The 72,089-nt window shown below is 39.0% G+C and overlaps 6 protein-coding genes across 6 annotated transcripts; 2 read left to right on the top strand and 4 right to left on the bottom strand.

The window, feature by feature from the left end:
- Positions 1-8,440: 8,440 nt before the first annotated feature.
- Positions 8,441-9,379, top strand: LOC119819568 (olfactory receptor 9G4). Its single transcript, XM_038337817.2, has one exon. It carries the CDS (start codon positions 8,441-8,443, stop codon positions 9,377-9,379), a length of 939 nt encoding a protein of 312 aa, XP_038193745.1.
- Positions 9,380-15,987: 6,608 nt separating this feature from the next.
- On the top strand, positions 15,988-16,941 carry LOC119819463 (olfactory receptor 1002). Its single transcript, XM_038337682.1, has one exon. The coding sequence runs from the start codon at positions 15,988-15,990 to the stop codon at positions 16,939-16,941; it is 954 nt and encodes a 317-aa protein (XP_038193610.1).
- A 3,208-nt stretch (positions 16,942-20,149) lies between these two features.
- On the bottom strand, positions 20,150-21,094 carry LOC119819460 (olfactory receptor 998-like). Its single transcript, XM_038337677.1, has one exon. It carries the CDS (start codon positions 21,092-21,094, stop codon positions 20,150-20,152), a length of 945 nt encoding a protein of 314 aa, XP_038193605.1.
- A 9,090-nt stretch (positions 21,095-30,184) lies between these two features.
- LOC119819453 (olfactory receptor 998) lies at positions 30,185-31,129 on the bottom strand. Its single transcript, XM_038337669.1, has one exon. It carries the CDS (start codon positions 31,127-31,129, stop codon positions 30,185-30,187), a length of 945 nt encoding a protein of 314 aa, XP_038193597.1.
- A 7,042-nt stretch (positions 31,130-38,171) lies between these two features.
- LOC119818819 (olfactory receptor 998-like) lies at positions 38,172-39,116 on the bottom strand. Its single transcript, XM_038336607.1, has one exon. The coding sequence runs from the start codon at positions 39,114-39,116 to the stop codon at positions 38,172-38,174; it is 945 nt and encodes a 314-aa protein (XP_038192535.1).
- Positions 39,117-44,267: 5,151 nt separating this feature from the next.
- Positions 44,268-45,214, bottom strand: LOC119819467 (olfactory receptor 998-like). The gene is given in 3 exon segments (XM_038337686.1): positions 44,268-44,615; positions 44,617-44,958; positions 44,960-45,214. Coding segments are annotated over 3 exon segments (945 nt in total).
- Positions 45,215-72,089: the final 26,875 nt, after the last annotated feature.

A 72,089-nucleotide genomic window follows, 5' to 3' on the forward strand; every position in this document is an offset into this window, starting at 1 on the left:
TACTCAATAAAATACTGGCAATCCAAATCCAAGAACATACCAAGAAAGTCACCCACTGTGACCAATTAGTCTTCACCCCAGAGATGCAGAGATGGTTTAACTATGGTTTAACTGTTACTACAATCCACCATATAAACAAACTGAAAGAAAAAAACATTATCATCTTAGTAGAGCTAAAAAAGCCTTTGGCAAAATCCAATGCCCCTTCATGATAAAGGTCTTAAAGAGATCAGGAATATAAGGAACATACCCAAACATAATAAAAACAATAAGCAGCAAGCTGACAACCAACATCAAATTAAAAGCAGATAAACTCAAAATGATTCCACTAAAATCAGGAACAAGAAAAGGCTGTCCACTCGCTCTAAATTTATTCAGTACAATATGTGAAGTACTGGCTAGAGCTATAAGACAACAAAAGGAGATCAAGGAACTACAAATTGGAAAAGAAGTCAAATTCTCACTATTTGCAGATTATATGATAGCATAAATAAGTGATCCCAAAAATTCTACCAGAGAATTTCTACAGCTCATAAGCACATTCAGTAATGTGGCTGGATACAAGATTAACTCAAAAAAATCTGTAGTCCTCCTATATACAAATGATAAATGGGCTGAGTAAGAAATTGGAGAAACAACACCCTTTACAATAGCCACAAATAAAATAAAATATATTGGGGTGATTCAAACCAAACAAATGTAAGAACTGTGTGACAATAACATTACGTCTGTGAAGAAAGAAATTGAAGAAGATAACAGAAAATGGAAAATCTCCCATGCTCATGGATCAGTAGGATTAACAAGTAAAAATGGCAATCTTACCAAAAGAAATCTATAGAGTCAATGCAATCCCCATCAAAATTCCAACACAATTCTTAATAGAGCTAAAAAAAAAATACCCAACTTCATATGGGAAAAACAAAACAAAACAAAAAAAAAACAAAATAGCTAAAACAATCATGCACAAGAAAGGAATTTCCAGAGGTATCACCATCCCTGACTTCAAGATACAAATATAGTATCAAATTATACTATAGAGCTATAGTAATAAAAATAGCATGGTATTGGCTTAAAAACAGACAGATTGGTCAATGGAATCAAATCAAGTCCCTCAGTGATGGGAATAGTCTGTGATGCTTTGGGAACCACTGGGGCTTCCTTGACCAATTAGTCATGGGAAGGTGTTCAGTCCCTTGTATGGTGGTTTTTGTTTAATTGACCCAAGTAACTATGTGTAGCATTTTCCACCTTTGCTGGGTAGCTTTATTCAAACTCTTTTTTTATTTGCATGTTGAAACTAGCTTATTACCTAGTGTGTTTCTATAAGACTTTTTCAGGACTCTTTAGTTTTAGTAAATCCAATTACTACTTTTTCTTCTTCCACATTTCTCCCACCCCACATCCACCTAATTCTTTAATCCCCAGTAGTCAGTCCTGCCTTCTTATTTTATTTCACACGTGTTTATCTCCCACTTGTTGATAGATAGATAGATAGAGATAGATAGATAAATAGATGATAGATAGATAGATGATAGATAGATAGATATAGATTGATAGATGATAGATAGATGATAGATAGATAGATAGATAGATAGATGATAGATAGATAGATAGATAGATAGATAGATAGATAGATAGATAGATAGATAGATAGATAGATACACAGATAATCTTAAATATATAAGTACAAACTGTGTAGTCTATATCTTACTTTTTCAAGACTGACTATTTGGTATTTGATAACCAACTTGTGTGCCCTTCCTTTGGGAATACTATTGCTCCAGTCTCAGCATTCCTTAATTACCTGTAGTTCTCTATGTAAGGTTGAGGCTTCATGATCTTTCACCTGTTCACCTCAGCATGTCTATTGTTGTCATACTAGTTCAGTTCATATTCAGGCAATCAAACTGATGAGACTTTGTATCTGTGTCTTCTGACATTAGTAGGAGACACAAACTCATAGCAAAGCCTCTGATCCTCTTGCTCTTACAATCTTTATGCTTCCTCTTTCTGAAAGATCCCTGAGTTTTGGAGTTCAGGAGTTGTTCTGTTGATGTATCAGATAGAGACTAATCTTCTCACCTCTGAATTTTGATGACCTTTCTGTGAAAGTCTCTGTCTGTTCCAAAAAAAAATTCAGTTTGAGGGGTGTTGTATAATGAGAAATATTTAGAATGCAGTTATAAATATACTAGTATAGGAAAATTGTTGTATGTTCTCCTTAAAGACTCAAGACTTCACTAGTACCAGTACCAGGCATGGTTTCCCTCTTGTTGAGATAACTTTAGGTTCAATCAGTGTTGTTGGTTGCCACAAAGTTATGCATGGCTCAGCTGCATCCTTTGAGTTATTATTCCATGTTGTTTGTTCTTGTGGTTCACATGCTTCCTAGCAGGGTAGGGTTATAGGTTGATCCCCTCCTATGGGAGTTTACATAGTATCTTCTGGTACTATGAAAGCTAGTCTTCAGAGAAGAGGCCTTTGGACCAGATCTTGGTCCTTTTGTGTCCTGTGTCTGAAGTCCATGGCCTCTTTAGCCATAGGAAGTTTCCTTCTACCTCTGGGGTATAAGAAAACCAACAGTAGTAGCCTATAATGTATTAGAAGTCTCTGTGACAACTCTTACCAATAACAACTCAAGAAAGATCATCTTATGCTTGGTGTTGGGGCTTTTGTTAGACAGTCTGCTGCTCCTGGGAAGATCAGTATCAGCCCAGATAGGAATATATCTTTTATACATGAATATGTATACACAGACACAGGTCTACATATAAGTATTTCAGAAAGATATTCAATAGTAGGAGTCCTCATAACATTTTAAGACATCCCTACTATTATTTTACCTCCTCATTTCTTCTATTTTTATCTCTCTCTTCCCTTAAAAAGCTCCCACCTTTTGTCATCTTATTCCTTCAGATAGATCATTTGTACCCTGCTGTTTCCCTCTCTGTAGCTTCCCAACCCTGCAACAATTCCCCTTTACTTTCTAGCTTCTTCGGTTACTACAGGGGGTGGGGATGAGGTGGGGATACAGGGAGATGGGGGGAGAGAAGGGAGAAAAAGAGGATGGGGAGAGCTTGAGGGAATGGTATGGTTGGGATGGAGGGGGGATATGGGAGCACGGAAGTATATATCTTAATTACAGGAGCCATTTTAGGGTTGGCAAGAGACGTGACTCTAGAGGGGTTCCCAGGTGTCCAAGGAGATGTCCCCAGCTTGTTCCTTGAGCAGCAGAGGAAAGGATGCCTGAACTGGCCTTGTCCTATAGCCACACTGATAATTATCTTGCATATCACCATAGAACCTTCATCTGGTGATGGATGGAGATAGAGACAGAGACCTACATTGGAGCACTGGACTTAGCTCCCAAGGTCCTAATGAGGAGCAGAAGGAGGGAGAACATGAGCAAGGAAATCAGGACCTTGAGGGGTGCGTTCACCCACTGAGATGGTGGGACAGACCTAATGGGAGCTCACCAAGGCCAGTTGGAATGGGACTGATGGAGCATGTGATCAACTGGACTCTTTGAATGTGGCTGACAGTGGAGGCTGACTGAGAAGCCAAGGACAATGGCGCTGGGATTTGATTCTACTGCATGGATGGGCTCTGTGGGAGCCTTGTCAGTTTGGATGCTCACCTTCCTGGACCTGGGGGGAATTGGGAGGACCTTGGACTTTCCATAGTGTAGGGAACCCTGACTGCTCTTTGGCCTGGAAATGGAGGGAGTGGGGGTGTGGGTGGAGGGGAGGGGAAGGAAGTAGGAGGAAGGGAAGAGATGGAAAGTTTTAATAATAAAAAAGACCACATATTTTTGTTAATATTCTATCTCCCTTTCTCTCCATTTCTCTCTTTCTTTCCCTCTCTCAACTCTAAATGTATATAATATGCTTCTTTATTCTGTTTTTATATATTAATTAAAATTAAGGGAAAATTCATTGTGAAATAACATACTACTAATTTGAGGTGACTTTTATATATAAAATGTGTCATTTTCTACCGTAAATTTTTTTAGTATAGATAACCAAACATATTAATTTGTTAGGAACTCCATAAGGAAATACCACACACTAGGCAGACTAAACAAGCATTTATTTTCTCAGAGTTCTGAGGGCTCAAAGTCCAAGTTCAAAAGGTTGATAGAGCTGGTTTATTCTGAGGGTTCCCTGCCTGCCTTGAAGATGACTCCTCTATTCTGTGTCCACAAGATACCTGTTTACTAATGTCTCTCATGTCTTTTTGCATATCACGTCATTGGGTGAGAGTCCACTCACTTTCTCCTTTGATCTTAACTACCACTCTAAAGGCCATGTCTCAGAATAACTTACAATCTAAGGCACTGGACAGTCAAGCCTTCAAAATATTAACTAGGGGAGACATAAATCAATTTCTAGGACTACATAGAGATGGTAGTCTGTACTAGAAGGAAAGAATATGGCAATAAAAATATCGGAACAATGACATAGTGTAGAAAATTCTAAGTAGCATAAATTGGAAAAGTTCTATCTTCAGACATTGTGTGTTTATGTTATTACTTAGTTGTATACTCTCAACTTGTAATAAAGCACTACTCCTTTGATTATACCCTAATTAATACATTATCCCCAAACTGTAAGTGAACTCTAATTGTGTCTTTGGAGAGTGAAGTCTATATTTCTGATTACTATGTGGAAGAAATCTATTTCTGGTTACTATGTAGACGTAATTGCCCTCACTGGGCAATTGAGGAAATAAATATTGGGTCAAACAAAGACATACCAAAATACCAAAAGAAAGAAAATTGTGTGACTTCCAAGAACTGTCTTTGCAGACAAAGGGTAAGTAGCTGAGATGGGGGAAACCTAAGCAACTTTTTCTGGTTGGAACTTCAGCTACAATAAACAGGAGAATATTATGTACAGTCTTGCTTGGTCACCCAAAGATCACTGCTATGCTGAATATGAATACAGATGTATACACACACACACACACACACACACACACACACACACACAGACATGCAAGCATACACATTTCACTTAATAGTCTATGTTCTTACAGAATTTGGGTACATATTTGATATTTGTACTGAAGCATCATGTATTTCATTAAACAGTTAAACATTAGAATGTGTGAATTGCTTTTAAGTCTATTGTTTGCAATATTCTCTGTATTTCAGTCTGTGGCATGTGCTTTTTCCCCTTCTTAGAACTGGTGTTTAGATGCCAGAGAGATACTCTTAAAGTTTGTTTTCTTACTCCATTGAAGCAACTTGGCACAGGACACACACACACACACACAGTTTTTAAAGCCATTCTGTCTGTGTGCTATCTATCATGAGTGGTTCTGACATTTTCTGTGCATTGTATTTGTGTAAACATGCATAATCAGTAAGTTACCTAAAATTCAAAATGGATTTGAGATTCTGGGCATGAATTTTCACTTAGTCTCCTTTTGCTGTGATATAATATGCAGCTCCCAACAGCTTTCTGTTGTCAGACATCTGATGGTAATACTGTTCAGAATTTTAGATCTAAACATTTTGTCTATTAGAAATAAGCAATCATTTAGGAAATACAAGTTCAAGAAATATGATCATACATCTCTTTATTTACTTCATAAAGTGTTCCCAGTGCCACAGTATAGAAGCAATTCACAGGGAAATATTTTTGTTCAGTGGAAGCTGCACTTTTGTTGGGAGAAACAGGTAATGAATATATTATTAAAAAGATGGGAGTTGGTGTATAATAGTTCAACATAGTGATCAATGGAGCAGCAGCTGAGCAGAGTCATATGGATGACAACTATCGATGAGAGGGAGGAAAGATGTTTATAAGTGATCAGTGATGGACCATAGTCAGAAAAAGACATTTTGAAGGCACTTAAAAAGAGAATGGTATATTAACCATGAAGATGTCCATCTGTTAGTGTTACAGGGACAGGAAATGCTCTGCTAAACGTTCTTTGATACTGCACACAAATGTCATGTTTGAGTAAGGGAAAGAAAAGAGGTTGAAGCAGAGTGGGAGGTTATGGAGAGTGTTAGGAGATAAAGTCCTGTGATTAGGGAATGTCCAGAACAACAAATCCACGGTACAGGAGCAAGACAAAGAGAGCTTGGCACTGTGAAACATCCGTGCCATGTTGTACATCATGGACAAATCAGATGTGTCAAGTATGTCTGTTTCCCAAATAAAGGAGAACTGGTGAGAGTGGTGGCCTCAAGGTAAGTTACAGCCCGCTGACAGAACCTCAAGGGTAGAATTCAAGTGCTGGCACCATGTACACTAATGGGGGCAATGCATAGCTTAGCGGTAGTGAGAGAAGTAGACTAGCTTTACATCCATAAGCTACACGGACCACAATGCATCGGTTGAATTCTATGTTTAGTGGAAAACGCCAAGTGTCTTGCCTCCTCAGTGTGAAGAGGACACATAAGACCAATGAGTGCAGCCTCCTAGTGACAAGAGTGACTGGCTTTGCTCAAAGGAGAATATTTGAAAATTGAAAACCATCAGCAACCTCTATCAGTTTCTGGATTGTCATTCTGCCTTAGCAGCTAGAAATAAAAATCCCCTCTTCATTGTGGTTCTGATCTTGATTGTGATTTGGGGAATTCTTAGAATTTTTGTGAGAGCAACTTTCTAACTTCATGGTTCATAGCTCCTCAATATATTACAAGCAAAAAGTAAAATAAAAAGTTCTTCCTGGTGTTTAGTATCTGCTACATAAGAAAATGCCTGACAAATGCTTCTGTATCTCACATCAGCTGGAATAAAATGACAAGTAAGTGATTTTACTTTGTAAAAGGATTATAGCTTTAGAGTAACCATGGACAAAATTTGGAAGAACATGGGTAAATAATCATACAGGACACACAATGGTCTTTGAGAGCATGGCTTCCTTCCCTCCCTCCTTCCATCTCCCATCCATTCTTCTTCCTCCCTTCTTTTCTTTCTCCCTCCCTCCCTTCTTCCTTTCTTTCCTTCCCTTCTTCTTCCTTACTTCCTTCTCTCCTCCCTCACTCCCTTCTTCCCTCCCTCCCTTCCTTCCTTCTTTCCTTCTTTCCATCTTCCCATCCTGCCATCCTTCTTCCTATCCTGCTTTCTGGCTTCCCTATCTTCTTGACTTCCTTTCTTACTTCCTTTCTCCACTATTTCAAATTTAAATTAATTTTTACTGGAACCCCCCCCAAAACTTATTAAAAACTGCAAATTTATGTAGCATTGCTATTCAGATACAGTGTGTAACATTATAACTGGATTAAATGTAACACTATCATGTCCTCAAGCATTCATATTTTCTTTCATTTTATTTACATTTCTATTACAGGGGTGTGTGTGTGTGTGTGTGAGAGAGAGAGAGAGAGAGAGAGAGAGAGAGAGAGAGAGAGAGAGAGAGAGAGAGAGAGAGAGAGAGAGAGAGGAGAGAGAAATATGGAGGTCAGAGGACAACTTGGAAAAGAATCACATCTCTCTTCCTACCAAATGGTTCCTGAGGGCCAAAGTTGATCTTGGCTGCAAAATACTTCACCTAATGAGACAGCTCACTAGCCCCATTAAATACTCTTGCATGGGAGAATGTGCAAAATATTTTCCTAGTGTTTGAAACAGTCATTACAGTTGTTTATAGTCTATGGCACAGTAGCATACTGAAATTTTTTATGTTTCTTAGTCAGAGCTAGTTTCTCAGCACACACTCCTGGGTAAGCTGATTCAAGACTTAAATATCTGTTTTGTTGATGACTTGGCTGTGTGACTGGTTGCTTACATTCTACACACTCGGGTTTCACCAATTACATTGTGAAGTATGAAATGCCACTTGAGCTATGCAAAGATGATAAGAATTATGAAAATTAAGTAAATCATATAATTCAATGATTCATATGTGTGTTATTTCAATTTGCTACACTAGAAGGAATAACGTGTATAAATGTTTAACTCTTGACACATGAGATATTCTCAATTAATTATGAAAGGATACTAAATTTGTGTGTGTGTGTGTGTGTGTGTGTGAATTTTCTGTTGGAGATACTATAAAACCTTAAGATTAACCTGAATTTAGGATACTCTTGTCTCAGTAACCTGTGTATAAGTCTATGAGACCATGTCCAGCTCACAGTATTTCAGTTTTATAAGTGGTGACTACTGATAAAACTTTCTTCTGGGCATTTTCATGTATATATTCTTTATGTAATCAGAAAGGAGGCCAGTTGTTTATTGAAAATTCTATAAGTTATCTATCTTATCTATTTCAGGCCCTGTATTAAAGCTACTATATAAAATCCCTAATTTGAAAGTCATTCATACCACAATTGCAAGGATTTTTCAAAATGACAGACTAAAAGTCTATAATCCAACATAGTAACTAAAATCTATTAGGCTTCCTAGTAATTTCTGAACTACCTGATATGTTTGTTATCATAATTCAATGTTTACTGATGACCAGGCTCTCCTCTGGGGACATGAAGGTGGACAATCGAACCGTCCTTACTGAATTCATCCTGGTTGGCTTCTCAGCAAACCCCCGCTGGCAGCTGATTCTATTTGGAATATTTCTAACCATCTACTTGTTGACACTATCAGGGAACATGACATTGGTTGTCTTAATTCGTATTGATTCTAGACTACATACACCTATGTACTTTTTCATCGGCAATCTATCATTTTTGGATTTCTGGTATACTTCTGTATATACACCAAAGATATTGGCCACTTGTATCTCAGAAGACAAACGCATCTCCTTGGCTGGATGTGGGGCTCAGCTATTCTTCTCCTGTGTTGTAGCCTACACTGAGTGCTATCTGCTGGCAGCCATGGCCTATGACCGCCATGCAGCAATTTGTAGCCCATTGCTTTATTCAAGCATCATGTCTACTTCTCTCTGTACGGGGCTGGTGGCTGGCTGTTACATAGGAGGGTTTTTGAATGCCATAGCCCATACTGCTAACACCTTCCGGCTAACTTTCTGTGGTAAAAATATTATTGATCACTTCTTCTGTGACGCACCACCGTTGGTAAAAATGTCCTGCACAGACACCCGTGTCTATGAAAAGGTCCTCCTGGGTGTGGTGGGCTTCACTGTGCTCTCCAGCATTCTTGCCATCCTCGTTTCCTATTTCAACATCCTCCTGGCTATCTTGAGGATCCGCTCAGCCTCAGGAAGATGCAAGGCATTCTCCACCTGTGCCTCTCACCTGGTCTCTGTCATGCTATTCTATGGCTCCTTGCTCTTCATGTATTCAAGGCCTAGTTCAACCTACTCTCTAGAAAAGGACAAAGTGGCTGCCCTCTTCTACACTGTAGTTAATCCGTTGCTCAACCCTCTCATCTACAGCCTGAGAAACAAAGACGTCAAAGAGGCCTTCAAAAAAGCAACACAGACAATACGACCACACACATGAAGCTTATCCCCTTTTGCTAAGTGCTGTGTTAATTTATTGTCCCAGTAATTCAGTTTTGCGTGTGCTCACATGTTTGGACCTTTCAATTAAATTCTAGAAATGATCCGCTAAACCATGAAAGGTTGAGCAAATGATTTGTACTTATTATTTTATACTGTGTGCAACATAATTTATTTCAATACTTATAGTTTAAAGTACTTGATTATTTAATGTTCTTCAATATTATATTTTGTCTCTTAATTTTTCTTGTTCATTAATTCTGAAATATTTAAGAGAAAGAAATTACAGTTTCAAAGGATATACTTTAATTTTAAGTTTGTCAAGACATCGTTGCTGCTCCCTGAGAAGATTCAGACTGCTAAGATTCTTGGGTGTGTAGGATTTTCTTTAGTACGGTGCCACCTCCAATAAATTCTGTAATAAAGCATAAATGAAATGTGTAGAAGCACACTTTTTAAAGCACGTATCTTTTATATCAATGTAGTATTAGATAAAGACTTTAAGAGTTGTTGAGATTATGAGGTGCAGCCAAAAGTAGCACTAAAACCCTTTGTAAATGTAAGAAACAAATATGAGTCCTAGGTGCATATCACCCTAGCTAGTGCGTAGTCTCCTAGGTAGAGTAGGTACTTGACAGGACCCCTTCTCAGGTCACATATTAAAATGGCTCAATGAGGGGGGGGACTTTAAGATAAAAGAGAAAAAAGGTCATTTAGCTTGTATCTGTCCAGATCCAGCAGCTCCCTGGTTGTTTCTTAGGGACAAGCAGGGGAATTCTCAGAGCATTTCCAGCCCTAACAAAGCTGTTTATGTTGCCATGGGAAATCCTGGAGATCAAGTAGTTGGTACCCCTGGCTCTGAGCCAGCACCTTCACATGAATTCAGTGCCTTAAGTCCCTAGTAAACGGATACCAAAGGGCAGAAGCCTTTGCCTAAGCGTCCTTCAAGGACCTACTATAATCGCATTCATAGCTAAGTTCCATCAATAAATGCAGTAGATCCATCAGCATGTTATATAGTGATTTTTTTTTAGAATCCCACCGGATGATATTTTAGGATAGTGTGGGCCAATATCTTAAAGCAAATCCTCTGCTGCCTTTTCAAGCTGATTCTACTTATATTCAGATAAATGAAACAATGCTCTAGACACAACATTTAAAATACTATACTTAAAATTTAGTGCTTAGCAGGGTTAGTTATTATGTTTCTAGATCAAATATTAAAAGGGGGTTTCTCTATCAGAGATTAGATTTTATTTTTACAATTGACAAAATGAGCACATTTATATATTTAGTAAAATTTAAAAACAGCCAATAAAAAATAGTTCATTCCATCAGGTAAACTATCTCCAAGTTTCTCATCTTGCCTTTTATCTACAATTATTCTCTCATACATAATTGTCATCCTCCATCCCCAAAACCAGTTTTGACATTACACATTTTTTGTTCAGTAAGGAATCCCTACCAGTATCTAGTATCTATGAGAAATTGCAGATTGCTGTACACATATTAATAATTCATAAGGTGTTTCCTTCATATATCTACAATACCTATTTGCAAGGACAAGAGCTGGATCAGTACTAGGAGGGAGAATAAATAAGCACCAATCCAATAATAAAGTACTATAAATTTTCCTACTTCACATCCAATTACAAAATTTTGTGTTTTAAAACCGCATTGATAATGTAAATTGATAGCCGATAGCAGACTGAAGTTCAATTTCTCAGCAACTAATACGAAGCAAATGAGAGAAAGTACATTGTATACACTTGTGTACATAAATGAAGACATGACAATAAAATCCACAAAGTTATATTAAAAGACAAAACTGTTACACTACTAAAAAAACATGTACACTAATGAGACATCTTCTGTTGAGTTTCAAAAAGCCCCATGTAGTTTGTTATCATGTAGTCCTGGCTCACAAAGCATGTGTCAACCTAGACTTCACAAGGAGCTAACTGAAGATTTTTCCCAGAGCTTCCTTCACATCATTATTCTTCAAGACTGTTTGTAGATCACGGAGTTCAACCTTGGGAATAAAACAGCAGAAAAGGTAGACACCATTGTGTCCCTCTCCAGAGGGTGACTGGAACTTGGGCAAGAGTAGATGTAGAGAATGGAGCCACAGTACAGGTTCACAGAGATGAGATGCTAGAAGTTTGTGGAGAAAGCCTTGAGGTGGGCCTGACTGAAGTGGATCCTCAGAATGGCAACAATAATGAAGAGACAGAAGACCATGATGAGCAGGTTGGGAGTATTGGCATTAGGGTCCAGAAGAAGCACATCATAGATGGGTAACTCTCCCTGACATCACACCCCATCTTCACCAAAATTGAGACATTGCAGAAAAAGTCATCAATGATGCTGTCTCCAAAAGAACCCAATATAATGTGTTGTTGGTTAATAGTTCTTCATTGGTAAGTCCTCAGGTATAGGAGAGCACAACAAGACTGATGCACAACCTCCTTGACAAGACCTGTGCATCAAGCAGGTGCCTGTACATGGCTATAGAGATCATAAATTACGTCACCTAGAAGGTAGTACTCACTATAGGCCAGTCTGGAAGAGAAGAACTGAGACAAACATCCAGCAAAGGAATTGCTTTTGTCTTCAGAGATGCGGGTCACTGGGATCTTTGGATTATGGAAGAATAGGATCCAAGAGACTTACCACACTGGGCTGGGCACAGCATGTGTGACTTGGATTCAGCCTTAGAATTCTGGAGGATAAATGTAGCCTGGAGTTTCCAGAGCTCTCCAGACTAAATAGGTTCAAATTTGATTCTGATCATAAGACCCAGGAATTTTGAGTAAGAACATTTATGATCTGATTTAGGTTGTAAAATCACTGTGGAGATAATGAGGGAAGTACATGTCAGAACCCAAACAAGGTGGTAACAATAGCTAAATGATGAGGTGTTGGTTCCTCTCTCTCAAGTTGCAAAGGGGTCAAAAGTGTTCTCACTCTCCAAACATAAAACTGTTCCTCCTTCTTGTATGGTAATCACATACAAAATATCATCCTCATTGCTCTTTCCAGAGTATCTCAATTGATTTCCCACATTCAGACACATTAAGTGATTCTAACATATTCTATTGTCCTTGTTTTCTGAGGCTTGGTTTCTCCTACTAAAATCAATCCTGTGCATGATGATAAATGACAGAAAATGATATATACCTTAGATACACTGATTGGTAAGATATTACAGAGCTAAAGATTATTGGAACATATTATTTTCTATCTATCTGTGTTTTAATATTCGTCCTCCAACATCTGGTAATTCTTCCAGCCATCTCAGTCTCTAGTAATTGTGGCTGCACATTTAAATCAAGTTTTTAAAAATATTGTCTTTATTTTAAAATTCTATCTATAGAAAGTGCATATATTACATATGGAGATATGTATGCTGTAAATATGTTTTATTACCTTTGGTTAATAAAGAAGCTACTTTGACCTATGACAGGGCAGAATATAGTTAGGCAGGAAAACTAATCTGAATGCAGGGAGAAAGAAGGCAGATTCAGGCAGATGTCATCAGCCACCAAGGAAGCAAGAGATGTGAAGTAACAAACCATGAGTCTCATGGTAAAATATAAAATTATGGAAATGGGTTAACTTAAGATGTAAGAATTAGTTAATAATAAGCCTGAGCTATGAGGCAAAAGAGTATGTAAGTAATAGTAAGCCTCAGAATGACTATTCATAATCAGCTTCAGGAACAGGCAGGTGGAGAAAACCAGTCTGGGGGACCAGTGGGATGGAGAATACTTCTAGCAACAGAAGCAAGGGTTTTATTTTAGACACTTCTATTTGACTCAGTCTTCAATATTATTTTCCAAAAACAGTAATTCTGCTACATTCTCTAGATCTATTGTACAACGAGGTGATTCTACTTAATAATATTTTATATACAAGAAATTGTCTAAGAGCATAGGTCTCATGTGTTGTCATCACAAAATACAAATATGTTAATTAGATTGAACATTTTCACAATTTATACATATGCCAAAATATCCTATTGTATGTAGACTTTTGTGTGAGCATGCTGGGGAATGAATCTGGACTGCACGTGAGTTCTAATGTTGAGATATCCCAATCTCCATCTATGCAAATTTTATTTATGATCTAGAGTCTAATAAATCTAGTAATAAAAATTTGTTAACATTTTCCTCATAGACCTTATCTCCTGGGATTCCAATTTCTTGAGGGAGTTGACACTAATTATTCCCAGTCTTTAGAAAATACTTTTCTACATCCTGTACAAAATTAAATCAGCGAACATCTTTTTAAAGTTCAGCTTCAGGATGCTATAATACAGAATTTATACTTCTGGATAACCAGGAAAGACAACAGGTGTAATTTCCAAGGTAAGTTGATCTCATATAAGCAACTATAAATTTGCTATTTCACTATTACATTAGCAGATGGTTATGTGGCAAATTTCTTCTGAAATGTGAATTAATGATACATAAACACCTTCAGGGACCAGGTAACTAAAATGAAGTCAGAGACCTGGGAAAATATCATTTGTTAGCTAACCGTGTGTGGTGCTATTTTGTTTGTGATCTAACAAATAAAGCTTGCCTGAAGATCAGAGTGTGGAGCTAGACACAGTTAGCCATAGAGGTCAGGTGGTGGTGGCACAGACCTTTAATGCCAGCACTTGGGAAGTAGACGTTTCCTGTGAGTTCAAGAGCACCCTGGGCTACATGAGATTGAATCAGTCTAAAAAAGGAACAGATCTCAAGCCTTTGATCCCAGCACTTGGGATCACACGTCTTTAATCCCAACATGAGGGAGGGGGAGACAGGGATGAGAGAGCTGGGTGGAGAGGATAAGACCAGAACTCAGTTTTCAGTCTGAGGATTTGTAGGGACAGGATCACCCCTTTGACCTGAGGTAAGAACTAGTGGCTAACTGCTCTGCTTCTCTGATCTTCACGCAAGCTTTATTTGTTACAGCAGAAAGAAAATACCACCACACCATGAAAAATAAAATTAGACATTGGTTGGTTATCCCACCTATGTCTTTTGCTTCAAATGGCATAGCTTGAATGTACATGATAATGTGATTTCTGTCGAGGCAGGCGTATGTGAGTTATCATAGGGATAGCACAGTATGAAGAAAGGTTTATTGGCTAATCGAATGTTAGAGCTGAGAAATCTGTTTTCACTGGGATCTAATTTATTCACCCATTTGATGTTCCTTTAATTATAATTATAAAAAACACATTTGGGTCAGCTTATTTAAATTTTCAGTTAGCTCAGTGTCTGTGGTGAGTCTGGAAAGCATAAGTACTCAGAAGTGAGTTTCTACACCTAGAAAGTATAAAAACGTTGAAGCATTTTTAATTCTAAAAGATTTTCTGACCAACCTTATTTAAATTCTCAGTTAGCTCAGTGTCTGAGATGAGCCTGGAAAGCACAAAGTCTCATTCACAGCTTTCAGTAATCCCACTTTTCCTGCCAGAAAGAACACCAGTCGAATACATGCTGATACCTTCAGACACACTATGGTCATAGCCCATAATGAGGTTGTTTTGTACAATTTTTGTAATAGCTGTGATCGTTTCAACTGCATGCCCCTCTTTCCTAGTTTTACTGCACTGTTCTATCTTCTCCTGCTTCTCCAAGTGATGTCATTCTTGCTAAATAAGTGCTTAAGTTAGAAAAGCACACAGGTGCTTAGAAAGCAAAGGGGATGTAGTCATGTCCTTGGTAATCTTTTCCTAATTTTATCAAACCTGACTTCTTTCAAATCAGTAAAATGCTTTAAATATCCACTTACCTTGTTGCCTGTATCGTACTTGAATATTTCACTAATTTTAGAAGAATTTTGTCTGTTTCAAATTCTTGGCTACTGTAGATGATGCTTCTAGGAACAATTATGTATGGTTTACTATGTGGATATAGATTATTTTTCTGGGATGAAGATGAAATGTCTGTTTTTATTCTTAAATCATTCACTTCTCTCTCCAAAGATCCTGTCTACAATCAGTATTTAAGATTGAACCCTTCTTTGGGGGCCACAGAATATATGAGGAGTTAAGGCTGTGGTATGAAGGATTTATATGGAAAATGCATGACAGAGAGCACACCACGTACTTATGTGACTCCTATACAAAAGGTTTGTATTCTTTTCTTAATATACAATTTTATAACTGAGACATTATAAATTATGTCTTAGAAAGCATGGAGATATAGTTCTATAGGATATGTGTGTAGGAATGAAAATTATACACATAACACTTGCCTGTCCTTACATTGGTTAAAATAATCTTAATTCAGTGATTCATCTAATTACTTTTTCTTATGTGATGTTTTTAAAATATCCTTGTGAAGTTAGTTAGGAGACATTGTGTCATAATCTCCAAAGTTCACATTGTAGGTCTAAAATCTTCATTACATAAGAAAAATGAGGAAATCAAAGTCCCCAGTGAGGTTTTTTACTGGCTTAGAGGTGCCCAAGCTCTGGAGAAGGCAGCCCTAATAACTAGCAGGAAGACAAAGGGTAAAACTCAAGTTAACAAAAATTAAACTTTAATTGTGAATTTACCATAGACAAAAGCAAAATTCTGTCTTTCTCATAATAGATTGATGCAGAAGAATGCACAAAAATCAAACTGCAGTGACCGAGTTCTTCCTCATGGGATTGACCAGCTCCTTCCAGCTCCAAATTCTCCTCTTCCTGCTATTTCTCTGTGTTTATCTTGTCACGCTTCTTGGGAACCTGGGAATGGTCATTCTCATTTGCCTGGACACTCGACTCCACATCCCCATGTACTTTTTGCTCAGCCACTTGTCCTTTGTGGATGCCTGCTCCTCTTCGGTCATCAGTCCCAAGATGTTGTCTGACATTTTTGTGGAGAGAAAAGTGATCTCCTTCCTAGGTTGTGCTGTCCAGCTTTGCCTATTCAGCCAGTTTGTAGTGACGGAATGTTTCCTCCTGGCCTCCATGGCATATGATAGGTATGTCGCCATCTGTAAGCCTTTGCTGTATACAATCATTATGTCCCAGACGGTCTGTGTGCGACTAGTAATAGGGCCTTATGGCGTAGCCCTTATAAGCACCACGGTACATATAACTTTTGCCTTTCTCCTGCCCTACTGTGGTCCAAATCTCATCAATCACTTTTTCTGTGACCTTCTCCCGGTTTTATCACTGGCATGTGCAGATACTCAGGTGAATAAACTTTTGCTTTTTGTCTTGGCTGGGATCCTGGGTGTATTCAGTGGCATCATCATCTTGGTGTCCTACATTTACATTGTCATGACTATCCTGAAAATCCACTCTGCTGATGGGAGGCGCAAAGCCTTCTCCACCTGCTCTTCACACCTGACAGCTGTCTCTATCCTTTACGGGACTCTCTTCTTTATCTATGTGTGTCCTAGCACCAGCTTTTCTCAGGATATGAATAAGGTTGTGTCATTATTTTACACCACTGTTATCCCTATGTTAAACCCGTTCATCTATAGCCTGAGAAATAAGGAAGTCAAAGAAGCATTCATCAGGACATTTGAAAAGCAATTTTGCTACAACTTGCAAGATAAAATGTTATAGATATAAACATTATTAGATAACAGATCTAATTTCCTATTTCAGAGTTTCCTTTCAGTCACAAGAAGCTCAGATCTTTAAACTGAGATGTATGGATTATAGAATGTTCAACTTTAGCAAAACTATGAGGCTTTGTAACCAAAAATAATAGACTGTTAAGCTCTGAAACAATAAAACTTAGTAAGCAATGAAATTCATACTTCAGCTATGGTTTACAGGTAGCCAAGTCCCTAAATTATCTTCTGTAATAGGATAATTCATAATGTGTGGTGGTTTGAGTAAGAATGACCCCCATAGACTAATGTGTTTGAATATTTGGCCCATAGGGAATAGCACTATTAGGAAGTGTGGCCTTGTTAGAGTGGGTGTGGCTTTGTTGGAGGAAATATGCCACTGTGGAGGTGGGTGAGGTCTTACTTGCTCAAGCAAAGCCTAGCGTGGCAGTCTCATTCTGCTGCCTGTAGATAAAGACGTAGAACTCTCCGCTCCTACTCCAGCACCATTTCTGCCTGAATGCTGACATGCTTCTTGCCATAACGATGATACACTAAACCTCTGAAACTGTAAGCCAGCCCCAATTACATGTTTTCCTTAGTAAGAGTTGCCTTGGTTAGGGTCTCTCTTCACTGAACTAAGACAAAATACTTAATGTTGAATCTGTTCAAAAGCTAGCTCATGCACCAGGGGTAGACCCTGGTCCAAGTGCTAGGAGCCTCTCAAATAGACCAAGCTACACAACTGTCATCCACAAGCAGAGGGCCTAGTTCAGTCCCATGCAGGCTCCACAGCTGTCAGTCTAGAGTTCTTGATTCCCAAGAGCTTGATTCAGCTGTCTCTGTAGATTTCCCCATCATAATCTTGACCTCCCTTGCTCACATGATTCTTTTCTTCCATTGGTCAGTTGGGATCTATCAACAAAAATAAATAAGAATTATGCCTTACCAAGTTCAGCAAAGTGATATTTGAAATCAGTGTCAACTCGTGCTCAATAGGTCTGTTACAGACAACTCAGCAACATTGTTCAGAACTGATCCAGGGTGATGCTTGAACACCACACACAAGCTATATTCACAACGAAATAGGCATAGCATGCTGCTAAAGCTCACCAGATGTGGAAGCAACACATTCCATCCCAGCGATACCGTCCCAGCCCAAACCCCAAATAGCACAGAAAGCTGACAACGTCAAATGGTAGGCAGAGCAGAAAAGGGATTTAATCAGCATAAGCAGTCCTGTCGCTTACGATACAGGAGAAGTTGTGAAACTCAAAACTAGAGTGGTATGAAAAAGAAAAACAAAACAAAACAGGATGAAGCTCATCTGAGCCAAAGCGGGAAGTTAACTTGGGTCATGGATTCAAAAGCAAGCCCGTGCAGTTTGCTGCCAAGAATCATACAAATTTTGAGAAGCAGCTTCTGGTTTATTCCTAATTCCTGATAGATAACTAACTTTTGTTTACGAAGTAGTTGCCATGCATCCAAGCATGCCCCCAGTGAGCAGAATCTGGTCATATCCTCCAATAAATAAAACTAGAAAAACACAGCGGTAGACTGTCCTAAGGTGAAAGGGTGCACGCGAACTGAGCCTAGAAGAAGTAGAAAGGACGATAGAACTGGGATCCATATAGCTGAACAAAGCTCTAAATTTCTGTCTCTCTGTTCTTGACAAAATAATCAGTATAATGTGTGTCAATCGGCTAAATATATCATCAGTTAAATGTGTGTTCTTTCAGCATTTCCCTAAATTCTACACAAATGTATGTATGTAAGTTTTACTCTTTTGGAAAATCTAATAAGTACAGCAAAATGATTTGCAATTTGATTTTTTATGCTACTGTAACAATATAAAATTGTTCTGTGTCATTCATTTTGTAAACTGTACAATATTTATAAAACTTAATGATCTTTCCTTATAGTGCTGGGTGTTTGAGTTATTTTCTCCTAGTCTTGTTTTTCTACACATACTATTGCAATATGTATAATTGTATGCACTGTCACTTATGTATAAGGGATATAGATATCTAAAAGAGTCTTCTTAAGAAAAACCCATGTAAAATTATCATTTCCAATAGAAACTACCAAAAGTCTTTATGGATTAGGATTGGATCATCAGCAACACCAGCTAAGTATATAGTCAAACAGGGAACTCATTAATCATTAATTTTAAAAAAATCTTGTAATTTTTCATGTGAGTTGGAACCTACTGCATTAACCAATTAATTATTCTTCCTTAGTTGATTGAAATATAAAACAATATTAACCTTCTTTCATATATTTGGTGATTTATGCTCTCATTGATGTTCATTGTTTACTCATTCATTTTCCAAATTAACTACTTTTAACCTTTGATTTATCAATGTAAAACTCTTTTATATATTATAAATATGATTCATGATGGAACATATATAAAAACATCTTTGCCTTTATTGTATTTAATTTTACATGCATTGATCAACTATTTCTAACATTTCTCATGTCTATATTAAGAAATATTCATATTTCAAATAATATTCGCCTAAGTTATCTTCTAGTATAAATTTACATGTCACACCTGGGCTCCAGAAAGTTTTTGGAGATCACAGGTCCCAAAGGAATATTAGTTTAAAGTGTGCTGCATTTTTTTCCCTTACTGCTTTTGTTAACAATTCAAAGATGTGTTTGATTGAATAAAATGAACCTGCGTGCAGGAGGCTGAGTCAGCAAGTAGCTGACAAGACGCGGTAAGGAGGAACCAGGTGTAACAAGGGTTTTTGAGTGGGGGCAGAGAGAAGGATGGTGGGTTATTTGGAAGATGCCGGCAAAGTGAGAAAGTTAGCTGCTTGCTATTCAGCTTCTCTGAGCTAGCAGCATTCCACCTCAAAAAAAATTTACATGTCTCTTCTCAATCTACTGAAACTGTCACATCAAAAAGGCTGAGTATGAAAGTACTTAGAAAAATCTTGACTTTTGAGGAGGGCATTCTCTGTATACCCTTGGCTATCCTGGACCTAGCTCTTTAGACCAGGCTGGCCTCAAACTCAGAGAACTGCCTCCTCTCCCTCCTGAATCTTGGGATTAAAGGTCTTTGCCACCACCACCTGGCATGACTTCATTTTTCAAACAAACTACAAACTGCATTACCAGGCTCCTTATATGGCCTCTAATTCCCACTCCAGGTGTCTAACATAAATATTGCACCATCATCTTAAGTCTGACACAAAAAGAATTCTATCTTAAGCACCTATTAGGAAGTGCTTCCTCTCCAATGTTCTCCTGAATGCATCTTTCACCTCTTTGTTCCTCAAGCTGTAGATAAGGGGATTCAACATGGGGATCACGACAGTATAAAATAGGGAGATAACTTTATTGATATCCAAGGAAGAACTTGCATTAGGTCGAACATAGATGAAGAAAAGAGTCCCATAAAGAACGGAGACAGCTGCTAAGTGAGAAGAACATGTAGAGAAGGCTTTCTGTCTACCATCAGCAGTCTTGATCTTCAAGATAGCCCCCAGGATGCAGATGTAGGAGACTAGGATGATCAGACCACTAGGAACTCCTATCATTCCAGCCAGGACAAAAAGCACTACCTTGTTAATCCATGTATCAGCACATGATAAGGAAAGCAGAGGGGAAACATCACAGAAGAAATGGTTGATGGTGTTTGGACCACAGAACGGTAAGCAAAATGTCAAGGTTGTATGAGTTGTGATGTTTATAGCAGCTAGCACATAAGGTCCTATGACAAACTGCACACAGACCCTCTGGGACATAATGAGTGTATACAGCAACGGCTTACAGATGGCTGTATACCTATCATATGCCATGACGGCCAAGAGGAAACAATCAGTTGTCACAAAGAGACCAAAGAACCACATCTGTGCGGCACAGCCCACTAAAGAGATGGCTTTGCTCTCTGAAAAAATGTCACCCAGCATCTTCGGGGCTATGGAAGAAGAGGAGCACACATCTACAAAGGACAGGTGGCTGAGAAAAAAGTACATAGGTGTGTGCAGCCTGGGGTCCACCCATATGAGAGTGAGCATGCCCAGGTTACCCCCCAGGGTGACAAGATAAACAAAGAGAAAGATGATGAAGAGGACAATCTTCTGATGGAGGTTATCTGTGATGCCAAGGAAGAGAAACTCGGTCACTGAGGTCTGATTCTTTTCTTCCATTGGTCAGTTGGGATCTATCAACAAAAAAAAAAATAAGAATTATGCCTTACCAAGTTCAGCCAAGTGATATTTGAAATCAGTGTCAACTCGTGCTCAATAGACAACTCAGCAACATTGTTGAACTGTAAGGACAGATCTAGGCAATCATGCAAAAATCCCATGTAAACCAGTATCTTACTCTTGAGCTCTTTGGATTCTCTACTCCTTTCTCTTCAAGAGTTGTCCATCATGTGACATCATGTGATGGACAACTCACTCACATTATAAAATTGTATTATAATTAATATTTAGTTTTTAACTAACTATGCGAACTGTATTACTTAATAATAATCACTAACAGTTATAATAATTTTAATCCAATGTTCTTACATTAAGTATTCTGTAACAGATGATTGGAAATATTTAACTGAGGAATAATTAATATTCTTTACCTTTATGTCTGGGTAGTTGTGCAAATACCCTTCAAAACCTTGGAGGTAGCTTACTCTTGATCTCTTTGGACACTGTAAATATTACCATCAAATGGTGTCTTTTATATTTATATAATCTAAAATATATATTTATATGATCTAAAATCCTCAGGTAATAAAATAATATTTTAAATTACTATGTTTAGAAGTAAAGTTACAATAGATCATGGATACGAAGTTCTTCACTTACAAGTATAAAATGTAGTTCCTGGCAGATATAATTCTAAATGTAGCATTATAAAATAGAAGAAATTGAGTAAGGAACGGGGTGGTAGAAATGTCTCCTGACTGCATAATTATACCTAAAGAATATGATATCACCAAAGAACATCAGAGTCATGCCTTTAACATCAACAAATCTGATAAATGTTGGCAAAAACCTATAATGAAAATTGTATGAGAAAGGAAGTGTCTACTGAGTTAAAACAAAAGATTTCACGTGATATGCATTATCTTATATAAATTCTTTAGTACAAGTTATGAGATTTAATATATGGGATATACAGAGATCCACAGCCAAACATCAGGCTGACCTTGGGAAATCCTGCTGAAGAGAGAGAAAAAGGATTGTATAAGCCAGAGGAGTTAAGGATATCACAAGAAAACTCATAGAAGCAACTAAGCTGGGCTCATAGGCATGCGCAGAGTCTGAATCAATAACCAGGGAGCTTGCATGGGACCAACCTATACTCTCTACATGTATGTGACATTGTGTAGTTTGGTCTACTTGTGGGATTCCTAACAGTGGGAGGAGGAGCTTTCCCCTGATGCTTTGGCTGGTTTGGGGAAACCTATTCCTTGTACTGGCCTCTACCAGCCTTAACACAAGGGGAAGTGCTTAGTCTTATTGCAACTTGATATGCTATGCTTTGTTGATACTTATAGGAGGCCTGCTCTTTCTGAGCAGAAGTAGAAGAGTGGATTGGTGGGTGGGTGGGTGGAGGGGAGGTGGTAGGAAGGAATCGGAAGAAAGAAGGAGGGAAAACTGGGGTAGGGATATAAAATAAATAAATTTATTTTTAATAATTTGAGGCAGATCAATTCAGAAAAGTTGACACAAAGCAGTAGTTTAGTCAATGTGAACAAAATGCAGAACCTGCAGGAGGATTCATGAATTGAAACCTATGCCATGAGAAGACCCAATGCCAGACACTGCCTGGAAGGCTAGGGATCAGAGTTTGGATAGCCCAGAGATGAAGGATAGAACCAAACATGATTGGAAAAATGTTAAGGCAATGAATGTATTCTTAATGATATTATGCTATACTCATAGACCAGAGCCTAGCATAATCATTATTAGGGAGGATTCATCCATCAGCCGATGGGAGACACGCAGATGAACCTCAGAGAATCCTACAGAATGGGCCTAGGAAGAATTGTAGGAACCAGAGGAGTCAAGGACACCACAAGAAAACAACCCACAGACTCTACTAACCAAGGCCCTTAGGGGCTTACAAAGACTCAACTGACAATCAGGGAGCCTGTATGTGTCTGACCTACACCCTCTGTGTACTATGGTTGTGTAGCTTTGTGTTTCTGTGGGACTACTAACAGTGGGAGTGGAGGAGGTCCCTGACTCTTTTACATGCTTTGGGGACCCTTTTCCTCCTACTGGCTTACCTTATCCAGAATTAATATGAGGGGAAGTACCTAATTTAATTATAACTTGGCATCCGATGTTTGGTTGATATCCCTGGGAGGCCTGCCCTTTTCTGAATGAAAAGAGGAGTGGGAATGGGGAGAAGGGGATGAAGGGGTTGGGAGGGAAGAAGGAGGGGAAGCTGTAGTCAGGATAAAATATATGAGAGAAGAATAAATTTTAAAAATCTTTATTTTAAAAAAATCAAAGTTCGAACTGAACCTGGTGTTACCCCTCAGAATTTCAAGCACATCCTATAGTCCAAACGCAGTGTACTCACATCTTCAAAGATGTCCTTTATGCATCTTCTTTAGTTGCTTCAAAGGCGATTGTCGTTTTCTAAAACACAGGAAAAAAATTAACAGCCTTCATGGTGCTAACTCTTCTGAGATGGATGGCTTTCTAGGCAGTTGCTAAAAAAAATGAGCTTCCTATCCTGATGGACCTAGACACAACGGGAGAAAAATTGACCTGATCATTGGCTCCCTTGCTTCACAAAATAAGGGACCTGATTCTGAGATCTTACAATTATTCAGAAGCAGGTCCCCAAAGAACTTAAGCCTCAGGGGCTTACCCCTGAAGAGACAAAATCAGCTAGATACCAACATCCTGGACAAGTACAATTTGTTTGAGTGCATCTTTTCTCAAAGAGAATACTTCTAATGAAACTGTGTGAGAGTGGGGTGTGTGTGTGTGTGTGTGTGTGTGTGTGCGCGCGCGCGTGCATGTGTATGCACAATCCTTCTTGTGACCCTCATTGTCAAAACTTCCCTCTTTCGTTTTACTTGTAATTATCCTTAAGTAGAATATGTTAATTAAGCAAAGCTGCTGTATCATGGCATTTCACCCATGCATTTGAGCTTCTTTGATTCCACACTGAGACTAGTATTGTTAAATGCTATTAATATGCTAAACACTAATAAATTCAAGTCACATAATTTTCAAATGAAAACATGACATCAAATAAAAAAGGGGAGAAACTTTTGTTTGCCAAATCATTATTATTATTTTGATTGGAGAAGTATATTCATAACATACTATGTTTGTTGTGAGATCAGGTACAATGCCTCAATTCATGTATATTTGGGAAACTGACCTCTGGGTATAAACATCTTAATTTCATATCAAGTTTGCATTAAACTCCTATCTTGTCACTTTTATTGAAATAATTTTTTTCATACAAGATGTTTGATCACCATTTTTACTCCTTCCTTTCTTCGTAGATGTTCCCCTACCCTCCACCCTCCAACAAGATCTTCTTCTCTCCCTTTAGAAAATAAACAGGCAAATAAAGAAAAAGTATGAAACAAAACAAACAAAAGAAAAGAATGGGAAACAAAATCACACATACACACAAAAATATGAAATAGGAAACCGTAATATACAGGGGGAAAACAGTAAGATAAAGAAGATGACCAAAGAAATATGAGTCAAAAAATGCCCCCAGAACATCACTGACTTTTTGCGTTAGCCACTATCGCTGTGCATAGAGCCTCCCCTAAGTTCAATTTGTATATTCAGTAATATACCATTGGAAAAAACTAATTTTTCATTAGCAAGTACATATCAGCTGGAGACAGCTTGTTGATTGAGAAAGGGAGCTAACAATCCATTTTTTGCTCTTAGTGTTGGGACGCTGTCTGCCTTGGACTTGTCCATACCTGTGTATGTTGTAACAGTCTCTGCAAGTTCATATGTGCATCCGTGCTATTATGCCCAGAAGATGTGGTTTCCTTGGTGTTACCCATCCCCTCCAGCTTTGACAATCTTTCTACATCCTCTTCCACATGGACCCCTGAGCCCTGGGGGGAAGGGGTTTGATAGATACATCTCATTAAGTACTGAGTGTTCCAAAGTCTCTGACTCTCTAAACTATGTCCAGTTGTGGATCTCTGTGTTAGCTCCCATCTCATGAAGGATAAAACTTTTCTGATGATGGCTGAACAAGAAACTGATTATGTATCTAGAAAATTGATATCCTAGTCATTTTATTGCTACATTACTCTAAAAAGCAATAGTATTTTGTTTCCCAGTAGGCTCATGCATATCTAGTTTGAGATTTTTGGTTACTCAAGAAGTGTTGGGGATGGGTTCCATCTAATGGAGTGGGCCTTAAATCCAACCAGATAGTGGTTGGTTATAACCATGACTGTGTCACTACTGTACAAGCTTATGCGGGAAGGCCACTGTGGTTGACTGTATGGTCTGGTGTATACCTTTCTCCTCTGGGTTCATGCAGAGGACTTTCTGCCACCATGAACACTAATCGGTAGTGATGAAGGCTCTAGTTAGATGCCAGCTCAACCTTTCTGTGTGCAAAGAGTTACATAGCAATAGCTATTGACTATAGGCTTGTGGGTAGCAAGTAGTAGCCACAGCAATAGCCTGAGTTGTTCAGCTTGGTGCCATTGGTCAACACTTCCATTAGATGTAGTCCATTCCTGGCAATGGAAGCTTCACTTGGTGGGGAAAAATGTCTATTTAGGGCTTTGTCTTCCCTGTTATTTAGTGATTCTTTCGTATATGTATAGTTTTCAAGAAGCTACTCCTGTAGTAGGTTTCCATACAACCCCCTCAATAGACATTAGTGTTAGTTGTCCCTCCATAAATCCCCTCCCTTACCAGCCACTTCCTTCCCCCTCTTCATTTAATCTTACCATTTAACTATATATTTTATTTCCCTTTCCTCAGGAGATCTTCCCCGGCCCCTACTCCCTTACTTTATACAAAACGTTTATAGTTATATATGTTATACCATGTTATACTAATAGAAGACACAGCCAATAACCCACATGTAAGAAAATGCATGACATTTTTGTCATTTTTAAACTGGGTTGAATTTAGAAAAATCTTAGTATAATTTTTTCTAGTTATATCTATTTACCTGGAATTTTCACAACAGCCTCAAAAAAAAAAAACTTCCTCAGTATAAATCTAAACAAGTCAGTGAAAGACCTGTATAATAAAAATGATAAGACATTTAGAAAGAAATTCAAGAAGATAATAGAATTTGAAAAGATCTCCCATGATAATAGGTTAATATAGTGGAAATTTTCTCTGCTCCCCTCCCTTCCTCTCACCTCCCCTTCAACCCTCTCCCATGGTCCCCATGCTTCCAATTTACTCAAGAGATCTTGTCTTTTTTTGATTCTCATGTAGAATAGATCCATGTATGTCTCTCTTGATATCTAGGTTCTCTGGGACTGTGAATTGTAGGATGGTTTTCTTTGCTTTATGTCTAAAAGCCACTTACGAGTGAGTAGATATGATATTTGTCTTTCTGGGTCTGGGTTACCTCACTCAATATAATGTTTTCTAGATCCATCTATTTGCTTGCAAATTTCAAGATCTCATTATTTTTTCTGCTGTGTAGTACTCCATTGTATAAATGCACCACATTTTCCTTATCCATTAACATTGATGCAAAAATACTCAATAATATAACATGTTGATTTTATTTCCTTCTTTCATATTTATACCCACTAGCAATATTGCTGGATTCATGCTATCCTATTTTCATTTGTATAGCCTCTATGCTACTTTCTGTAAGGAATGTACTGAATTTACCTGGCTACTATATAATTTATTCATAACCTCTCACGATACTTTTGTGTTTCTGATAATAACCTTAGTTGGTGTAGTAAGAAGGAATATCACATGGTTTTGGTTGCCATTTTTATTATGAGTAATGATATTAAATCATTAGGCATGTATATTTTCTTTTAAGATATTTCCCATATTTTACAGTTAGATAAGAATGATGCTGTTTTTTAAAAATATTCTTTTACAGTCAGATATCAGGCAACAGGGAAAGAAACCTACATTATCAGATGGTGAGATGTAAAATAGAGGGGCTCTATTGGGAGCTCTTACAAGTTCATACCCAAGTCTGGACTCTGAATGATTTAGACAGGTTACAATAAGATACATGTGTACATGTACAAATAGTCCTCTAGAAGTCTCTGAAGCTTCAGAAGGTGTAGTGATTAGCTGTGGGTGGCTTCCTGCTGCCCGGCTCCTGGCTGTCTGGCCAGTTTGTGCTCCAAAATAACAACACACAAATTGTATTCTTTTAAACACTGCCTGGCCCATTATTTTCAGCCTCTTACTCACATCTTGACTAACCCATATCTAATAATATATGTAACACCATGAGCGGTGTCTTACCGGGAAGTTTCTAGCGTATGTCCATCTTGGGCTGGAGCTTCATCGCATCTCTCTCTGAGCAGAGGCACGGCAGTCTGACTAACTTAAGAGAGGCGTAGCATCTGACTGAGCCATCTACCTCACTTCCTTCTTCCTGTTCTGTCTACTCCGCCCACCTAAGGGCTGGCCAATCAAATGGGCCAAGGCAGTTTCTTTATTGAAATCAGCACAAACAGAAGACTCTCCCACATCAAGAAGGTGACTTCAGTGATGTTTGAAGAAGGAGCCTTCCTTTATCCACAGAACACACATGAACTTTTTTACATGAATCATGTGCTTCATAAGAAAATGTTGTTTCCCTTTATATGTAGTGTCTCCTATTATTTTTATACACATTTGCATGGTCCGTATGCATGTGTATATGGTGTATTGTGAAAAGCCTATGTGAAAGATCTACCATTGAATGTCTTCTTCAATTTTGACACTTCATTTTTTTTTCATGGTGTCATTCACTAAACCTGGACCCCACTAATTGGCCACACTAAATGACCAATAAGCTGTAGGAATTCTTTATCTACCCAGCATTCATAATATAGTCATATCACCACATCTAGTATTTATATGGGTCCTGGGGATCTGAATTCAAGTCCTCATGCTTATGCAAAAAGCACATTGCTGATTGAGCCATCTCTTTAAACCCTTTAATAGAACTTACACCTCATAAGCAGTGGAAATGTTCAAGGTGGTGTTGTGTGGGGACATAAGAAAAATGGCTCTAACTAGACAAAATAATTAATCATCTAGAAAGTTACAAGATTTGGTTTATATACCAGCTATAGAAGTAAATATTGGGCAGATAATATACTTGGAATTAGAGCAATATAAGACTCTCTATGAAGAATTCAAAAATCGAGGAGAACACCAATAACACACGGAAAAATCTATAGCCAAGACATTAAGTACTGTTCATTAAATTTGTTTATTATTATCATTATTATTATTGTTGAGTTTAGAGGAAGAATTTCCAAGACTTAAAATTCCCCTATGGGAATGCTAAGAGGAATTTATTATACAAAATCAAATAATATGTCATCTGATGATTATAGTCCTTGAGAAGACCTAAGAAACAGTCATTATAACAAGGAAGGAATACACCAGTGAAACAGAATCAAGATTGATGAGAAGCTGTGGAAATAGATTTCCTGTAGTCAATGTGGGAGGTATGGTTTGGACACTCATGTCAAAGAATTACTACCACTACAAAAGACATAAAGTTTACAGCAGAGGTTACCACTCCTCCTGTCTTTCTACATATGCTTTCTGAACATTAAACATTCAATTCCTGCACAATGATTAAATAACTCTTCAGTTTCAGTCAATCACTAGTCCTGGTAGCAGTGGAATGCCATGTGTGCATAGCTTATAAAATCTTAGAAGCAGGGCATATGCTTGGGGATTTGAGAAAGTATTCTTTTCTATTCCACATGGAAGATGTTCATTCATATAAGATGAAATATATATATGTATATATACTCCTAGACTTCTTCATAATATGATCTAAAGCTATCTGAACAATCACCAGAATGGCTACTACATGGATCACATTCTTCTTACAGAGGAAGTTACATGAATAGTTGGTAGACAATTGCAGATTTGAGGTAAATAATGTGATTCAGAGAGCACAAAAACAAACCCATTAAAATGTGAGAAATCGAGGTTTATTAGATGGCACAGCACATTGGCTAACCAGTGACCTGAGTTTAGTTCCCAGAACACATGTGGTAGACAGAGAGAAACAGCTCTGACAAATTCCCCTCTGACCACATGTGTACATGCCCAGGTACTCTATTCTAATAAACTTTAAACAATTAGGACTATGGACATTTCAACCAGAAACCAACAGCACTATCACAACAATAACTTTCATCTCCCTTGCAATTAAACTAGGCTTAGCCCCATTCCACTCATGACTTCCAGAAGTAACACAGGGAGTAAAACTCAAAGTAGGCCTTATCCTTCTTACATGACAAAAAATTACTCCCTTATCTATTCTTATATACCAACTAATACACATGTGTACATGCACCTGGGCATGTACACATGTGTGTGAACATGCATATACACAAAATCAATAAATATACAGAAAATTCAGGAATGTGACCCTCTTTGATGTCTTTTACAGAGCCAGGGCCATATCTGAATAATCGTTCCAACTTGGTTTTTCATCTCCCCTAAAATGAACTGTAATGATCTTTAAACTTGACCTTATATGATCAAGAAATCTAATAGTTTTTGTTTCATTTTCCATTTTTTTATAATTATCAGCCTTGTTTCTGAGTCATCTGTTTCTTCCTTTATGTAACTACTTACTATTTTTATTGTTGTGGTTTTTAATTTGAAGCTATTCTTTATATATCATGGATGTGGTTTAACTGATAAAACGTGTATAAAAATAATTTCTGCAATTTGCAATTTTCTTTTGAATTTATTTGTAGTATTGTGAAAAGTTATCATTTGGTTTTTATGCCTGAATCTTAAAGGTATCAGCAGACTAAATGTCATACAAATACTACAAATATTGACTTCTAGTAATCTTTTAGTATAAACTCATATTTATGTCCCCTACCCAACTCTATATAATTTTACAATGCCCAACATATCACAAAAAATACAAAGGAAGCAGATAAGTAATTAGAAGTCTCCCAGTTTTCAGATAAACTATACTACACAGTGGCAGAACAAGGGTCTTCCAACAGCCTCTACTCGACTCCAGTGTCCTTTGAAGAACGGACTAATGCATTGGCACTGAAGACACAGCACTAACACAATGCGACCTTACCTGCCTACTGGAAAACGTTTCTTTGGCATCTTTCTCCTGAATGCCCTTTTCACTTCCTTGTTCCTCAAGCTGTAGATGAGAGGGTTCAGCATGGGGATCACCACAGTATAAAACAGGGAAATCATCTTGTTGATGTTCAAGGAAAAGCTTGCACTGGGTCTGACATAGATAAAGAAAAGAGTCCCATACAGGATGGAGACAGCTGCCAGGTGAGAGGAACAAGTAGAGAAGGCTTTTCGTTTCCCTTCGGCAGTTTGAATCTTCAAAATGGCCATCAAGATGCAGACATAGGAAACTATGATAATCAGACCACTAAACACTCCTATTGCTCCAGACAGGACAAAAAGGACAATCTTATTGATCCAGGTGTCAGCACATGCTAAGGAAAGCAGAGGGGAAACATCACAGAAGAAATGGTTGATGGTGTTTGGACCACAGAACGGTAAGCAAAATGTCAAGGTTGTATGAGTTGTGATGTTTATAATAGCAAAAGCATAAGGCCCTACAACCAGATGCACACAGACCCTCTGGGACATAATGAGTGTATACAGCAAGGGCTTACAGATGGCTGTATACCGATCATATGCCATCACGGCCAGAAGGAAACACTCAGTTCCCACAAAAAGGCCAACGAACCACATCTGTGCAGTACAGCCCACTAAAGAGATGGCTTTGTTCTCTGAAAAGATGTCACACAGCATCTTCGGGGCTATGGAAGAAGAGGAGCACACATCTACAAAGGACAGGTGGCTGAGAAAAAAGTACATAGGTGTGTGCAGCCTGGGGTCCACCCATATGAGAGTGAGCATGCCCAGGTTACCCCCCAGGGTGACAAGATAAACAAAGAGAAAGATGGTGAAGAGGACAATCTTCTGATGGAGACAATCGGTGAGGCCCAGGAAGAGAAACTCAGTCACTGAGGTCTGATTCTTTTCTTCCATTGTCAGTCGCCTTCTGCTGGGAGACAATTGTGTATTCTTTTACCACAAACTATCATTAACAATTACAAATGTTTTAATTCAATAACAGGTTTCCTTAAAGAGGTTTTTAAAAAACAGATTATTGGCCAATGTTATTGAACTAGAAGAGGATTTTCCTAGCTTTTGTGGGAGGTTTGCTATGTAAATACCCTAGAGAATGTTGGGTGCACGGCCTTCATTTCTATCCATGCTGTAACACTTCCCACAAAGACTGCACGACTATGTGACCTAAAGCTCCTTCAATAGAACTGCAAGTTTAAAAGAGAATTGCTTTGTTTAGGAGTAATAATGCATATTCAAGCTACTAAATATCTTTCCATTAAAAGACAGGATGTACAATGTCTTTAACAGATAGTTGTGAAAAGCAGCTGATGTCATAAAAGGGTGTGAAACTTACTCAGAAGATGGAGGACTCGGATGTTGACAGTCATTTGCCATAAAAATTATGCAGAAAATCAACCATGTAATAATCTAAAATAATGTTAAATTGTGCCTTAATATTTCTGTTATTTTATATAAGATTCCCAGGTATACATTTTTAATCAATCAGCAACATTCCTGAAATGCTGGGTATGCCTCCTAGTCATGATAGTTTTGTGACTTTAATAAGAGCAACTTGTAAAAGTCCTAGAAGAAGATTATGTAGGATAAGTATTAAAATAAAACTGGTTAATGCACCATAATCTATTCATGTACTCCCTAAATAAAAGAAATACAGTATTGAACTTATTAATCTCTGTATATCAATATATAACACTTTCAAGTAGCTAACAGTTGCTATATTTTTCAAACATTTTCAGTAGTATAAACTGATTGAAATTATTTGGATGATGTTAATTAGATGTTCTTTCAGCAATCACAAGCATTAATCTGGAATTTGGGACTGGAATGTTACCCAATGCAGAGATGTTTGTGTTTATGATTGTGATATGATTTATGTTGTGTCATGTTTATTCTCACAAATAGCTCTGTGAAGCAAAAGCCAGCACACATAGCATCCAGCTTTGGAGCAATCATTTTTTTATTTGATTGGGTATTTATTTATTTATTTATTTATTTATTTATTTATTTATTTATTTATTTATGTCCTTCATATGCCCTTTATGCTAGCATCTAGAAAGCCTTCTGTATACCTAGTCTTGAAAATGTATTCATTTACAACTGACAAAACTATATGCAATTTATATACAATGTATTGTTTTAAGGTATACACACACACACACACACACACACATTATGGATAGGCACATTGATCCAATTATGTATCAGTCTTCTTACATGTTTTTCTTGATAAAGTCATGTCTAAAACTTTAAGGACACAGACCAGGTGATTGAGGTGCACGCCTTTAATCCCAGCACTCAAGAGGCAGAGGCAGAGAGATTTCTGTGAGTTTGAAGCTAGTCTGGTCTACAAGAACTAGTTCCAAGACAGGTCCCAAAGCTACAGAGAAACCATGTCTTGAAAGACAAAAACCAAAAAAAAAATGAAAAAATGAAGAACACATAAAATCTCTTTGCAGTTTTCAAAACTACAACATATTACTATTAAAAATGTTTAAATTATTTAAAACCAGGAAATTCTCCTCATAAGAAAATTAATGATCCAGTTGTTCAGCTCATGGGACTTTTTGTTTCCAAAGTTTAAGCTTTTAGTGGTCTTTCTCCCCCACATTTCATTACCTTCTTATAGTTCAGCCTGCAATGCACTCACTTCTTTAAGGAGCTCCTTTCTGCGTATCCTTTTGCCACCTCAAAGTCAGTGACCATCCTTTGAGTAAGGAAGGAAGGTTCTTCAGACTATATGGTGATAACCTACCTGCAAAGCATGGCTTCATAAGTTCTCAGTGAAGAGGATGAAACCCGTGCTGAAGGCCTGGGCCATGAAAAGAGAATTCCAGGGTGAGTGTTCGCCCACTCACTGCACAGAATAAAGAACCTCCTCTGGAGCTACCAATAACTCAGAGTCAGGTCCCTGAAGAACTTGGCCTCAGGAGCTTACACCTGAAGGGACAAAATTAACACAGTCTCAGCAGCATCAGGGCCGAGTATTAATTTCTAACAGTATTTCATTCTTAATGAAACACACAACTTTGTTTCTCTCTCTTTCTCTCTTTTCTCTATTATTTTTATATCTTCCCATCTTTCCCTTTAAGCATCCTTAATAGTCTCCTCTCTACTATCTTACCCTATCTTTCCCCAAAGATTCAATGAACTCATAGAAGAACCCTATCTTCTATCAGCAGAGACTAATGCAATAAACAGTCATTTGCTCAGCCTGAAGTAATTTTCTGACTTCATTCTGAAGCCAGACCATTTAGGCAAAAATACTGATGCCACAGTTTAAACACTGGCACTTTCAATAGGATTCCCTTCTTCCTCAAGTGGTTTGTAGCTTACTTAGGTGCTGGGATGCTTACTGAGGGCATAAATTCAGAGCATCCAACATAGACTAACACAATACTCTCTGATGTATTCATTTTCATAAGGTCATCTAGAAAAATCTAAATGGGGGGCACGGAGCCTAAACTGATCACTTTCTATAACCAGGCAAGACCTCAAGTGGAAGGATTGGGACACCAACCCAACAAAAGTGTTAACCTACAGTTTGTCCTGCCTGCAAGGTGTTCAGGGACTGAGCCTACCTAGATGATGCTTCATCAAAGAGACCAGAGAGACTTCATCCGGAAACTGATGGGAGCAGATGGAAAAGCTCTGGGAGTCCTTCAGAGGAGGGAGAGGACAGATGTGAGGAATCAGAGGAGTCAGGGACACCATAAAAATGCAGTCCACAGAATCAACCGACTGGGAATAGCACAGACTTGCAGAAATTACTGAGCCTGGTCCTCACCATGTGTTATGGCTGAGTGACCTGATGTTCTCGTGGGATTCCTAAAATAGGAGTGGGGGCTGTCTCTGACTCCTTTGCCCACCTGTGTGACCCTTCGCCTACTGGGTTGTCTCATGCAGCCTTGATGTGATGATATGTGCATGGTCTAATTTCAGCTTCTTATGATGGATGTCCCTGGAGAGACCTCTTTTGTGAGGGGGGCAGAGGGGTTGGATCTGGAGGAGAAGGGAGGTGGAGGAGAGACTTGAGAGAGGGAAGGGAGGAAAAAACTGCAGTCAGGATGTAATATATGAAAGAAGAATTTTTAAAAAATATTGGACAGCGCCTAAGAAACAACACCCAAGATTGTCCTCTGACATCTACTTCACATATACAACTCTAAACCCACACCACACACACACACTAAGGAAGAGACTGTTGATGAGCAAGAAATATTTCCCAAATCACTCTATGCAAAATTACTTTGATACTAAAAGCATGCAAAAAAATTCCCAGAAAAAGATAGGTACAAAATAGCATTCTTCACAACAATAAATGCAAAAAATCCTTACAAAGCTACAGCAAGTTGAATGCAAATAAACCAGATAAAGTATATTACAGAAGAGCATCTTTACAAAGACATTGGGAAGTTTTAGTGCAATTATTCATATTCTCTGAGTTTTTCAACAAAACTATGTCTGTGGATACGGAAAATGCATTTGAAAAAGTCACCAATATCCATTTCTAGTGTCTGATAATTTTCTCTGTCCTTTTCTTCCATTTTCCTGGTGAAATGTATTTCTGTATATTTTAATTTGTCATATATGAAAACTACGTAGAAAATTACCACAGTTTCTCTTTTAGTTAAACAATTTTAGTGTGTAGAACAATTGTGGGCCAATTCTGTATTCTCCAACCTTATTGTATTTATTTACAAGTTCTCACACTTTCTAATGTGGTACTGGGGGTTTTAATTTTTTTAGACTTATTTTCAGTTTTTATTTTAAATTTTAATTCTGTGTACTGATTTCTAATTTAATTCTGCACGATTTTTTTTAACTTTTATTGATTCTTAGTGGATTTTTACATCGCACGTTCCAATCCTCTTTTCCCCTTGTCCCCTTGCATCAGCCCTCTGCCCTTGTAACATCCCTCCTCAAAACAAACTCAAATTTAAAAGAAAAACCAAAAAACAATAAAAAACAAACAAATCAAAATATAAAAAAGAGAAGAATCGATGTGGAAGCTGAAGTGTGGAGCATTGAGTCACACAGTTTACCCTTTAATCCATTCACCTTTACTTGGATGGATCTAGAAAACATATTGAGTTAGGTAACCCAGGCCCAGAATGACAATTATCGTATGTATTCACTCGTAAGTGGCTTTTAGACATAAAGCAAAGAAAACAAGCCTACTTGCATGTGTTCTTTGCAACAGGTTTGAGGTCTCTGGCTTCCTCCATGCTACCAATAATGGGATCTAACTGGAACTCATCTTTTTTTATTTAATATGATTTTTTCGCCTTTAATCCCAGCACTCGGGAGGCAGAGGCAGGTGGATCTCTGTGAGTTCGAGACCAGCCTGGTCTACAAGAGCTAGTTCCAGGACAGGCTCCAAAGCTACAGAGAAACCCTGTCTCGAAAAACCAAAAAAAAAAAAAAAAAGAGAAAAATGAGAAAAATTTCCATCTCCTCCCCTGCTCCTCCCCCTTCCCTCCCCTCCCCTCCTCCCATACCCCCCCTCCCTCCCTCTCCAGGCCAAGGAGCCATCGGGGTTCCCTACTCTATGATAAGACCAAGGTCCTCCCAACTTCCCCCAGGTCCAGGAAGGTGATCAACCAAGCTGAGAAGGCTCCCACAGAGCCCGTCCATGCAGAAGAATCAGAGCCCAGCGTCATTGTCCTTGGCTTCTCAGTCAGCCCCCACCGTCGGCCACATTCAGAGAGTCCGGTTTGGTCTCATGTTCCATCAGTCCCATTCCAACTGGAGTTGGTGATCTCTCGTTAGTTCTGTCCCACTGTCTCCATGGGTGAACGCACCCCTCACGGTCCTGACTTTCTCATGTTCTCCCTCCTTCTGCTCCTCATCAGGACCTTGGGAGCTCAGTCCGGTGCTCCAAGGTGGGGCTCAGTCATTTTCTTCATCTATCGCCAGGTGGAGGTTCTATGGTGATATGCAAGAAATTCGTCAGTATGGCTATAGGAACTGGCCTTTTCAGGCTCCCTCTCCTCAGCTGCCCAAGGAACTAGCTGGGGGCGACTCCCTGGAAACCCGGGAACCCCTCTAGAGTCAAGTCTCTTGACAACCCTCAGATGGCTCCCTGAATTAAGATATGTGCTTCCCTGCTCCCATATCCACCCTTCCTGTATCCCAAGCATCCCATTCCTCCGAGCTCCCCCTATTCTCCCCTTCACGCTTTTCTCTCCCCATCTTCCCTTGGCCCCGTCTCTCCCCACCCTCAAGTTCCCAATTTTTGCCCAGCGATTGTGTCTACTTCCAATATCCAGGAGGATTACTATATGTTTTTCTTTGGGTTCACCTTCTTATTATCTTCTCAAGGATCCCGAATTATAGGCTAGATGTCCTTTAATCATGGCTAGGTGGCGCAGGCCTGTAGTCCCAGCTACTCGGGAGGCTGAGACAGGAGGATGGCTTGAGTCCAGGAGTTCTGGGCTGTAGTGCGCTATGCCGATCTGGTGTCCGCACTAAGTTCGGCATCAATATGGTGACCTCTCGGGAGCGGAGGACCACCAGGTTGCCTAAGGAGGGGTGAACCGGCCCAGGTTGGAACTCATCTTTGACATGCTGTTGTTATCCTGGAGATTCTGCTGTTGGGGACCTGTAGATTCATCCCCTTCACATGCTCTAACAGTTCATAGATGAAGTAGATGTTGAGATGGGCCAACTCATAGCCCTGGTTCTGGGCCGGGGTGGTAGTAGCTGGGTTGGTCTGCCTGTCAGGTGTCCCTCATCATCACTACGCAGGTTAACTCTCCAACACGACCTCAGCTAGCTCACCTGATGCAGCCTACAACAAGCAGTGGGGCCAGTTCTGCTCTCAGGTCCACAGATCTGGGTCCCCCTCACTCAAATTTCCAGGACCATCTCTACCCTTTTCTTCTGCCCTGATGAGATGCACTGCCCACTCAAAACCGCTGTAGGGGGCATATGGCGGAGGGGATAACGCTCCTATTTGCTGCAGCTGGGGAGGAGCGGGGCTAGGTAATGTATGACCCCAGGGTCAGCTCTCTCATCTGCCACAGGTAGCAAAGGGCAGAGAAGGGAGGGCACCTTTCCCTCACCCGTGTCGTGTCATGGAAGACAAGGGGGAGAAGCGTCAATTCTGCTCCTCTCACTCCCTCATGACCCATGTTGTGTCCCCACAACAGGGTCAGCCCTAGATAGGACGCAGAGAGGAAGCAGAGTCCACTGTCTCGTGTGCTGCAGCCCGTGAGGGTGAGAGCAAGCTCTCCCACTCTTGTGACCTCAAGGCTGGCTCTCTCACCTGTTGCAGGTGGTAATGGGCGAAGGGAGAAGGGCATCTCGGGCATACCACCATATGACCCACGAGGGGAGGGGAGGATCAGTTCCTCTATTCTCACACCCTCAGGGCTAGCTCACCGGAGTCTCCTACCACAGTGTGCAGCCCAGGTGAGATGCACGCCAGGTGAGAGGGTGGGGCCATCTTTCCCAAAGCCAGGATGGGGCTGAACAAAAGGGAGCTCTCCCCTGAGGGGCAGAACCAGCTCACCTGCTGCATTACCCCAGGTAGTGTTTATAGGAGTAGAGTCCTTCAGCAGGAGAGAATGAGTATGAATACCAAATAACAGCTTCACTAACACTGAAAACCATAATGTTTCAGCTACATTTATTTAAAAGCATCACAATGAGCATTTAGCCTAACTTCATGATCAAATAAACACACTGGAAAGTTTTTGCACTTCCACTTCCATTTATTTTTATAAATTTATGTGTCCAGGTCTATGATTTGTCTTCCCCTTCATTATATAAGCCAGAAGCATCAAGGATATCACAATCAACCTGGGCTTATAGGTGCTCACAGACTCTGGACAGGACAGCTAGGGAGCCTGCATGGGGCTGACCTAGACCCTCAACATATGTGTGATAGTTGTATAGTTGATCTACTGATGTCTAAGGCATGGTATAGAGTTTGGTCTTACCCATCTGTTGGGAAATGTTTCCTTTGTACTATTCTTCTGAACGCATCTTTCACTTCCTTGTTCCTCAAGCTGTAGATGAGGGGGTTCAGCATGGGGATCACCACAGTATAAAACAGAGAAATCACTTTATTGGTATCCAGTGAAGGATTGGTACTAGGTCTAACATAGATGAAGAAGAGAGTTCCATACAGGATGGAGACAGCTGCCAGGTGAGAGGAACAAGTGGAGAAGGCTTTCATTCTCCCGTCAGTGGTCTGGATCTTCAAGATGGCTGTTAAGATGCAGATGTAGGAGACAGTGATGATCAGACCACTGAGAACACCTATTGTCCCATCGAAGACAAAAAGTACTACCTTGTTGATCCAGGAGTCAGCACACGCTAGGGAAAGCATTGGGGAAATATCACAGAAGAAATGGTTGATGGTGTTTGGACCACAGAACGGTAAGCAAAAAGTCAAGGTTGTATGAGTTGTGATGTTTATAGCAGCTAGGATGTAAGGTCCTATGACAAACTGCACACAGACCCTCTTGGACATAATGAGTGTATACAGCAAGGGCTTACAGATGGCTGTATACCGATCATATGCCATGGAAGCAAGGAGAAAACACTCAGTTCCCACAAAAAGGCCAACGAACCATAATTGTACAGCACAACCCACAAAGGAGATGGCTTTTTTCTCTGCAAAGATATCACACAGCATCTTAGGGGCTATGGAAGAAGAGGAGCACACATCTACAAAGGACAGGTGGCTGAGAAAAAAGTACATAGGTGTGTGCAGCCTGGGGTCCACCCATATGAGAGTGAGCATGCCCAGGTTACCCCCCAGGGTGACAAGATAAACAAAGAGAAAGATGATGAAGAGGACAATCTTCTGATGGAGACAATCGGTGAGGCCCAGGAAGAGAAACTCGGTCACTGAAGTCTGATTCTTTTCTTCCATTGTCAGTCACCTTCTGTTGTGAAATAAATGTGTATTCTTTTATTACAAACTATCACTAAAAATTACAAACGATGTTTTAATTCAATACAAATGGCCTTAAGCAGGTTTTTAACAGACCGTTGGATAATATTGTTGTGCTGGGGAGTATTACTAGATTCTATTACAGGACAATTGTATGAATATTCTGCAAAATTTTGGGCAACTGAACCAGGATAGTTTTATATTCTGTAATTCTGGGAACTGCCCAGCTGTATGATCTAAAATTCCTTCAGACTAAATATAAAATTGGATTTTAAATGTGTTCACTTTCATAAAGATATTCCTTTAAAAAGAAAGAATATATAAACCATACAATAGATGCTATTTTAAAGGGAGCATGAAGAGCCAATAATATTAGATGCTCTATTTCTCACCCCCAAATGCATAATTGTAACAAAAGACAACTGTAAATTTTAATCACGGAAAACAAGAGAGTGCTTATAAGTGACTCAATTAAAACAATATTGGGTGTTTCAGATTTACTAGAACAACATGTGTATGTAGGATGATTTATATTAAAAATTATTTATGAGAACCTATTATGTCCTTCTTTGAATAAATAAATGTAACAATCATGTTAGTCACAATTTTTCTATCTTAGTATGCTATTTTTAATAGTTGATAGTGACACCAACTATTTAATTTGTGGTTTTCTTATCACATCAAGGTTTCTTGCTTGTTGCTACCTCAGGGCAGTAACAAAGACTAATTAATCCTGATTTTCGTTAGAATCATTATCTGTGACTGAATATTTCTAGTTTTAGTCATTAAGTGCAACACGTATTTGTGTGGAGATAAGAAATAATACATCATGCTCCTCTTCTGTTTTGTTGCTATTCACTAGTCATTTGTTTAAGTTTTATTTATGAGCTCATTTAAATGTGTTGCATTGAGTCTTCTATGGAGTGAAAAGAATAATCCTCTGGCCCCTATGTCTAATGTGGTCTTAACCTTCCCCTAGCACATTTTTGCTTTCTCTTAGAGAATTATTTCTTGTCAATGGCAATGAAAGTTTTTACATTCATAGGTACAATGTGGAATTTTGAAGTATACATAAATTGTGGAATAATTTATTCAGCTTAATTAATATGTAATATTTCACACACCTAATCATGTTCTGTTCCCAGTCATGCAGGAGAAAACATGAGACTCTTAAAACCTCCTAGAGATTTTTCAATACAGGTAATTCTTATTAAAAAATACCTTGTATGTTTTTCAGATCAATTCAGAAAATTCCACACATTCCGTGACTTAGTCTTAAAACAATGTGAACAAAATACCTGAGTCTGATCTCGAGTATCTGCGGTGGGGATTTGTCTTTCAAAATTCAGAAGTATCCTGATGTTTCTCCTCCACATTTCAAGCACTCGTAATGGCCCAAAATGTGGTATACTCACTTCATTTTGCAACAGCTTTAACTGATTCAAAAGCTGTGACCACTTTCTAGAAGGAGCAACAGTTCATCACTTCCATGTCGGTGACCCTCTCTTGAGAGATTCTAGGCAGATGGTGAAGAAATAAACTTCCCATCCAGGACACGAAGAGAGAATCCCTGATTCAGATACCACACACAACCAGGGACCTCATCCTGAGAGCTGCAATTCAGAGACAGGTCCCAGAAGAATTTAAACCTCAAGGGCTTACATACACCTGAAGGGGCAAAATTAACATCATCTCAACAGTATTTGGTTATAATTCCCTAAATGTGTCTTATTTCAAAGAAACCATTTTTTGGAAAATTGTGCATGTGTGCATGCGTGTACATACATGTATGCCTATGCATGGGGGAGGATCTTTCTCCACTGGATCTTTTTGCCAAGAGATCCCTGTTTTATTTCTTTTACCTTTTAATTAATTTTTAATCAAAATACATTAATTATTCTTTGACTTTATCCATGCTGTCATAAATGGAAAACTTTAATGGTTTTTATAGTTACTATTTGATTGTGTTTGAATCTATAGATTGCTTTTGGTAGAATTGCCATTTTTACTATGTTGATCCTCCCAATCCACGAGCAGGGGAGATCCTTCCATTTTCTGGTATCCTCTTCAATTTCTTTCTTCAAAGACTTAAAGTTCTTGTCAAATAGATCCTTCACTTCCTTGGTTAGAGATACTCCCAGATATCTTATGCTATTTGTGGCTATTGTGAAAGGTGATACTTCTCTGATTTCCCTCTCTGCTTCCTTCTCCTTTGTGTATAAAAGGGCGACTGATTTTTTGGAGTTGATCTTGTAACCTGCCACGTTACTGAAGGAGTTTATCAGCTGTAGGAGTTCTTTCGTGGAGTTTTTGGGGTCGCTTATGTATACTATCATATCATCTGCAAATAATGAAAGTTTAACTTCTTCCTTTCCAAATTGAATCCCCTTGATTCCCTTATGTTGTCTTATTGCTATTGCTAGAACTTCAAGCACTATATTTTCTTACTTGCTGATGGACACATGATTATTTCCTAGCTGGATAATTGTTAATAGCTTTTTAATGAGCATCATTGTGAAGATCTTACAAATGAGTTTCATCATTTCCTTTAGATATGTTTCCATGTGTGGTATTACTAGTTTATGATGTTTTTATTACCACTTTTAGGTGGGAGGAGGGACAGGGAAGAGAGAAGGGAGAAAAAACTGGGGTTGGGATGTAAAATAAGTAAATAAAAATAGCCAACCTAATGTTTAGTCAGATAAGGAATAAAGTTTAAAAGACACTAACCGCTCTCAGTGACCAGGCAACCTGAAAAACCTGAGAATGGATTGTGAGATGCTCTACTAAGGAAGCTGAATTCACAACTTCTCCAAGTCTCATATCAAAACTTGGGAAGAAAGAAAGCCAGGCATGTTGGCACACGCCTTTAATCCCAGCACACCAGAGGTAGAGCAGGCAGATCTCTGTGAGTTTGAGGCCAGCCTGATCTACAAAGTGGGTTTGAGGACAGCCAGAGCTACACAGTGATACCATATCTCTAAAAGAAAAAGCAAAACAAAACAAAAAAACCTTGGGACTGTGCTCAGGACAGTGATTCAAGTGTTTTTGAGGTTTAAGAGCACCCTTGAACATTCTTGCACTACAGAAAGCATACCCCCTGCCTTCTTGGCAAGGTATAGTCTTCATTTACCTACGCAGAACAAAATGGTCTCACTGAGGCAGATGCTGTAGATCTGGTGTGCAACTTTTGGCTTCTCTGGAATATACTGGACAAAATAGAATTGCCTTGGACCACACACATTCAATGTAAAAACACTAGCAAAAACTGATGAGAAAAAGGCAGTCTACATATGATTTTCATGACATCTGCCACCACAGATAAGCAAAAACATTGTGGGATATTAATTGTATTTATTTGATCCTTCTCCAAAAATGTCACTTGAAAGTAGCAAAAAGGTCTCGAGTTTCTGATCACTAATAAATAAGCATAGATAGGTAATAAAATGAAATTTAAAGTATTTTATTATATAAAAAAAATAGGGCAGCATCAAACTAGTGGAATATTTGTACTGGTGAAATGAATATTTTAGCATCTGGTTCAATGGTAGTGTTGCATTGGCAATTTTCAGTGAAATTGCTGGGGGCTTATAGATACTTTTGTTTCAATTTGTGCTTAGTGTGTTACATTCTTAAAAGAAGTTGCTCTCAAAGGTAGGTGCTGCCAAAAAGTGATGGCATAGATAAGACAAAGTTGAAATCAAGAATAATTGTTTCGCAGGGCGATGGTGGCACACGCCTTTAATCCCAGCACTCGGGAGGCAGAGGCAGGCAGGCGGATCTCTGAGTTCGAGGCCAGCCTGGTCTACAAGAGCTAGTTCCAGGACAGGCTCTAGAAACTACAGGGAAACCCTGTCTCGAAAAAGCAAAAAATAAAAAAATAAAAAAAAGAATAATTGTTTCTGGGAAGACAGAACCTAGAAAATCCTGTTAAAGAAGTATTATTGGGGGCAGAGGTAGCTCAGGCATTAAAGTGCTTGCTATGTAAACTTTACCACCTGAGTTCATATCCCTAAAATCCACAAGAAGATGGATGTGGAGCTCATATTGATAATCCTGGTGATTTTACTACAGAATGTGAGGCAAAGGCAAAAAGTTCCCTAGACGCTGGTAGGCCGGATACCTTTGTGTATAAAGGGGCCCATGAGAGAACCCGTCTCAGATAAGGTTGAGTGTGAAAGTTGGCATCTAAGGTTGTCCTCTGACTTTCACATGTGTGCCGCAGTGCATGCACGCACACACATACACTCACACACACACACACGAGAGAGAGAGAGAGAGAGAGAGAGAGAGAGAGAGAGAGAGAGAGAGACAGACAGACAGACAGACAGACACACAGACAGATGCACAGAGAATAGACAGAAATAGAAACCAAAGGAAACAGAGGCAGAAAGAGACAGGCATAGTCAAATTTTTCTTTAAGTTAAATGATACATTACAGCTAAATGCATTCCATTTGAAAGTTTTAGCAGGCAACATGTTTAAGATAGTTGAAGAGAATTAGCAAATTTTTCAAAATATTTTCTCAAAAATCTTGAAATATAAATGGGGGAAGGGAGAGACAGCACAGCAGTTAAGAGCAGTGGCTACTCTTCTGGAGAACTTGGTTCAATTTCCAGCACTCGAGTGTCAGCTCATAACTGTTAACTTCAGTTCCAGGGAATCCAACACCTTCTTTTGGACGCTTCAAACACTGTAAACACATATTTACACATGTAAACACTTACATCCATGTTGCAAAATATTCATACATAAAAATAGGCCTACATGAATTTTCTGTTCCTAGGATTGTGTTTAGCCAAAATCAAAATGTATAATCTTTTACTAGAATTTGAACTTTTCATAATTTCATTTTCATTTAGAAGACTGTTATGACTTGAAACATTGAGTTGAAAATATGGTTTTCACCTTGAAGATGCATGGTTAACTAAACCATTTCAATGAGCAGTTAAATTCATTAAAATAGCTAAAACTGTAAGCTAGTTTCCATCAAGATATGGCACAAGTTTGTGAAATAGTCTGTGATCAGGAAGAACAAGGACTCCCTTGCAACCTCTGAATCTCACTCCAGTGGTCTTTAATGTATATTTTGCTCCCACAACTTAGGCATGTCACAGAGAGAATTCTATCTTAAGCACCTATTAGGGAGTGCCTCCTCTCCAATGTTCTCCTGAATGCATCTTTCACCTCTTTGTTCCTCAAGCTGTAGATGAGGGGGTTCAACATGGGGATCACAACAGTATAAAATAGGGAAATCATTTTATTAATATTCAGGAAGGACCTAGCATTAGGTTGGACATAGATGAAGAAAAGAGTCCCATACAAGACAGAGACAGTTGCTAAGTGAGAGGAACATGTAGAGAAGGCTTTGCGTCTCCCATTGGCTGTCCTAATCTTCAAGATGGCTATCAATATGCAGACATAGGAGACCAGGATGATCAGACCGGTAATCACACCTACTGCTCCAGCCAAGACAAAAAAGCACCAACTTATTGATCTGGGTATCCGCACATGCTAGAGATAGCAATGGGGAAATGTCACAGAAGAAGTGGTTGATAACACGCGGCCCACAGAATGGTAAGCAAAAGGTTAAGGTTGTGTGAGTCGTTGTACTTATAATAGCAATGACATAAGGTCCAATGACCAAGAGCACACAGACAGACTGGGACATAATCAGTGTATACAGCAAGGGCTTACAGATGGCTGTATACCGATCACACGCCATGACAGCCAGGAGGAAGCATTCAGTTGCCACAAAGAGACCAAAGAACCATAACTGTGCTGCACAGCCTATGAAAGAGATGACTTTGTTCTCGGTAAAAAATGTCACACAGCATCTTGGGAGCTATGGAAGAAGAGGAACACACATCTACAAAGGACAGATGACTAAGAAAAAAGTACATAGGTGTGTGCAGCCTGGGGTCCACCCATATTAAAGTGATCATCCCCACATTACCCCCCAGGGTGACAAGATAAACAAAGAAAAATATGATAAAGAGGAAAATTTTCTGATAGAGGTTATCTATGAGGCCAATGAAGAGAAACTCGGGCACTGTTGTCTGATTCTTTTCTTCCATTAGTAAGTTGGGATCTGTTAAAAGAATAAGAATTATGTGTTACTAAACTTAGTTATGTGATATCTGAAATGAATAGCAGATTATCCTCGATAGGTCTATTACAGACAGTTGGTCAGCACGGTTGAGCTGAGTGGTAATAATATTCCTAGTTACAAGATCTGGACACTTGTCCAAAATCCTATGCAGACTTCAGCAACCCAACCCTTGCGCTCTTTGGGACTGAACACCCTCCCATCAAAAGTTATCTAACTTCATTGATTCAACCGTTCCTTTTATTTTAAGCCTGCATTTGTAATGAAAATTTCTCTCCATTTTTCATCTTACTATATGATGGAATAATGAAGCTCTCTTAATTAGTTTAGGAAATATATCAGGTTCTACAGTATTTGCCTTGTAAATATTAGTAATAAAATTTGCTCCCTAGAATTCACAATGAAAAGGGGGGACTGGATGGTATATGCCTGGTGTGAACCCAGGTCTGAAGAGACAGAGGCAGTAGAGAGTAGATCCCTTGGGCTGACTCCCCAGCTGGTTTATACCACTTGGGCAGTGGAGACCCAGTCTGCAAAATCAAGGTGGACAACACTGAGGGATGGCATCAGAGGTTTTCCTCTGGTACACACACACACACACACACACACACATGCACGCACGCACGCACACACATGCACACACGCACACACACACACATGCACGCACACACACGCACACGTGCACGCACGCACACACACATGCACACACACATGCACCCACGCACACACACACTTGCACTCACGCACACACACACTCAGAAATTTTTAAAATTCTATTTGTATATATTTTTATTGGTAACTCTGTAAATACAACTGGAAGTTTAAGATCCTGTATCACATATTATAGAAATGTTAAATATGGCGTCAAATCCTTGATGAATGATGAGCAATATAAAAATACCACAAAGGTGTATTTTATATGAATGTATTTCAGCCTATTTTCTAATCCCAATTATAAGGAGATATGGAAAATATAACCATACACTTGGCAAAAAAACAAGGATGGCCATTTGGAAGAATAGTAAAATATATGATTTTTATTTACTGATCTTCCAATGAACAGATAAAATAAAGTCACTGTATGACTAGTGCAAAGTCAAACATGGCATCAAGAAAAAGAATGCAAGATGACAGATTGTGAAGAAAGAAAGGGTGTCAAATTTCTTATAACCGCATTCTTCTAATAAATGATTGCGCTGCAGTGGAAGAGCATGAGAAATGCTATCTTAGAGATCAGGGGTCTGACAAACATTCAGGGACAATGAAATTATCAGGAAATCGCACAGAAAATTAAGAATCCCCAAAGTTAAAACAACATAAAATTATTTTATATGATTTCCCATATGTATGCAATCTTCTTTAAAATCAGTTATTATGATATATCACTGCTGCTATCAAATCAAATAATAATAAAATAAATAAAATGGTAAATGTATAGCAGTTTAATAAAGGTAAAACCTTCAAGACTATATTTTTGTGTGACATACAAGTTAATCAATAGTAAAAACTATTCAAATTACCTAGAATACTGTGCATGATAATCTATACAAAAATATCTGATTTCTACAGCAAAGTGCTCATTCAAAGAAAAAGCAGTTTGCCACATGATGTGTCAAGCACAAAAACATTTCAGATAGTTTAAATGACTTAATCTGTATGGTTTATTAGTATTTTAGTGTCATCCTTATTCTGATGCTGTCTGGGTGTATTTTATGCAGTTAAATGAACAGATCTAGATTTTTTTTTTGAGTGCTCTCCATTGTAGAAATGGTTGGTTCATGTCTTATACCCACTCTCATGCAACTCACTAGAATAAGTGTATTAAGACAAACTGTAATACAGACTGCTACAAGTTCAAAAACAGTCTATTATTATTTATTTATTTATTATCTGAGTGTAAGCTATTTGGAGTCATTCATTAAGCGAGTAATTGGTTTCAACTGACAAATCAATTGGTATGTATTTCTGATGTTAGAAAATTATACTTCGATGATGCTTACCTTTTTCCAAAGAAGCTAACTACTGTGTCTTATGCCGTGTACGTATTGCTTATTATGGTGTGGACATTTAAAATTCCTGGGTGATTTTCAAGAATGTGATATACTATTGCCACCAGCATCTCTATATCAAATTCATGCAAACAGGTTTAGAAAAACTCATAGGCCAACTGTAAATACTGATAATTCGTGAGTAAATATCTTAGGGGTGGAAGACCATGTCCTCCCACTCACACCATTACTGTTTCTCCATTATGTTTCAAAACTCTCTGAAGTAAAGCCCAGTGTACTCACTTCTTTAAGAATATCCTCTCTGCATCTCTTTTATCTACATTTTTTTTTAAAAAAATGGTCATTTTTTTTTTTTTTTTTTTTTTTTTTTTTTTTTAGTTAAAGTCACACTTTATTTAGTAATGTGAAAATCTTTCAGCTTTACATCTTTTCCAAGTGAATAGATAGTTGGACATATGTCCTCCTTTGAGAATGTGTGGACATGCCAATAGATGCTTTTGTGTTAGCATTATTACAGCCCTGCTTCTATTAATGCTCACATCTTGAGGCCAGCCTGGTCTACAAGAGCTAGTTCCAGGACAGGCTCTAAGAAAGCTGCAGAGAAACCCTGTCTCGAAAAACCAAAAAAAAAAAGAAAAAAAAAAAAAAAAAAAAAAAAAAAAAAAAAATGGTCATTTTCTAGAAGACAGAAGATCTGATTTTCTTCATTCTGGCAATTGTCTGAGACAAGTGACTTAGAGATGATGAACCTCCCACCCTGATGCTAGGCTTGAAGAAAGAATCCCTGAACTTAACATTGAGTCACAGACTGCACAGAATAAGAGACCTTATTCAAGCAGTATATGATAATTCAGAGCCAGATTCCCCAAAGAACTTAAGCCTCCAGGGTTTACACCTGAAGGGACGAACTTTAAATGATCTCAATAGCATTTTGGCCAAGTATTGTTTTCTAACTGTGTGTCATTACAAAGTGTGTGTGTGTGTGTGTGTGTGTGTGTGTGTGTGTGTGTGTGTGTTCCTGATCTATCCTCCTCATCATCATCTTTCCTTCCATCATCAGAGTGATATACTGGAAGCATCTGGGAAGAAGTCATTTTCTGAGTCCATTCTGAAACCATATCATTTAAGCATAAACCCCAACCCAAGATTTCTTATTGTCATATTAAGTAAGCCAAGACTGTCCATATCTTATTCTCCAGAATAAAGGGAACAATCTCTAGTTAATATAATTGCTAGACATGTTTACCAAGTATTTCTCAAATGTAAAACACCAATTAGGTACTTCTTAATGTTGTTGTTATCATTATAGATTGGGAACATAATTGAACAAGTTATTAAATATAAAAGAACATATTAAAGCAGCATTGGCTCCTCTCTATTTAAAAAAAGACAAAAACAGCTATTGAACTGCTAAAGAATCTGGAGCAGGTGAAAATTTTTTTCAGAACTGAAAATCGTCAAGAAAGATAAAAGGTTCTGATCAATTAAAGAGGAAATAAAGGCCAGAAATAGATTAGCAGAAACAGGAAAGCAAGACGAGAAGGATCTCCTTAAAGAGAAGAAAGAACAAGGATGCGTGGCATAGATCACCCGTCTCAAACCCCCCCCCCTCGGAAACTTTTATTGTTCCATCAGTGATGGAGGACTCTCATTGTCATTGGCTAATAAAGAAACTGCCTGGCCCATTTGATTGGCCAGCCCTTAGGTGGGCGGAGTAGAAGGAAGTGAGGTAGATGGCTCAGTCAGATGCTATGTCTCTCCTAAGTTAGACAGACTGCCATGCCTCTGCTCAGGGAGAGAGATGCGATGGAGCCAGCTGTTCAGACATGCTGAATCTTTCCCGGTAAGAAACCACTTTGTGGTGCTACACAGATTATTAGATATGGGTTAGTCAAGATGTGAGTAAGAGGCTGAAAATAATGGGCCAGGCAGTATTTAAAAGAATACAATTTGTGTGTTGTTATTTCTGGTGTAAAGCTAGCCATGCTGGAGCCAGGCAGGATGAAAAGCAGGCCTGCCCGCAGCACCTCACTACAGAATGGCACCCAACGTGGATAACTGAATCCACAGAAAGCTTGAGAAAGCTTGGGAAAGAATAGAGTAAAGCATGGCTTCTTGGTAGCAGCAATTTCTCGGGTCTGAACGTGTGTTTTTCGGAAACAGCAGGAAAAAATGTTGTGCTGTTTTAAAATGCCGGCTTTCTGGGTTGTCCTGCCAGGGCAAACTCTGACTCTTTCAGGCAGGCAATCCGACTACAGAGTGTTTGAGTGTGGTCTCTGAGCAGAATGCTGCAGCTTGCTTGCTGGCAGGGACCTTGAAACACTGTAGAGTTGTGGGCAATGAACATGGCTCTGGCCGATATCTCAGCCACAAGGCTGGAATCACAGAAAGCTAAGGAATGGGCTGGATCTAGCCGCCAAAGCCACGGCTTTAATCCTACTTATATTACTTGGTAAATTAAAGACTCGTGTGGTCAGAAGAAGAGAAATATACAGTAAAGAAAGATTCAAAGACAAAGAAAATCTCTAAATGGTTTACAGTGTGTTAAAATTATATGCAGGCTAAAGGTTAAAGTTCTTAAAAAAAAACAAACAAAAAAGAAAAAGAGAAGTTGGGTGTGGTGGTACACACCTTTAATCCCAACACTTGGGAGGCAGAGGTAGATTGACCTCTGTGACTTCAAGGTGTGGCAGCACACACCTTTAATCCCAATGCCTGGGAGGCAGAGACAGACAGATCTCTGTGAGTTCTAGGTGTGGTAGTATATGCCTTTAATCCCAGCACTTGGGATGCAAAGGCAAGTGGATCTCTGAGAGTTCAAGGTCTGCAGAGTTATTCCAGGACAAAGATATACAGAGAACTTGTCAAAAAATAAAAAAATAAAAGTAAAAATAAATGAAATAGAGGTTAAAATAAAGCCGTACAAAGATGGAAAATACACAAAGAATCTTGATGCTGTATACTATTATGCTCTCTTTGAATTGTTTGAATGCTGAGGAAGGAGCAACAGCTGCTAAAAGATATTTGTTTACAAATGCTGCTAAACTATTCCAGAATAGATATTTTGAAAATACCTTGACTTTAAAATTTGGATCTAAGGACATGATGCTTTGGAAAGGAGTTTCTTTTGTTTTTACAGAAAATGAGACCATGTGGATTGCTTATATCCCAATATGGTATGATAGCCCACGCCCTCCTGAAGGTTGCTGTGAACACCTTCAGAGAATTACTTTATGCAACTGATGACTGAGATGAACATGGCACACAGCTTACACCATAGAAGATCGGATTAACAGCGTCCCCATTCAGCAGGAAGCAGTTTGGAGAGAAATAACTGCGCCCATATTCCCAAATATTGTTTATAAATGTTCTCTTACATTTAAAGGGGGAGATGATATAGATATAAATAAGTTGGATTGTTGTGAATCTTGGTTAATGATATTAAGGTCAATCTTGTTATATGTATTTCTGATCTTGATTAAGGTATTGTGATTGTGTAGTTCTTTTAAAAATGTAATGTATAATTAGGAAATATAGGTTGTTAATGGATAATCGTCGATAATAGTAAAGCTATTAGTTAGATTTTCTAGATATATAGAGATATATTTTAGTTAGATAGGCATTTCTAATATCTTTCAAAGACTACAGAATATTCCACTTAAATGTTTTTAATAATTTAAGGCTTTTCATGACAATGAGACATATCTGCTCCTGGCAGCACTAGCTACTTCAAGAGGAAAATGGGCATCGAAGAGGCTCCTTATGGAGTTTGATAGCCATTTGGGCAAGAAACGGCTCTTGCCTGGACTGATGCATAGACTGGACACAGAGAACCCTAAGAGAGAGGACTGCTGAACTTGCCTATAGGTGAGATGATCTTTCGGGGTTCCTGATTCATGAAAGAGTCTCCAAGACATTCTGCAGGATACAGCAGATACTGACTGAACTGTCTTTGAAATTTCCTGCATCATGGAAATGTCTCCTGGACACTATGGGCCTGAAGGCTGAAGATGGATGCCCCAACAGTACAAAAGAACTTTGGGTGACTGTCCAGGCAGCGAGATGTCTCTGTCATTTCTAGAGTTTGGAAGTTGCTTATTTCTTGTTTACTTAGGTAATATTATATCCTTCTGGAGTCTTTGATGGAGTTGAAGAATAGATAGTTATAGTTTTCCTTAGTTATGATAAAAGATAAAGTAGATATAAATATTGTAACTGTAATTCTTACTTGATAACTGTTTTGTTATATGTAATTTTACTATGTTAAAGCCTTTCTTTTTTGTTTAAACAGAAAAAGGGGAAATGATGGAGGACTCTCATTGGCTAATAAACTGCCTGGCCCATTTGATTGGCCAGCCCTTAGGTGGGCAGAGTAGACAGAACAGGAAGAAGGAAGTGAGGTAGATGGCTCAGTCAGATGCCATGCCTCTCCTAAGTTAGACAGACTGCCATGCCTCTGCTCAAGGAGAGAGATGCGATGGAGCCAGCTGTTCAGACATGCTGAATCCTTCCCGGTAAGAAACCACTTTGTGGTGCTACACAGATTATTAGATATGGGTTAGTCAAGATGTGAGTAAGAGGCTGAAAATAATGGGCCAGGCAGTATTTAAAAGAATACAGTTTGTGTGTTGTTATTTCTGGTGTAAAGCTAGCCATGCTGGAGTCAGGCAGGATGAAAAGCAGGCCTGCCCGCAGCACCTCACTACACATCAGGAAGATTTACCATAAAGTTCTACAATATTTCATTAGCAGCTCTTTTTTTTTTTACTTATGGTATTGATCCCAGGAAACAGTTTACTTAGATATAGCTATATTAACTTTAGACTAAGCATATTTTGAGCCGAAAAAAACTATCAAGCAAAAGAAGATAATTCTATAGTCATAGTGAGGATAAATTATCATGAAAACATTATGCTCCTAAATGTTTACACAATACAAAACAGAGCCTCAAAATACTATGAAGCAAAAATAGATAAAATGTGAGGAAAAAACAAATGTACTCAAATTGATGTGGGAGATGTCATTATAATTCTCTCAATAATTGACAGAACATTCAACTTTAGTATCAATAAGAGTACAAAGAACTTATACAATAACGTATACACAAATATTGACAGGAAATTTTCACCAACAGTACTTTTTTCATTTGTTTTGTTCTTTTCTATTTATTTATTTTTAAAACAATCTTATTTTACATAGCAGTCCCAGTTACCTTCCCTCTCCCTCACATCTTTCCACTCCTCCCACCTTCTCCCCATCCCACTCCCATCCACTCCTCAGAGAGGGTGAGACCTCCCATGGGGAGTCAGAAAAGTCTGTCACATCACTTGAGGCAGGACCAAGGCCCTACCTCCTGTAACTAAGCTGAGCAAGATATCCCTCCTTAGGGAATGGGCTTCAAAGAGCCAGTTCATGCACTAGGGATGAATACTGGTTCCATTGCTAGTGGCCTCACCAACTGCCGATGCCACACAGCTGTCAGCCTCATTCATTTTGTAGTATTCTTGTATTTTATGTGAAAATCTCACTTGCCCAAAGTGAGTGACTCTTTTTGTTTGCTATGGGATTTGCTTTGCCAGTATTTTGTTGGGAATTTTATATTGGTAAATGCTTGAAATTTTGAAATTTGAATTTTTATTTTCTTGCAGGATAATGAGTGGCTTTCGTGCCATGCTGGCCTCCTCAAATGAGGTTGGAATTATTCTTTCTTTTTCTTTTCTTTTCTCCTTAGTTCCTAACAGGTGTAGGGTAAAAATAATTTTATTTTCATAAATAAAAATTATTGCAGCCCAAATTCATGATCTCGTCCTAGAGTATCTTAAATATTCTATGCCCTGTTCTCACACAGGATATTTTGAACTGGACTTTTAATGTGAGCATTCTATAAGAACTCATCAGGCTTGTGGATTAGGACGTGGACTTGGCTAAAACTATAATAAGACTTCTGAGATATTATAAATACCTTTCATTTTTGGTCAAATACCTTGAAGAAGCAATTATGAAAGATCAGACAAAAAGAAGTCTGTGTGAGTGACATGTGACTTAACTATTGGCACACACACCTTTCTGTTTCACATCAGTATCAATATAGCTCTCAGCAGAAATCACTGGACAGGTTGACAGGATAACTCAAGCCAGTGATGGAATCCGACTGCTGCCTTCAGGACCTCAATGCTAGCACAATGAACCTATTCTCGGGGTAGCAATGGTTTCTGGATGAGGCTACATATAAACAGGATGGGCTCGTTCTCCCTAAGGCCAATCACACAATTTTGCTGAGACTACTGATTCTAAATGTTCATCTTGTCAATAAAAGAGTAATTCTGGCACATTGATAAAGACCTACCCATGGCATTAAGGCAGTCGTTTGGGATAACAGGTAATTAGGACACTGTTTCCGAAGATGAAGCTGCCATTATATTGGCTTACAATCGAAGCAGAAGTAACCTGTCTCACAATCATGTGGAATGTCTAGGAGGGGATGGCACCTGTCACTTCAAATTTAGAGAAATAAATCTTGCATTCTTGACAACACTAACTACCACTTCTGTGGAAGTCCTGGAGTATCCAGGAACCAACAATCCCCAGATATTTCCATAAGTGTACGGCTGATAAGAATTGGCGTATGATATCTCGGTCGTCTCGTTTCTTGGGTACGTTTGCTCTTACAAACCGTCAACTGATACTAAACTTCAGTTACCTACTAGTAACTACCTTTTATTGACCACCTTTCCCCTTTGCCATTTCCTCACTCCTGTTCCTCCATTTATATCCTGAACAAATTATGCAAACTTGAATCATCATCTCCAGCTGTACCTCTACGAAACGAAAACTGGAAATTCCACCTTTGAAACCTGGCTCATGCAATTACAACTACTTGTCAGCAGATGGCGACACATGCACACACAAAGAGCTCTCAATGGCCTTCCTGCCTGCTAATACCCAGACAGGCTTCAAATCGCAGCAGAAACCCTGAAACTCAATCTCCAAGATTTAGACCATGCCACAGAACTCCTTTTCCAATGTAACTCCAAATACCCTGATTGTCAGTTTTGTTCCCAGCTTTAAACCGGGGTATTTCTTTTTTTTCTTTTTCTTTTTTTTTGGTTTTTCGAGACAGGGTTTCTCTGCAGCTTTAGAGCCTGTCCTGGAACTAGCTCTTATAGACCAGGCTGGTCTCGAACTCACAGAGATCCGCCTGCCTCTGCCTCCCGAGTGCTGGGACTAAAGGCGTGCGCCACCACCGCCCGGCTAACCGGGGTATTTCTTAAAAGCTGACACCCTAAAGCAAAACTATGCTCAGCTGGTTTGCAGCGTTCTAAACCGCCTTTTAAGACCTTCAGAAGTAGGATTTCCTTATTAAGATGTTTGAATGTTTATCAAGTCAAAATATATGTTTACAGGAAGGTTGCAGGGGTTTCATCGCGATGCTTGTCTCTAACACCATAGCCCCGCCCTCTTCAAACAAGAATCTTTGAAGATACAAGGAATGTCAGGACCGTACAAATTCAGTAAAACCATGATTGAGAACCAAGTCACTCTTGAAGGAGCCCTCCTGTTATACCAGACAGGAATGAGATCAAAGTATGGTGCTGTCTGACTAGATCCACTAGAGAAGGAACCATAAAAAATATATTTAAAAGTGAAATTAAAACCCTAAAACTCAGAATAAGGGGTGAGGTGAGGAGCCTGGCAGAGTACCGGGGAAAATCGTGCTGTTCCATCTGGGTATGATGCTACCAAGGGTTCCCATCAGGGCAACAGCTCAAGACCTCATTCCCAGGTCAGCAAAGCTGTCTTCATGTCTGAGGATACAATGCACTTTATAACATCTGACATCAACCTTTACAACTTAGTCTCTTAGGGGCTCTTTTAAGAGAGGAGGGGGCTTGAGGAATCATTGTCTTGTGATATTATTTGTACAGTTCAGTGCCCATGAATCCAATTACTCACAAGATGACTGAGGGGTTCTGTATTTGAAAAATCTAATTAGGTCCTAGACTAAAATTCTCCAAACTAAATTGTCTTCGTGGGATCTTTTAACAACCACTTAACTTCCTTTTATGTTACCTACAGGTCTCATGACCTGTAGGTAACATAAAGCTATTGCTTTGGAGAACACTCCACTTATTGGCTTATATTATCTTTTTTAGTTCCTCTGCAGAAATGCAGATACAAAATTACCCGCCTACTATGCAAACTTTGTGAAGGCTTTTACTTTGTAATTTTCAAGTGGTCTTTTTCTCAGTCATATGAACGGTTAGACAGCTGGGTGCTTTCGGAATAAATATTAAGGTTAAAATGTAGTCCAAAAAGAAGAAAATGGTCTAATATTTCTTTACACCAAATAAAATGTCAACTAAAAATGTCACACATTTTCCCAGTCAAATGTGACTTGTTAATCCTCCACGTCACGGCTCTTTCTTTCCATTTGGTAAGACAATGAAAAGTAATTCATCTTAGCAAGTTCAAACGAACCCTGTCCCTCCCTAGTCAGATGCCTTTGGATGATTAACTTATTCGTGATCATAGGAAACATTTAAGAAATGAACATTCCCCAAGTTACAGAATCCAAATTCTCAAATTATTAACAAGGAAGAGAAGTTTTCTTACCCTCTCCAGACTCGGGTCACATGACCATTTGGTGGAGAGTTCCAGGTTGCCAATGCCCTAAATACAAATAATAGTTAGATTTCATTGCTCACAAAATGAATCCCAACCTACATTAGATAAGTATGAACCAGTTTTAACAGATTCCAAAGTCAGTCAATGGTCACAACTATCTACATATACCATTTGAAGTTTCTGTGAAGGTTTCTGGGTCCCTACTTCAAAATACTGCAGATGTCTGATCCACGTGACTCGCTCCCAGCCTGGCAATTTCTGACATCGTGTTTAAAGTAGCATTGCTTAACCTGGGCTCTTACCCACCTGTTACATTTGGGATACAAATGTGTCTGTGAGCTACTTTACCAGTCACTCGATGTTGAAGCCAGAAGTTATGAGGATATTCTCCTCCAAAGGCACAGAGAGATTCAAGCACACGAAGACAATTTGCATTCAGAAGGGCAGCACCTTTTTCCAAAAGAGGGGCACTTTGTGCCCCTCTGCTCACACAGTTACCTGCGATCATAGGCCGAATAACCAAGCAGAGTAGAATAAAACTGGCAGACAAAAATGAAACCAGGCACAAAACGAAACCCTTTTTATTAACAAAGCTGATGAATGAGCTGGGAGTGCATGCCTGATCTGTCCCAGACCCTCACAGAGAAAACGCTAAATCAGTTCATTTCATTTTGGCTTGAGGAATGAGAATCTCTGAATAAGAAAAAAAAAAGAATAAAAAGATTAAAACAAGCCTGTCGGTATGCAGGGCCTGCACAGGGTCTACACCAGATGTGGTCCTAAAACTGAAAGAAGAAGCAGGCACATGCTCCCGCCCTAGCGCAGACGCTATCCCCATCGATAAACACTTGCAAATACAAGTTTAGTTTTCTCCAAGGCAGTTCTCAATGGGAACCCAAACTACTCTTGGGGCAGGGTGCATGTCCAGCACTTGATGGTCAACAGAAAACGAACTTAATAACATCATTGGATGTTTCTTGTCTTATAATGTTCTCTCAAGACTTCTTTTTAATCTTACTTTTTATTTCATTTTATATATGTTTCTCTCTTTTTGCCGTTCAAGTACTTGGCGTATATATTATGACTTCCAGTTCAGTGTTTTTACATGATTCCTGAGCGTGCAAATAAGTGGGTCTCTGCATCTATATCTGTTTCATGTGTCTCATCTGGGAGTTTTTCCTTCTGTTTGTTTATTTTGTCCTATTTCAATATTCTAGTTTTTATTTCATCATATTACATTTTATTTTGCTGTTATGCCTTAGAAGCCTGTTTTGTTTTCTAGTATGAGACAGAAAGTTCTCTTATTAGAAATTAGATCTGGATAGGAGGAGAGGTGGGAAGGAGTAGAAGGAGGGGAAGCCATAATCAGGATATAATATTTGAGGGGGAAAAGATATTTTCAATAAAAGGAAAATATAGAGAAAAAACAAATAAGCCTGCTGAGAGTATTCATATCTTCAAACTTATAGTCAGTACTACTGCAAATCAGAAGAGCACCGTCAAAGCGTAAGCAGTTAAAAGGATTGTGGGAAAATGTTTTTGTCTCCTACCTTTACGCTATTCCAGTATTTGTCTTTTAGTCCTTCCGGGAAATTAGAAGGTTCATGAATTCTCCTTAGCTACTCCTGTCTGAAACTATATTAATACCCTCCCTTATCATTAAGACCAGATTTAAGGGTGACAACCCCTGGCAGATCACACTCAAGCTGATCGTTGTTGTCTCTGCTTCAGCTACTGGGGGATCCTCTTTCCCACTTCTCTGGCACAAGGAGGAGAATTACTGTCTCCCTGCCCATCAGTGATAGTATCTTTTCATTCTCTCCAGTCACTAAGGCTGGATACTCTGCACCTCAGCTATTGGGGTGGAACAGGTCCCCTGCAAAAGCTTTCAGGAGTACTCAGATTTTATATATTCACATGGTGAGCCTCTGTGTTGTCCTTGAAGGGACCTCTCCTGAAGACTCTTGATAGACTCAGTTACGTCAAAAATGACTGTTTTTATCTGAAATATAGTGTGTCAGTCATCTGGAAACAAGGTTAACCGAGGAGGACTATAACAACAATTTGTATGCCAAGTTAGAAAATCAAGTCCTGACTTGAAAAGCCTCTGTCACATGCCATTCTCCAACCACAAAAGACGAGCACTCAGAGGCTGCAAACAAATAACTTCAGATGGTGATTGAGCAACCTATGCTCCACACTTATTAAACAATCTTCACATCATCCCCACATCAAAAAGTCAACTGTTAATTGAATATAAACATTCCTTCGGAACACACAAAGTGAGTGACATGCCCAGCAGGATGCAGAGCTGAGGAATGACGCTCAGAGAAGGCACTTGTAAGTAGAGCTAACTAAATGACATCCCCACCCCACCGACAGCCTGAGTACATGTGTGAGACTGCACGTCCTGGTCCTTCCAGAACCGCATGGACAGCCACGAGGGAAATGGAAAGAGTCACCCAGCAATGTGCATTCGCCCTCTGACTAATTGGGAAACCCAGAGAGCATGCACTACTTCCCTATACTGTGAAATTAAAATCTAGTGACTACATTCCCCTTTATTCCCGCCAAAGAATCTGATCATAAAAAAAATGAAGATTAAATTCTAATTACGTAAAATCTGGAAAACCCAAACTCGAGCTTAAGGCTTTCTTGAAGGATGTAATGTATTTAACCAGGCTGTGCCCAGCGGCAATTCTAGATGGTGAGGTGTAAGGATATTTCAAGTGCTGCAGAAGCAAACTGGGTACGAATGCCCCTCTAACAGTTCACGAAGATAACGGTGTGAGCATCATGGAGAAAGAAAGCTACTGCGTGTAGATTCCTCGCACCTCTTCAAGTCTCCACTTCAGGCAAGGCACTTAGCCATTGCCAACCTAGTCCCACGTTCCTTTTTCTTTTCTCCCCAAAGAGAACAGTCAGAAATCATATAAGCAAACAGACCCTTACAAGAAGAGCAGAGCATACGATGAGCCTTCCACTCCAGGGAGATGGCGTAGACAGTGTATAAGGTTATATATAAGGTATCTCAGCACCTCATCCTGTAGAAGGCCAGAGCTGGAAGGGAACAGGAGAGGACATCAAAAGAGACTGGGGTGGAATGCAGCATGAGGAGGGAAATTCTCAAAAGGGAAGCCAAAGTTACGGCGACTAAAAATAACAGAGAAGCTTTAAATTCAATAAGCATTAGCAAAAGGCAAAAGGTTTCTATAATCTGAAGAGAATCCAGAGTATGTATCAAAGGGATCTGCCTTCTGCCCAAAGAAACGTGCAAATGCATTGTGCTGCTCTGTTTATAACACAGGAAGAGGAAATCAGCCTAGATGTCCATCAACAGAGGAATGGGCATTGAAAATATGCACATATACACAATGGAATTTTATTCAACAGTGTAGAAAAATGAGATCTTAAAATACACAGGAAAATAGATGTATCTGAAAAAAGTATCTTGAGGTTTTTTTAGGTGCCTTAAAAGCATTATGTCCAAAAGCAGACTCCGGGGCTTTCTTAAGCCAATGTGCCTTACACATCTCAATTAGCAAATTAATGGTAACTGTATTTGTTGTGTTGCTGAAGCCAAAAGGTCGGGTTTTTCTTTTTCCTTCTTTACTTTCTTTATTTTCACTCTTTGCGCAGTGCATTCACATGTTATCCAGTCATCACGTGTACATGAACACACATATAAACATGCACACGCTGCAGACACTCACACACACAGACATACACACACATACACACACGTGCACACATACACACACATATGCACACGTATACACACACACTCACACACAGACATACACACACATACACACACGTGCGCACATCACACGTACATATGCACACGTATACACACACACTCAATCTGGCCAAAGCCACTACTATTTCTCTCACCGAAAGCACTACTACTCACCAAACATATACAGTAACTATAGCGTCTGGATTTTCGGATTCTACCTCTCCCTCTCAGTAAAAGATTCTCAGTACATCTATTAAAATAATGATTCTTTGAGAAATCAGACTAGGCTTGAGAACCCTAAGAGAGACATACATAGATCTAATCTACGTGGTAAGTAGAAAAAGACAAGATCTCCTGAGTAAATTGGGAGCATGGGGACCTTGGGAGAGGGTTGAAGGTGGGGGGGGGGGGAGGCAGGGAGGGTAGCAGAGAAAATTGTAGAGCTCAATAAAAATCAATCAATAAAATAAAATAAAAAAAAGAAAAAGAAATCAGACTAGGCAACTACTCTGTTCAAGACTCTAATGCCAAGCAGGAAGGGAGGGCAACTAGGGAGATGATGGTGCAGGGTGGGGGTGGGGGAGGCTTGACAGAGATAAATGGAGTATAAAGAAGCCTCTGAAAGTCGGTGTTACACCCAGCTGTGTGAGGGCAGGGCTTTACCTGGGGAGATAACTAGCTGCTCTCTGTTAAAGACCCACTCCATGGTAGTGGGTGGGTACCAGTGCCCCGGCTAACAACTCCCACCTGGAAAGGTAGCAGGCCCATGCAGGAAGTGCGTTCAGATGGTTAACAGTGTGGCACAACAGCCAGCTAAATACCTGTGCTGTCCCACAGACAAAAGCAGCTCCCAGCTTCAGTCTGAGAGTCCTCTATCCAATACCAAGGGTGAAGGCAGAGACTCATGGCTGCCCAAGACTCAGAATAATGACCTTGAGGAATCCATCCTAAACAAGTCACTGACACCACCCCCTCTAAAGCTTAGGGACCATTTCAAAAGAGGTGGCTGGAAGTATGTAAGATCCAGAATATGGGGTGATGGGCTGAAAAATGTCATTCTCTAGACTTCGTGCAACCCTTGCAGTCAATACTCACAACAGCTATATTCACCTGCACCGAGTCCTAGCAGTAATCAGTCAAGGATGGGAGGTGTTCATGCAACCCTGTCTTTTAACCCTGAACTGTTGGTTATTGGTGGATTCTGAAAGAAGGGAAAATCATTACTTTAGCTGTGGACTCCTGGATGAACTCACCAGGGTCCAGCACACAGCTCCACATCCATGTTGACACATATGGCCCTGGTTAACCACAGTGAAACACAAAACAAAACCAATAGATATGAACATGAGAAAGATTTGTGTGGGGAGCACAGGGTGGAGGGGAGTGGAGAAGGAAGGCAGCGGGTGACAGTGGTTAGTACGTAATGCGTGCATGCACAAAATTGTAAAATAAATAAATGCAAACTGAAATTAGGAGACAACCATGTCTAAAATGAAAACAATAACTACTTCAAAGATGTTCACAATAGGAGAAATGTAAATTGAAATGGCAAAAAAAAATTTTTCTTAAACAGCTGGGCGGTGGTGGTGTATGCCTTTAATCCCAGCGCTCCGGAGGCAGAGGCAGGCAGATCTATGTGAGTTCAAGGCCAGCCTGATCAACAAGAGCTAGTTCCAGGACAGGCTCCAAAGCTACAGAGAAACCCTGTCTAGAAAATCAAAACAAAAACAAACAAAAGATATATTTTTAGCAGAAATCTTAAAATAAGAAAAACTTGAACTTGTATTAACATTACTTAGAATGACTCAAACATTTATGATACAATAAAACAATAGATAATTCTGGTATAAAATAAATGGTATAAGGACATTATTGGTGATTTTCTGTATTTGTCCTACATATGAACTTGAAACCAGTCATTATTCAGAGATGAATATTCCAGTGTTTGTCTCTGAATGATAGCTGGTCCCAAGTTCATGAGGCTGTCTCCAGTTGGCTTCCACTTGCAAAGGAAAATTAGTTTTCTCCAGTAAGTCTCACTATGCAGATTAACCACACGTGAGGCAGGTCCCATGCCCAATAGTTGATAGAAAACACAAGATGAGCTCGCGGTGTTTTTGTAGACTTTAGTCTCATGTTGCTTTGTTTGGACATTTTTGTCTTTCTGATCTTTTGCTTGTGCACTGTGGTTTCCTGTTTTCTGTTTTTGTGAGTTTGTTATGCGTGTTTGTGTGTTTCTTTTGTTTCCTCTTAGTTTTTTTCATTATTATTAGCATTATAGTTGTTGTTTGTTTTGTTTTGTTTGCTGTTTTGTTTGTTTGATAAAAAGAAAGAGAGAGTATGAAATTGGGTGGGTGGAAAGTTAGGGAGAATCTGGGAGAGGTGGGAAAAGAAGTATCTATGATCAGAATATATTGTATGAAAAACATTTTATTAAAAATAATATTAACAATTCTTATCTGAGACTTGCTTCAAAATATTAATAAATAATAATTTTCTTCTTCCCATGGTGCACATGGCTACTTTGTTCATTAGCTTCAAGCTTTTGTTCTAATGATGATTATTTTGTGGAGGGGGATGTTTTACGAGCACTCTGAAACTGTATACAATGCATACCTTTTATCATCTTTTCCTGCTTTGTTTTGTTCTATATCACCAGTTACCATACTTTTATACCTTACTTATTATTTATATTTATTTTCTGATACCCCTTCTTTATTATTTTCAGCTCCTAATTTCCCTTTATTAAGCTATTGCTCTTGCCTAAGTTCCTAGGATAGCAGTATAACATGATGCTCAATAGTATTAATTTATATTTTAATTGCTTTAACTACATTCTCATAATGTACTCTCTCTACTATGAGTTTGCAATAAATTTCTGTGAGGCAAGTCAAGACACTTTGAGATTAATAATCAGGGTGGAAACCCACAACTAATTAATAACTGCCCAATAGCAGGAGCTTGCCATGTAGGTCCGTGGTACAGCATGCTAGAGACCTTAGATTCCTTCCCAGTGCAGCAAAGAAATAGATTTATTCATTCATGTATGCATTTATTCATTTCAAAAATGTAACCATCCACCAAAAGTCATCAGCCTTGTAATTTGTCCAACACAATGAGGCCACCTTATCTGTAGGGTACATCATGAGAAGTTCAGAGATGAAGTGTTGTCCTTAGTTCTTCTTTGGGTGATGATGAAAGCTGAACTCCTGACCAATCCCTTAATTAATCAGATGACATTTCAATTTTCTTTCCCGCAGCTTTGTATTCTGAACATAAATTACTTGGGAGAAAGAGAGTATCAGGCATGGCAGTGGACAGAAGAGCCCACCTTCTTGACCACACAACCAGACTGCAATTTAGTTTTCATTAACAATGATTCCACACATCTCCAGGTCTTCCTAAACTCTATGTGGTTCTTCCTGTAACATCTACTACTGTTACTGTTATGACCAGAAAAAGGGGCCTTGACAGCATAGGAGATTCTCAGCATCCCACCTACCCTAAGATCAAATCACCAGCTAATCACCAGCTAGAGAGTCCAGTAGTGGAAAACACAAGACGGTTGAAAATATGGCCATCACAGAAACCAGGGAAACCAGAGGATTCACATGAGTCCAAAGGCTACTCCCAACTTTCTCCAGAAAGCTCTTCAACTCTCTTTCTCAGGGTGTCTAGAGAAACACCTTAGAAAGACAAAGAAGTATCAGAAGCCCAGGACACCATCAGAAGATCACCAGTTCAGTTGCATTTAACAAACTCTCTAGGCCTCTACTGCACATCAGCAGGATCATTCAGGATCATAATGAATAAAATTGTAAACAGCAAAAGTGAAATAGAGACTACTTGTACATCTGAATAAAATATGAATAGAATCTCTGTCCCCTGCATCATTTGGAATTTGTCACCTGACATTTGCAACCTGGATTCATCAAGGAGATCTTGATGGCTCTTCTGCCTAGGTCCACTTTGCCAAAGAACCTCTGCTTACCTTGAAGCATGGAGCATAGCCCTGGCTTTCACCCCATTCCTCATTCACCCATGCATGCATGCATTCTTCTTCCAGTCCTACGATGAATGAGGGCATCTGAAAAAAGGAATCTGTTTAGAGATGGAAGAGCTGTCATCAAACCTCAGAGGCATTCATTGACACCTGCTTTGTGGCTTTGAGCTGCTCCTTAACCTCTTTAAATCTGTTTCTTCCTCAGTGAGGCAAGGATAATAATCAGCCTTGAAAGACGTGCATTTGGATTATGTAAGAAAATGGATATGAAAGACCGTGACCATTTCTTTTACAGTTTTGAAGAATTGAACCCAAGCCTTCATGTGTGTTAGGTAAGAACTTAAGCATTGAACTACCCATCTATCCTAAACTTCAGAAATTAATTTATTTCATGCTGAGAATGTCTTCCCTGAGGAAAATTGCAAGGTTACTCTCTGATGCCTTCTCTTGAAATGAGTCACTGCATCATTTAAGATCCCCTCATCCTTTGCAGAAGCACCTGCATAGAGAGACATTTCCTTACCCACCAAGTATGTGGGGGATACAACCAAGAAATGGTTCAACGGTATTAGGCAGAGTTAGGGGCTCACATGAATGCTCAAAGAGTGTTTCTTTCCCCAGACTCTCAACTGGAAGATCTCTGTCATGCCCCAGTGTGTAAGGAAGAATGTTTAAAAGGTTCCCTTGTCAGTTATTTGTAATATTATACATATATCTCCCAGCTTGCTTGCCTCATCAGTTTAATCTGTATATGTATCTAGTGAGAAATTGAGGCAATCAACCAGAAAATGGACAACTAATGTTTGTTATTGAGGGACCCGAAATTAGCCAGGAAGCTACTGACATCAGGGGGAAAATATGAAGAAACAGCTCATCTCTCCACCTCATTTTGCTAGAATTACACACGTGAGTATATATACTTTTACCTCATTATAAGATGAAAGTTTCCTTTGCAAATTAAGCATGAGAATGAAGAGTCCGTAGGCCTCTAAGGTTGGAAGTGGAATCAGTGAGCTCAAAGAAGTGATCAGTGAACTGAGAGATATATACATAAACCTCAGTGTACATAAGAAATCTCAACCTCCCTTGTGCCAATCTAAGCATTTACCTATAAACTCAGGAAATCAGAATTTAAAAATTCATTGGCATAAAAGTTGGATGTGTGTATACAAATGTGCATGGGTGTTTTCCTCCAAGGTGAAATCAAGTTCAAAAACACGACTCTTCTTGGGAAGCAAAGAAGAAAGCAGGCCTAAAAGCTCCTCTCTGAATGCTTTTCATGGAGAAGATAATTAGACTTTTCTCCCTGATAAGATATGCAAGTCATTAGGAGCAATTATCCAAAGTCAAGGCAGTGCAGCTGTAGGTCTCCTTTCGCTCAGAGCCTGCACCTGAGGGAGGGCAGGGTTCTCGAGGTGACTGATCGAACAAGAGGAGGTGAAGATGTAAACATCAGAGGGCAAATTTAATACAGAAAATGTTGACAAATTCTATGACGGTGGGAGGTCGTCTTAACTGACATTTTCTTAACTTTGGAGATGGGAAACTAGAAGCTCATTGAGTCCAAACAACGTCTTCAAAGTTGCCTTGTGAGTACATGGCACTGACGGGAACGTTTTATTTATTTTACTTTTTGATTAGGTACAATTAAATCAGAGCAGTGTGTGGTGGTTTGAGTGTGACTGGCCCCCATAATCCCATCAGGAGTGACATGAGTAGGAGATATGGCTTTTTGTTGGAGGTAGTGTGCCACTGCGGGGGGTGGGCTCTGAGTGGGCTTCCTGTGCTCAGGATACCGCTGAGTGTGCCAGTCGACTTCCGATTGCCTGTGAGATGTAAGACTCTCAGCTATTTCTCCAGCACCATGTTGGCCTGCATGCCGCCATGCTCCCTGCCATGCCAATAATGGACTGAAGCTCTGAAGCCATAAGGGAGCCACCCCAATTAATGTTTTCCTTTATGAGAGTTGCTGTGGGCATGTTATCTCTTCATAGCAATAAAAACTCTAATGAAGACACGGTGTAATAAGGTATTTATTGGGTAATTTCCCACTGCTTTACCGGTCCATTCCATGGAAAACATTCAGTCTCTGGAGTTGACTTTAAGCAGTTTCCAGCGTTGACAGGATTGCTTAGTGGGTAAAGGTGCTACCACACAATCCTGGTGACCTGGGTGCAAATCCGGGTAAATATAGAAAAAGGAAAACATTCCACAAAAGATGTTCCATGACCTCCACATGTCTGTGTACACACACACACATACACACACACACACACACAATCATGCTAACAAATACACACACATACTGATTAATTAAATTGTATGCATATGGTACAGTGTTTCATTTATTATATAATACAGGAAAATAGAATTTGATATTCTTGCCCGCCTTCCATATTCAAATATAACATACAATGTAAAAATGTTCTTGTTTCATTGACAAATGTGTACTGGAGAGCTTTCCATTGGACACCTACATGTATCTCATTCTGCCATTGGCCATACCTCCATAAAGGTGAGCAGAAGTTCATGTACTCAACTTCTAATGAAGAAAATGTAAGTCGTTTCCAGGTCTTTGCTAATACAATGGGCATCATTACTGATAAGCGGAGAGTTATGTCTCTCAGTGGATCTTAAGTTGTGGCAGCTGTCTTTATGTTCAAAGAAATCAGTCTTTTGTCTAAGACAGGAGTTGCAACATTATTTCACTTTGACATTCGTCATTTGACTTTAGTAATGGCATATGTACGTTTTAAATTGCTTTGCTTGATTGTACCATGTTTAAGATCTTATTCTGAATGGCTTGAGCTTTTTGTCTTTAAGAAAAACAAATATATCACCCCCTCCTCCTGGTGTATAAATGCTTGTGTAATACTAACAAAGGCTGGAACGATTAAAAAATCATAAAAGCCCTTACTTATGCATGCAGCAATGTTTTGGTTGTATGTTCTACCTTCTGGAGTTTATCCTTGTATCATGATACATGGATTTAGCTTCTAAGAAGTGGGATATGAATCCACATCTGTTTATGTAGTCCTGTGGTGCCCAAAAGACAGGCAGTAACCTCAAAAGAAAATTAATTCAGAATTCCTAAATACATATCTAACCATTTCAAAATCATTTTGGTTTCCTTGTTTACAACATGGTCCCCAGTTGAACCCATTTTTCTAAAATGGTATATTTTTTATCTTCTTAAGACCTGAATAGTGCACCATACTTTTGGCCATCATCTGTAGATGTGCACCTAGAATGAGTATTCAAGATATCTATTGTGGAAAGTCCTGCAGCAAATAAGGATGTGCACGCATCTCTGTGATGTACTCTTCAGTTCCCTTCTTTACTGACTTCTTGTACAAGCATCTACATATAGACTCTTATTCCTTACGATAGTTCATAGAATACTGATTGTTTACCAACAGCCTGCCCAGAACCCTAAATAAATGCAAACTTAACCATTACAAAAACTGTCCAGGATGCCTTGGAATGTCCCATGATGCTCTTTCATGCATTAGCCATTCTTTTTTAAAAGACTGATCAAAAGACTATTCTTAACCATAGATATTATCTTCCCATCTCATGAGACAAAGATAAATGTCCATAAGACTTGCTCCTCATTAAATTCAGAAAACAGAGAGGGGAAAGTGTGTGTTTCACATCTGTAGTTCTACCCATTTCAATTTCTGCAAGGAGTGTTATTTCCTGGTATCTCCAGAAAAGGATTATCTGATAAAGTGTGTGGTTGGAATACACACTAGGAACTGCTGCAACCTTTCCTCTCCATTCTCACCAACTCCTACAGTCTTCAAGTCATATTACCTCTCACCTTCAACCATTGCACAAGTCTCCTAATCAGGAGATTAGATCGTTCTCTGATGCCTCTACGATCTTGCCCAATCTACAAGTCTTCATCTCTTATAGAAATTTTCTCTTTCAAACACCTGAAGGCTCTCCCATCAAATAAAAGAATGTTAGGATTTAATTACTTAAACTTGGCATTTAAAGCCTTTTGCAACCCATTACTCACATTATGATTCTCATTTTATAGTTAAATGTTTCAATTCATATTGTAATACAGAAATATAAGTTTGTTTCTCATTCCTACTGGAAGTTCTATTTTGTCACTAATGTAGGCCTTTGTTCATCTTTTCCTTCACCCAGTGTGTTTTCTCTTCACCATTCCTATTGGGAAGTTCTTCACCCTCCATGATCCAACTCAGTGTGTCTTCTCCTGGATACACTGTGTCTTCTTCTCTTAGATACAGTGTGTCTTCTTCTCCTAGATACAGTGTATCTTCTCTTAGACACAATGTATCTTCTCCTAGACACAGTGTGTCCCCTTAGATACAATGTATCTTCTCCTAGATACAGTGTGTCTTCTTCTGGATCCTGTGTGACTTCTTCTAGATACAGTGTATCTTTTCCTTCACTATGTCAAGCAAATGAGACATCTTCCAAATTTGATTCCATACTGGTTGATTGTACCCTTTTATGCAGATTTAAGGTGCTGGCTTGTATTATCATTATTTTATTTCAATTATAGACTGTGAGCTCTCTGAGGACAGAGCTAGAGAGATCTTTATATCTGCTTAATAGGATGCTAAGGTACAATGAGTGTTCAGTATCATATCTGATGAAGGAACAGGACTGAGAGAAGCTAGTATTTACTCTTCCGCTACCTAGAGAAAAGTTCAAGAACTGAGGAGAAAGTCTTTTATGAACTATCCCTATTTTCTGCCCAAACAGAAGAATGGGATATGGAAGCTAATTGGGATGCAATTATAGAGTCAATAAAACTCATCATAGCTAAATGACATTGTTAAAACACGAAGAGCCTCAGTCAGAAAGCCAGCCAGGGATAAGTGAGAATAAGTCGTGTCCACCTTGTTGGTTTTAAGGTCCCTCTCTGTTCTGAGTCTTCCCTGTGAAACCAGGTTACCAGCCCTCTTTAGACCCTGCTTCCAAAATTGCTGTTGACATTTTAGAGCATTGCAGTTATACAGATAAAAAATAAAGGACCGACAGAGGCATGGTGGCACACATCTTTCATTTCAGCACCCTGGAGGCAAAGACGGTGAATCTCTGAGTTTGCAACTACCCTGGCCTCTGGAGCAAGCTCCAGAATAGCCAGTGTTATACAGAAAAACCCTCTCTCTAAAAACCAAACAACTTCACATCATGCAAACAAACAAAATTAGAAGAACTATGCAAACCAAAGGTAACTTTAGATCCTATGCTGTGTTGCCGAGCATCACCTGGCAGAGACAGGAAGCTTTTCAACGCCTCTTGGAAGATGGCATTTGAGGGACTGGGAAGAAGGCTCTGTGTTTGTAAACTGCTTGTTGCAAAAGTAACAGAACCTAATTTCAGATCCCCAGAACATATATTAAAAAAGCTGAACATGGAAGAGCACACCTGTAACCCTAGCCTTGGAAGAAAGCGACAGGAGAAGCCTAGCGGATTCGGTTCCAAGTCTATCTGGCTGTCTAGGTGCATTCCAGGTTCAGTGAGAGACCCTATCTCAAAAAATAAAGTGGAGAACATCTGAGGATGTTAACTCTGGCTTCCATACATGCCAACATGAGTGAAAACATACATATGTATACACACACACAACCCCTACTCGCACATGAACATAAAGACACAATCGTAGTTGAGTCTTTATCTAGTCATTTGAAGGATTTATTAAGCCTTTTCCCCTTTGTAAGAATCTATTTTGTATACTCTGCAATTATCATCAGATCTAAATAACCAATATAAAGAGCTGGAAAGTGTAAATATCATTTCCTGAAGGGGGGAAAGGCACATCTAGAATGACAGACTTAAGGGTACTGCTAATTAGGAAAGGAACTGAATACTCACAGAGGAGACTGGAAGGAGATGTGGCGTTGCTCTGGTGAGAAGGGTGAGGAGAGGCCTGGGGGTTTGTAACACTAATTTATCACTCTTTCCCAAGTCCCTCTATGTCAGAGTAGGAAAAGAATGTTTCAGGTCTTAGGCACTAATGCATACATCCCTCTGTAATCAAGTGCTGAGAGTTACTTAACACAGAGTTTGAGAAATGTAGAATCAAAGAAGGCAGGTCCTGTGCCATCTCATAATTCATATTCTAATATGCAAGAAAATGCAAATGAAGGATGCCTAATCACACCCTGCTCAGGGGCAATCGGAACAAAAAGGTGTTCCAGTCTTATCTGGGAGGATCATGATACCCTCACCTATATCTAATTGACCTCCTATATCTGATTGACCTCACTTACACTTGAAAACTAAAAGTTGAATCCATAAAAGTTGAAAGTAGAAGGTGGTTACTCCAGGCTGGACAGAGAAGAAAAGAAGAGAGGATGTATTAGGCTGACCACCTGGTTGTAAGCTACGAGCAGGAGTACATTCCAGCCCGTTACTGCACAGTAGATTAGTTGAAGTAACAAAACAGGAATACATTCCAGTCCATAACTGCACAGTAGAGTAGTTGGAGTAACAAAAATGGAGTTCCTGCTTTTCACATTTTAAGAACTTTTTAAAATATTTACCATAAAAGTGATAAATGTTTGAGGACAAAGATAGGTTTAAACTGACTTAAACACTGTATAATGTATTAACAAATCAGAACATCCAATGCCTGGTGGCTGTAGGGATGGCTCAGCCGTTAAGAGCATCTGCTGCTCTTGCTCTTCCAGGAGACTTGAGTTCAGTTCCCACCATTCATGTGAGAAGGCTCATCTACCTGTAACTCTGCCTCCAGGAGATCCCATGTCCTTCTGGCTTTCCACACGTGTGTGCACACACATACACACACGTACACACACACACACACAAAATAACAAAATAAAAATACATTAAAAACATCATTTAAATTAAAAACACCACACTAGTATGTTTTTCTCAAGTTTTTTAATATATGAGTAAAACTAATTTACTTTATATTTTTTAAATGAGTGACAAAATTCAAAATAATGTTCATTGTAAAAATGAAAACATAGTTTATACTAAGTTTTGAATACTGAACAAGGAGTTGCCTAAGAAGACAGGTAGATGGTGAGGAACACTGTAGTCAAAAGGGTCCACTGAAGAAAGGTAAGTTCTCTATTCACTGAAGGGCAGACAGCACACTATCTCATTTCCCCCCAGTTTCCCAAGAATTCCTAGTCAGGATATTTGGCATATAATATTTTTCCAGATAAGTGCATAGTATCCAACTTGATGTTATTTGTAGATTTATCCTATAGGGCAGATTCAGAAGTCAGTCGGCCTTATCTACAGCTAAAACTGGAGTACAGATTGACCATTGCATGTCCCCAAAGGTCTAGTATATCAATAAAGTATTTCTTAGCATAATTTCCTCAATCACTCTACAAAATATTTCCATTCTAATTGTAGAAACAGTTTGCATGTTAGGATATCGACCTAATTATCAACACCCACTGTGAAATCTGGGTAATTTTAACACTCAAGTGTTGTCTCTGTAGTTTTTCAAGTCTTGATACCAAATGATAGACTAAATTGACATTTGGTTTTCTAATTCAATAGTCTTTGAGATCGCCACAATAGAAAAGGAAGCCATAAAGATCCAGAAAGAAACTGGTGTGCAGATATTCAGAAATATGAGAAAGAACACAAGCTTCTCAGATGGATGCTTTTGTACCACAGTTCAACAGACACCCCCTTGAACAGGGAGACATCCATGCTCCAGTCCCTAAACAGAACCCAAGCCCGGTGTTCATCTTGCATCTCACAAAGGTGCGATTTAGCTTTGTGGTCAGAGTTTCAGTTTCTGGTTTATCTTGGATTAGTTTTGTGCCACACCCCTCTGAGAATAGGCAGAGCACCAAGTCAGAATAATTTATTCCACAGGATAATAAAAATAGATTTGGAGTTTGTGGTTTTATACTTACAGAAGAGACTTTGGTTACACTGTAAGAGATGGAACTATAACTTCTCACCTTAAATAAAGTATTGCTTTTTTAATTAACTGGAAGGAGATAGGAATTGGGTTCCTGCTAGAAAACTTAAAAGTGGAACAAGCAGATACTCTGCACTGTGCTCTTGTAGGCAGATACTCGTTGAATGAAGAACAGGTTGATGTGGGCAGAATATAAAGTTAATGCATTAACTAATTTAGAGACCCAGAAGGAGCAAACTATGGGGTGTGTAGATTTATGGAACCCTTCAAGCTTGAAAGCTTAGCAGAATTAGCTGGGAACGTTCTGGGAAGTACAGGACTCCTTAAACCCCACCCCAAACTAATTGAATCAGAATCCCCAGAGGCTTCAACACAGAATGTAACATTTATAAATGTTCTCAGATAACTCTGATGCTAATCCAGTCCATCCAAATAAGCTCACTAGGTTCTCAAAGCAAATACTTCTTAGTTGAAATGATAAACTCAAGCCTGGCAGTCACTTATGATCCTGCATGAAGTTCAAAACTTTCCAAACTCAAGACAGTTGGGACATTTTCCCTCAGCCAA

This window comes from Arvicola amphibius, chromosome 7 (assembly GCF_903992535.2).
Source record: "Arvicola amphibius chromosome 7, mArvAmp1.2, whole genome shotgun sequence".
In the NCBI taxonomy this organism is placed as follows: Eukaryota; Metazoa; Chordata; class Mammalia; order Rodentia; family Cricetidae; genus Arvicola; species Arvicola amphibius.

Coding starts and splice junctions, on each gene's coding strand:
- LOC119819568 (XM_038337817.2), top strand. CDS start 8,441: ATGAAGGTGGACAATCGAACCGTCCTTACTGAATTCATCCTGGTTGGC.
- LOC119819463 (XM_038337682.1), top strand. CDS start 15,988: ATGCACAAAAATCAAACTGCAGTGACCGAGTTCTTCCTCATGGGATTG.
- LOC119819460 (XM_038337677.1), bottom strand. CDS start 21,094: ATGGAAGAAAAGAATCAGACCTCAGTGACCGAGTTTCTCTTCCTTGGC.
- LOC119819453 (XM_038337669.1), bottom strand. CDS start 31,129: ATGGAAGAAAAGAATCAGACCTCAGTGACTGAGTTTCTCTTCCTGGGC.
- LOC119818819 (XM_038336607.1), bottom strand. CDS start 39,116: ATGGAAGAAAAGAATCAGACTTCAGTGACCGAGTTTCTCTTCCTGGGC.